We start from the raw sequence: 57,586 nt of genomic DNA, 5'->3' as shown, positions 1-57,586 counted from the left end.
AAACAGTACTCTATTAGTACATCAAGCTTAAAAAGGCTACAGAAATAAAGTGAATACTCTAAAATTACTGCATGGGATGGAGGACCATCCTAAATGTAAAAGAACTTAGTGGAAAAGGAGAGACTACCGTTGTAGAATGAAGGTGTTTGTCCAGGGAAATAAAAGTGGTTCAGTATAAAAACAGTCAAATGTAACAAGTTAATAGGACAAGGAAAAAGCTGTATGGTCATCTCAGTAAGAAGACATTGGATAAAATTATAACAGGAATAGAAGGGAAATTTATAAACATGATACAGGTGTGTGTGTGTGTGTGTGTGTTTTAATGAAAAGCCCACAGCTAACATAATGAAAGGTTGAAAACTTTACCCTTAAGATCAGAAATAAGTGTCCCCACTTCAACCACTGCTATTTAAAATTATACTGGAAGGTCTACCCAGAGTAATTAAGAAGGAAAAAGCCAAATTGGAAAGGAAGATTGTATTCTTCCTTTATGTGGAAATTCTGTATGTGGAAAATCACAAAGAATACATAAGAAAGCTCCTAGATGTGATAATTGAATTCAACAAAATTGCAAGTTAGGAGAGTGCAATTGTATTTCTATATACTATCTATAGTCTGAAAAAAGGTCCATTTACAACAGCATCCAAGAGAATAATATACTTAGGAATCAATTTAACCAAGGTTGTGGAAGATTTGTATGCTGACAAGAACATCCTGAAAGAAAAAATGGAAATACCTACCATATTCATGAATTGAAAGACAGTATTAAAATGGCTGTATTTCCCAAAGAAATATAGATTATATGCAATCTAACAAAATTCCAAGAGACCTTTTTGCAGAAATGAAGCTCATCCTCAAATTCTATGAAGCTGCAAGGGACACTGAATAGCAAGAACAATCTTGATATCTCACTTCTTAATTTCAAAACTTAACTACAAAGCTTGAGTAATCAAAACTCTGGTACTGGCATAAGGATAGATACAGACCAGTGGAATAGAATTGAGAACCCAGAAATAAGCCGTTGCATATTTGACCGTGAAAGTGTCAACACCTTTCACTGGGAAAAGGGTAGTCTGTTGGACAAGTGGTCCTAAGACAATCGCAAAACCACATAGAAAAGAATGAAGTTGGTCACCTGCCTCACTTCATATATCACTCATTAACAAAATGGATTAACAGTTTATAAGAACTAAAACTAAATTGCCAGAAGAAAACAAGTCTTGATGACCTGGGGTTGCATTCTTATCAGATCAGATCAGATCAGTCGCTCAGTCTTATATTTGACACTAAAAGCTCAAGGAAAAAACAAAAAAAATGGATTTCATCAAATTTAGAAATTGCATCAAAGGACATTATCAAAAATGTGAAAATGTAGCTTACAGAATGGAAGAAAATATTTGCAAAGCATATATCTGATTTGTGTTTAAAATCCAGACTACTAATTTTATATAAAGAACTTTCAAAACTATAGATAAACAGCCCAATTAAGTCAACAAAGGAATACACATTTCTTCAAAGAAGATACACAAATGGGCAACACATGAAAAACTTCATCATTGGTCATGAAAGAAATTCAAATCAAACCCACAATGAGATATCACTTCAACCCACTAGGACGACTTTAATGGGGGAAAAAAGCTGGCAAGGATCTGGAGAAATACTGCATTACTGGTAAGAATGTAAAATGTTGCAGTGACTATGTAAAATGATTTGGCTGTTCCTCAAAAAGATAAACAGAATTACCATATGATTCTACTCTTAAGTATGTATCCAAGAGAAATGAAAATATATGTCTACACAGAAACTTGTATAGGAATGTTTATAGTAGAATTCATAACAGGCAAAAGGTGGGAACAGCCCAACTGTTGCATCAGTGGATTAATTGATAGGTAAATTGTGGGCTGTACATTCAATGGAATATTACTCAGCCATAAAAGGAATGAAATATTGATTCTGCTACTATTTGGATGAGCCTTGAGAATATTCTGCTAAGTAAAAGAAACTGATCTCAGAGAGACAACAGGGAGCAGCCCTGAAGAGGGATCTTACTTCCCTGCCCAGGAATTGAACATGGGTAGCTTGGAGAAGGGGCTTCCCAGGCGGCACTAGTGGTGAAGAACCCATCTGCCAGTGCGGGAGACATAAAGAGATGCGGGTTCAATCCCCTGGAGGAGGCATGGCAGCCCACTCCAGTATTCTTGCTTGGAGAATCCCATGGACAGAGGAGTCTGGTGGGCTACAGTCCATGGGGTTGCAAAGAATCGGACATGACTGAGTGATTTAGCACACACCCACGCAGCCTGGATGAAAACCAGGAATCCTAGCTACTAGACCACCAGGGGCTAGAGGTTGGAAGCAAAGTTTCCCTCTTACCCTTTTGAAAGGATTTTTCAAAGAGGCAGAAACTGAAAACAGGTGTGAAGTTTATTATTTGAGGCAGCATGAGATGTGGGAGAGCACAACAGAGAAACAGTTTGTTTATTTAAGACAGGTGAATGAATCTAGAGCATGTTATACAGAGTGAAGTAAGAAAAATAATGTATTAACACATACAGAATCTAGAAAAATGATATTGATGAAGCTATTTGCAAGGAAAGAATGAAGATGCAGGTGTAGAGAATGGACTTGTGGATGCAGTGGGGGAGGGAAAGGGGGACAGAGAAAGCAGCATCAGCATATATATGTATACTATCAGGTGTAAGATGGATACTAGTGAGAAGTTGCTGTGTAGTGCAGGGAGCCTATTCGGGTGCTCTGTGATGACCTGGAGGGATGGGATGGGGTGGGGGTGGGGGGGATGCGGGGAGAAGGGAAGGGTTGTGTGTATAATTATGGCTGATTTTGAGTTGTATGGCAGAAACCAACACAGCATTGTAAAAATTTTTTAAAAAGTTATATATACTGTATGGCATTAAAAAAAAGATACTGCAAAAATAAATAAATAAACACTGAAGCAAGCCAGAGATACACAGCTAGAGAGAAAGAGTATGGGCACCCTCTACTGAGGCAGGACACAGATTAGAGGTGATTTGTTGTTCAGTCGATCAGTCATGTCCAACTCTAACCCCATGGACTGCCGCACACCAGCTTCATCTCCTGGAGCTTGCTCAAACTCATGTCCACTGAGTCAGTGATGCCATTTAACCATCTTGTCCTTTGTTGTCCCCTTCTGCCTTCAACCTTTCCCAGCATCAGGGTCTTTTCTAATGAGTCAGCTCTTCACATCAGGTGGCCAAAATATTGGAGCTTCAACTTCAGCATCAGTCCTTCCAATGAATATTCAGGGTTGATTTCCTTTAGGATTGACTGGTTTGATCTTGCTATCCAAGGGACTCTCAAGAGTCTTCTCCAACACCACAGTTCAAAAGCATCAATTCTTTGGCGCTCAGCCTTTATGGTTCAACTGTCTATGGTTCAAGTCATCCATACATGACTACTGGAAAAACAATAGCTTTGATTATACAGACCTTTGTTGGCAAAGTAATATCTCTGCTCCTTAATAGACTGTCTAGGTTTGTCATAGCTTTTCTTCCAAGGAGCATTTTTAATTTCATGGCTGCAGTCACCACTGCAGTGATTTTGGAGTCCAAGAAAATAAAGTCTGTCACTGTTTCCATTGTTTCCCCATCTATTTGCCATGAAGTGATGGGATCAGATGCCATGATCTTCATTTTTTGAATGTTGAGTTTTAAGCTGGCTTTTTCACTCTCTTCTTTCATCTTCATCAACAGGCTGTTTAGTTCCTTTTCACTTTCTGCCATAAGGGGGTGTCATCTGCATATCTGAGGTTATTGATATTTCTCCCGACAATCTTGATTCCAGCTTGTGTTTCTTCCAGCCCAGCATTTCTCATGATGTACTCTGCATAGACATTAAATAAGCAGGATGACAATACAGCCTTGACGTACTCCTTTCCCTATTTGGATCCAATCTGTTGTTCCATGTCTGGTTCTAACTGTTGCTTCTTGACCTGCATACAGCTTTCTCAGGAGACAGGTAAGGTGGTCTGGTATTCCCATCTCTTTAAGAATTTTCCACATTTTGCTGTGATCCACACAAAGAGGTGATTGAAATCACTCATATAGGACAGTCCTTCAGTGTCTTTGTTTACATTTGGCCAATTATCTTGTTTCTTTCTTCACTCCTAACTAGTCCTTGGACTCTCCCCCAGATGCCTATGCAACATTTTTCTAAGATTCCACCACAGAGGCTTGTGGGTACATGTCTACACTTATTATGGGAAGGTGTTGCTCCCTCCCCCAACCCCCCCACTTTTTTAAGCTTTTTTTTTCACTGTCTCTCCCTCCTTAATCCTCCCTCTACTTGTCCTGGTGTTTCTTTCTTTTTTCTTTCTCTTTTTGGCTGTCCTGGGTCTTCATTGCTGCCAGACTTTTCTCTGGTTGGAGTGAGCAGGGGCTGCTCTCCAGGTGCAGTGCACAGGCTTCTCATTGTGGTGGTTTCTCTTGTTGCAGAGCACAGGCTCTAGGGTGTGTGAGCTCAGAGGTGTGGTTCCTAGACTCTAGAGCACAGGCTCAATAGTTGTAGTGCACAGGCCCAGTTGCTCTGTGGCATGTGGATCATCCTGGATCTGGGATTGACTTGTGTCTCCTGCATTGGCAGGTGTATTCTTTACCATTGAGCCACCAGGGTAGCCCTTCTTCCCTTTCTGACCCCCAAGGAGCCTTCCTCTGCATGTGCAGACAGGGAAGTTTCACTTGACCTCAGGAGTGGTCATCTTATCTCCACTTTAGCAGAGCTCAGCTTCTGCCATTAGCTTTGTCCTTGGAGTGTCTGGGTGAGAACAAAGCTCCAAATTTACTCCACTTAACAAGCACCGTCTGTCTAGTGCTGCTGCTGCTGCTGCTAAGTCGCTTCAGTCGTGTCCAACTCTGTGCGACCCCAGAGATGGCAGTCCACCAGGCTCCCCTGTCCCTGGGATTCTCCAGGCAAGAACACTGGAGTGGGTTGCCATTTCCTTCTCCAATGCATGAAAGTGAAAAGTGAAAGGGAAGTCGCTCAGTGTCCGACTCTTAGCGACCCCATGGACTGCTGCCTACCAGGCTCCTCCGTCCATGGGATTTTCCAGGCAAGAGTACTGGAGTGGGGTGCCATTGCCTTCTCTGTCTGTCTAGTGCAGGGGCCTGTTTATCTCTTCCCTCAAAACTAGACCCAGCAGGGCATATATGGCTCCTTTTTGTTTTTAGTTTGCATGTTCTTTTTTTAAAAATTGAGATATTTGTTGTTGTAATTGTTCAGTCACTCAGTCATTCCAACTCTTTGTGATCCCATGAACTGTAGCACGCCAGGCTTCCCTTCCTTCACTATCTCCTAGAGTTTGCTCAAACTCATGTCCATTGAGTTGGTGATGTCATCCAATCATCTCATCCTCTCTCACCCCCTTCCCCTCCTGCCCTCAATCCTTCCCAGCATCAGGGTCTTTTCCAATGAGTTGGCTCTTCACAACAGGTAGCCAAAATATTGGAATATCGGCTTCAGCATCAGTCCTTCCAATGAATATTCAGGGTTGACTTCCTTTAGGACTGACTGGTTTGATCTCCTTGCTGTCCAAGGGACTCTTAAGAGTCTTCTCCAGCACCACAGTTTGAAAGCATCAGTTCTTTGGCACTCAGCCTTCTTTATGGTCCAACTCTCACATCCATACATGACTACTGGAGAAACCATAGCTTTGACTATATGTACCTTTGTTGGCAAAATGAGGTCTGCTTTTTAATATACTGTCTAGGTTTGTCATAGATTTTCTTCCAAATAGCTTTCTTTAAAATATTCATATTTTAATTTTATGACTGCAGTCACCATCCAAAGTGATTTTGGAGCCCAAGAAAATCTGCCACTGTTTCCATTTTTTCCCCATCTATTTGCTATGAAGTGATGGAATTGGATGCCATCATCTTTGTTTTTTGAATGGTGAATTTCAAAGCTAGCTTTTTCACTTTACTCTCACACTCATCAGGAGGCTCTTTAGTTCCTCTTCACTTTCTGCCATTAGGGTGGTGCCATCTGCATATCTGAGGTTGTTGATATTTCTCCCAGGAATCTTGGTTCCAGCTTCTGATTCATCCAGCCTATCATTTCACATGATATACTCTGCATAGAAGTTAAATAAGCAGGGTGACAATAGAGCCTTGATGTATTCCTTTCCCAATTTTGAACCAGCCCGTTGTTCCATGTCTGATTCTAACTTGCTCCTTGTCCTCCATACAGGTTTCTCAGAAGACAGGTAAGGTGGTATGGTATTCCCATCTCTTTAAGAATTTCCCATAATTTGTTGTAATCCACACAGTCAAAGGCTTTAGTGTAGTCAATGAACCAGAATTAGATGTTTCTCTGGAATTGTCTCACTTTTTCTATGATCCAGTGAATGTTGGCAATTTGGTCTCTGGTTCCTCTGCCTTTTTGTAAATCCAGCTTGTACATCTGGAAGTTCTCTGTTCTAGCTTGAAGAATTTTGAACATTACTTTGCTAGCATGTGAAATGTGTGCAATTGTACAGTAGTTTGAACATTCTTTGGTATTGCCCTTCTTTGGGATTGAAATGAAAACTGACAGTCTTGTGTACCTCTTAAATTGTCACCCCTTTATTGCCCTCACCTCTTTCCTCTATTTGTTGGTAACCATAAATTTGCTCTCTGTGACAGAGTGAGTCTGTTTCTTTTTGTTATGTTCACTAGTTTGTTGGATTTTTTTAGATTCCACACACAACTGATATCATACAGTATTTGTCTTTATCTGATTTATTTCACTTAGCATCAGTTCAGTTGCTCAGTCGTGTCTGACTCTTTGCGACCCCATGAATTGCAGCACCCCAGGCCTCCCTGTCCATCACCAACTCCCGGAGTTCACTCAAAGTCACGTCCATCGAGTTGGTGATGCCATCCAGCCATCTCATCCTCTGTTGTCCCCTTCTCCTCCTGCCCCCAATCCCTCCCAGCATCAGAGTCTTTTCCAATGAGTTAACTCTTTGCATGAGGTGGCCAAAGTACTGAAGTTTCAGCTTTAGCATCAGTCCTTCCAAAGAACACCCAGGACTGATCTCCTTTAGGAGGGACTGGTTGGATCTCCTTGCAGTCCAAGGGACTCTCAAGAGTCTTCTCCAACACCACAGTTCAAAAGCATCAATTCTTCAGTGCTCAGCTTTCTTCACAGTCCAACTCTCACATCCATACATGACCACTGGAAAAACCATAGCCTTGACTAGACAGACCTTTGTTGGCAAAGTAATGTCTCTGCTTTTCAATATGCTATCTAGGTTGGTCATAACTTTCCTTCCAAGGAGTAAGCATCTTTTAATTTCATGCTGCAATCACCATCTGCAGTGATTTTGGAGCCCCAAAATATAAAGTCTGACACTGTTTCCACTGTTTCCCCATCTATTTCCCATGAAGTGATGGGACCAAGTGCCATGATCTTAGTTTTCTGAATGTTGAGTTTTAAACCAACTTTTTCACTCTCCTCTTTCACTTTCATCAAGAGGCTTTTTAGTTCCTCTTCACTTTCTGCCATAAGGGTGGTGTCATCTGCATATCTGAGGTTATTGATATTTCTCCTGGCAATCTTAATTCCAGCTTGTACTTCTTCCAGCCCAGCGTTTCTCATGATGTACTCTGCATATAAGTTAAATAAGCAGGGTGACAATATACAGCCTTGACGAACTCCTTTTCCTGTTTGGAACCAGTCTGTTGTTCCATGTCCAGTTCTAACTGTTGCTTCTTGACCTGCATATAGGTTTCTCACTTAGCATAGTGACCTCCAAATCCATTCATTTTGTTGCAAATGGCAAAAATTCCTTCTTTTCTATGTCTGAATAGTATTCCTTTATATATACATGCATATGATATATATGTATAATATATATACCACATCTGTAGTTGTATCTGTATGAATGCATTAGTTCCTCAGTTGTGTCTAACTCTTTGTGACCCCGTGGACTGTAGCTGGCCAGGCTCCTCTATCCATGGAATTCTCGAGGCAAGAATCCTGGAGTGGGTTGCCATTCCCTTCTCCAGGGGATCTTCTTGACCCAGGGATCGAACCTAGGTCTCCTCTGTTGCAGGCAAATTCTTTAACATCTGAGCCACCAGAGGAGCCCCTATCTGTATCTATATGTCTATATCTATATATACCAGTTCAGTTGCCTGTGGGAAAAGAAACCTAGTTCAAGGGAAACAGAAATGGACAGGAGAGTTTCCACTCTATGCCACTTAGAACTTAAAATATTTAACAGTGTGAGTTCATTACCTACTTTAAAAAATTAAGTGCATTTTAAAAATTCAAAATTGTAAAATAATGAGTGTACTTAAAAAAGTAAATCCACCAGGAGGCAGCCATGCTCTGTCAGGAGGAAGGAAGCAGCAGATATGTGAGCTCAATCTTATTAATGGATGCTGGGATTGTGGGTTTTTTTTTTTTTCTCCCTAATACTCTGTATTTTCTAATTTTCTACAAAGACCTATACAGAAATAAAATACACTTAAGGAAAGAAGGAAGTGTAAAGCCCTGCCCCTTTATAGCTATGTCTGTATGTATAAACTCCTGAAAGTAGGGTTACCAAGGGAGAGTGGGGCTGCATTTAAAGTGTTGATAGACCTACCAGGTATCCCTCCAGTGGTATCACCCTACACCACTCACAGTGGTGTGTGCAGGTGCTGGGAGTTTGTAGTTACAGTGTTACATCTTATTCAGTTTAAGTTAAAAATAGCTCCTTGTTTTAATTAGTATGTGTTTAGCTAAAGGGACACTAGTTATATTTTCATATATTTAAAAGTAACTTATGTATAATCATATAAGAAATGAATCGCCAGTCCAGGTTTGATGCAGGATACGGGATGCTTGGGGCTGGTGCACTGGGATAACCCAGAGGGATGGTACGGGGAGGGAGGTGGGAGGGGGGTTCAGAATGGGGAACATGTGTATACCCATGGCGATTTCATGTTGGTGTATGGCAAAACCAATACAATACTGTAAAGGAATTAGCCTCCAATTAAAATAAATAAATTTAAATTAAAAAAAAGTAACCTACTTTTGTTTTTCAGTAAACTACTTCCTTGGCTCTACCAAGGGCTGGAAATCAGTCCATGTTGTTTCCTACTTTGTGCACTGAACACATGCTGTTGAATAAATTAATGATGAGTAACTTTTCCAAGCTCACTTTCCTCATCTATTAAGTGGGAGTGTGTCTTCTTGTCTCATGGGGGGCGGCATTGTGCCCTTCGCCAGCTTTGATTTGGATATCTGAGACTGATCTATCTGTGCACCACAAGTGTTTGAAACGATTTATTGTAGACATAATGAGGCTTTCTGGGGAGGCAGGGCAGGGTCCCGAACAGGTCTGAAAATGTTTTGAGAGAGCAGGGTGGGGCAACTCTCCCATTTCACTGTGGTTGTTGGGGTAGGGGATGCTGTGGTGAGGTCCCATAAAAGGGCCAGGGCATGTATGGCTTGGACATCCCACAGGTGTCAAGGGAGGGTGCCCATAGTTTTCTTATGAGCTTTGAAGCTGTCAGCAGTCAAACAGCAAAAATGAAGTGGGCCTTGGTATGACAGAACCTTATCTCTTGTTCTTTAGTCATTAAGTCGTATCTGACATTGACTCCATGGACAGTAGCATGCCTTAAATCACTGAAGATTAGATGAGGTAATATACACAATAAGCTTGCCATAGAGGAAATGGTCAATAAATATTTGCCATTATTATTGTTATTCTTGAGTCTTTCAATTGTAGCTTTGTAAGAAGTTTTTTTCCCTTGTTTTTTTCATTTTGAATATAACCTTAGAATTTTTTTTCCTACTGATCTGCTGTCACTGTAGATCTCATTATAGAGTGAGATCTATAGTGACAATATTGACAAATCTTCTTACATATCATATGGCTTACTTTGAACCATACTTTGAGTCTTTGTTTCATCCCACTTTTAACCAGGTACAGTGCTTTGCATGGAGTCTAAGAAAGAAAATGCCTGTTTCCAGAATCCTCATATTGAACCCAGCCCAATGCTGGGTGCTTCATATATGTCATGTCAGGGAATGTATTTGACATGAATGAAAGAGAATATCCCTGTGGTATTGGCTGGGGAAGCTGGTTGATAAATCTGAATATGATATATCTGCTCCTAGATAAACACCCAACAGAAATTCTGACATATGCTTACAAGAAGACATGTGCAGGAAAGTGCATAGTGACTCTATTCATAACAGCCAAAACTGGGAAGTACCCAAAGATTCATTGACAGTACACAAATAAACTTGTAGTATATTCACACATTGGAATGTTGCACATCAAGGAGTATGAAAGATACACAGTATGAAAGATACACAGAAATATGGATGAATCTTCTATAAAAATGTCAAGTGACAGAAACCAGACCAATCACAAAATACATATTGTGTAATTCCACTCATGAAGGACAAAAACTAATCTTTGATTCTGCAATCTAGGATAATGTTTACCCTTAAAGGGGGCACAATGGGAATTTTTAGGGTGCTCGGTAGTGTTCTATTTTTTTGATCTGAGTGCTGGTTACGTAGGGGGTTCAGTTTGTGAAAATTCAGGAAGTTTCACATACAAATGCATTTCTGTGTCTTTGTTAAGCCCCTAAAAAACCTCATAGGGGAAAATCTGAAAGGAACAAAATATTAATAGAATTCTTTGTACTTGATGAGCTAACATCCTTGAACGTGGAGAAGGATAATAAATAATAAATAGCCAAATAAATAATTGCTTTGGAGAAAAGGATGAGGTCTGAGTTGCAGAGTGCTGTGAGTATGGTGCTATTTAATGAAGTTGGTTAGAAAAGGCCCTACTGATAAAGAACAATTTGAGCAGAAACCTGTTGGATGTAAGGGAGCAAGTCATGCAGAAAAGATTGAGGATCCAGAAGAAGGATTCCAGATGGAGGGCACAACAACTGCAAAGGCTCTAAGGTGGGAGTGAGTTTTTCAGAGACTGTCAAGAAGGTCACAGGCCACGTATCAGTTGATTCCAGTTGTTAAGGTTTGTCAGTGGAGGATACTTTGCAGGAAGACATCGCAGGAAGAGAGGGCTTTCTGTCCTGGTTCTACTGTGCTCTAGAGGATTTCTGCAGGGAAAGTGACTTTAAAAAAAATTATTTTTAATTGGAGGATAATTGCTTTACAATGCCGTGTTTGTTTCTGCCAAACAACAGCATGAATCCGCCGTAAGTATACATATGTACCCTCCTCTTAAACCTCCCTGCAACGCCCACCCCACCCCACCCCTCTAGGTTGTCACAGAGGACGAAATTGAGCTCCTTGTGTTATATAGCAACTTCCCACTAACCATCTGTTTCACCTATGGTAATGTATGTGTTTCAGTGCTACTCTCTCAATTTGTCCCACCCTCTCCTTCCCCTGCTGTGACCACAAGTCTGTTCTCTATTTCTGTGTCTCTATTCCTGCCCTACAAATAGGTTCATCGGTACCATTTTTCTAGATTCCATATATATGCATTGTATACAATATTTGTTTTTCTCTTTCTGACTTACTTCACTGTATATAACAGGCTCTAGGTTCATCCACCTTAACAGAATTGACTCAAATTCATTCCTTTTTGTGGCTGAGTAATATTACATTGTATTTATGTACCACATCTTCATCCATTCTTCTGTTGGTAGACATTTAGGTTGCTTCTCTCTGACAAAAATTGTAGTGATATCTTTTTCAATCCATCTCTCTGAGTAATGATAATAAAAACAAAAATAAATAGGAGCTACTTAAACTCAAAGGCTTTTGCACAGCAAAGTCAACCATAAACAATATGAAAAGATAATGCACAGAATGGGAGAAAATTTTGCAAATGATGCAACTGACAAGGGATTAGTCTCCAAAATTTACAAACAACTCATGTGGTTTAATATCATAAGAAAAAACCCAACAAAAAATGGGCAGAAGACCTAAACAGACATTTCTCCAAGGAAGACATATAGACGGCCAACAGGCACAGGAAAATGATGCAAATCAAAACTACAGTGAGATATCACCTCACAGTCAGAATGGATATCATCAAAAGATAATAAATGCTGGAGAAGATGTGGAGAGAAGGGAGCCCTCCTACACTGTCGGTGGGAATGTAAATTGGTACAGCCACTGTGGAGAACAGTATGGAGGTTCCTTAAAAAACTAAAAATAGAGTTATCATATGATCCTGCAATCCCACTCTTGGGCATATATCCAGAGAAATGTGGTCCGAAAGGATATATGCACCCCAATGTTCACTGCAGCACTGTTTACAATAGCCACTTACAATGTAATTATTGACAGGTATGTTCTTATATTAATAATCTCAGATACGCAGATGACACCACCCTTATGGCAGAAAGTGAAGAGGAACAAAGAGCCTCTTGATGAAAGTGAAAAAGGTGAAAAAACTGGGTTAAAACTCAACATGCAAAAAACTAAGATCATGGCACCTTGTCCCAACACTTCATGGCAAATAGATGCGGGAACAATGGAAACAGTGACAGATTTTTATTTTCTTGGGCTCTAAAATCACTGTAGATGGAGACTGCAGCCATGAAATTAAAAGACGCTTGCTCCTTGGAAGAAAAGTTATGATCAACCTAAACAATGTATTAAAAAGCAAAGACATTACTTTGCCAACAAAGGTCTGTATAGTCAAAGCTATGGTTTTTCCAGTAGTCACGTATGAATGTGAGAGTTGAACCATAAAGAAGACTGAGCGCCAAAGAATTGATGTTTTTGAACTGTGATGTTGGAGAAGACTCCTGAGAGTCTCTTGGACAGCATGGAGATCAAACCTGTCAATCCTAAAGGAAATCAACCCTGAATATTCATTGGAAGGACTGATGCTGAAGCTGAAGCTTCAGTGCTTTGGCCACCTTATGCAAAGAGCTGACTTGTTAGATAAGTCCCTGATGGTGGGAAAGATTGAAGGCAGGAGGAGAAGGGAATGACAGAGGATGAAATGGTTGGATGGCATCACTGACTCAATGGACATGAGTTTGAGCAAGCTCTGGGAGATGGGGAGGACAGGGAAACCTGGCATACTACAGTCCATGTGGTCACAAAGAGTCAGACACAACTGAGTGACTGAACAACAACTGTTCTTATTGCTATGTTGTTTAGTATCTTTTGGTTGTTTCTGTATTGAAAGTTTTTTGTTCCTTCTTTTGCTCTCTTCATTTGTGATTTGATGGTTATCTTCAGTGTTATTTTGGAATCTTTTCTTTTTTTGGTGTGTATCCATTATAGGTTTTTGGTTCATATACAACTATATATATATAATTATATATACACACACATACATATATGTGACTATTTTAAGTTGATGTTCTTTTCAGTTTGAATGTATTCTTACAATCTTGCATTTTTACTCTCCCCATAGTCAGTATTTTTGGCATCATATTTTACATCATTTTTTGTGTGTATCCCTTAACTACCTATTGTGGATATAGGTGGTTTCACTGATTTTGTCTTGTAACTTTCCTACTAAATTTATAATTGGTTGATCTACTACCTTTACTGTATGTTTGCCTTTACGAATGAGATTTTCCTTTTGTAATTTTCATTTTTTCTGATTGTGGTATTTTCTTTTCTACTTAGAGAAATCCCTTTAATGTTTCTTGTGAAGCTGGTGTAGTGTTGCTGAACTCTTTTAGCTTTGCTTGTCTGTGAAACTATAAAGTCTGAATGATAGCCTTTCTGGATAGAGTATTCATGCTTATAGGTTTCTTCCTTTCATCATTTAAAGGGATGAACCCTATAGGGAGGACTCCAAAATGGCACCAGCCAACAGTACTGTCCTTGTAGTAGAACAAACTCAAAAATGGTCATCATGAACATCCCTTTCCCCAAGGGGAGTTCCAGTTACCTCCTGCCTCTCCAGGAGGCTTTCCAAGATCAGCAAATGGGTCTGACCCAGGATCCTTATATTACTCTTTCTGAGTTGGGCCTCAGATTTGTGGGTAAGATTTTGAATGAAGTCTCTGGTTCCTACAGCCCTTGCTTTCCCATACTCAAGCCCCATTGGTCTTCAAATCCAGGCTTCTGGGAGCTCATCTTTCTGCTTCAGGACCTCCAGACTAGGGAGCTTGATGTGGGCCTCACACCCCTTGCTCCTTGGGGGAAACCTCTCCAATTGTGGTTATCCTTCTATTTGAGGTTACCTACCCAGGTGGGTGAGTCTTGACTATACTGCATCTCCACCCCCTCCTTCCTTTCTAATTGTAGTTTCTTCTTTGTGTCTTCAGTTATAGAAAGTCTTTTCTGCTATTTTTCAGGTCATTCTCATAAAGAATAAATAGTTGTAATTTTGGTGTGCTCATAGGACAAGGTAATCTCAGGGTCTTCCTACTCCATGATCTTGGCCACATTTTGAATAATTCCAAGGTTTTTGACCTGAAAAGCTGGAAAGAAGGAGGTTCCACTAACAGTGGGAAAGGACAGGAGTCAGAGATTCAGTTTGGATATGTTATGTTAGACACAACAACTTGAGAAACATTTATTTAAGAACATCTACCAAGCCTCAATATGAACAATGGGAATTCATGGCATATGAGCTGTTCTCCCACTACCCACCACCCCCACCTCTGTAGTCCTATGAGGACATGGTAGGCCATGAAGGCTAATGAAAGGGACAGACTTTATGGGAGAAGAGTACAGAACCACTTGCCAGAGTGGTTGTAAAAATCAGCAGTGACATCAGTGGCAAATAATTAGAGAAGGCCAACAGCACAGCTAACCTAAGGTCTCTGTAATGGTTGGGGCAAGCAACAGACAGATAAACCAGCCAGAAATTTAACAAGGGAGATCTAGGTAGGAGTCAACCAGAGTGGATCTTTGTAAGATCTCTGCTTAATTCCTGGTGGTCTGAAAGGCTGTGCTCATGCTCAAGGCTGTGAGCTCCTACGGAGAGACCAGAGAGGACAGCAGCCAGCTGCTCCTTCCTTGTTGAAAGTGAGGTACTGTAAACACAGAGCATAAAATGTGGACCCCCCCCTCCTTGAAAGTTGCTTGAACTTTAAACACGTTCTCTAAACCACTCACAGATCCATCAGCAAAGAATGGGTGTCTTACTGGCTCAAGGCGCTTTCAGCACAACCTCTGACTAATCATATGTTGGCCAAGAGTGACCTCTAGGAAGTCAGGCTTAAAAGTAAAAGCAAGAATTAAAAAGAACCCTAAGTAAAGACATCGGCGCACAATGTGAGGGAAATAGATTTCATGGAATTAATCCAGGCAAACAAATCCAGGACACACACAAAAAACACTACTAACAATCACCCCTTCTGGTGGGATTAGAATTCAGAGTTGCAATGATACATAAAATGTCCAATCTTCAACAGAAAGTATAAGACATGCAACACACACATACACACATACCCACACCCAGGAAAGTGTGACTCCTACAGAGAAGAAAGCAGTTAATAACACAATCTCTTTGGGGACCCAGATGTTAGACTTAGTAGAACAAGACTTCAAAGCAGCTATTATCATTATGTTGACCTAACAAATCTGTAGAACACCCAGCAACAACAGAACACACATTCTTCTCAGGCACACGTGGAACGTTCTCAAGGACAGACTAATTGCCAGACAACAAAAAGAGCCTCAATCAATTATTTTTCAGATTAAACTTTTTATTTTGAGATAAGTATAGATTCATATGCATCTGTAAGAAGCAATATGGAGAGATGCACATATTCTTTACCTGGTTTCCCCTAGTGGTAGCATCTGGCAAAACATCTTGTATGGTATCACAACCAGGATATTAACGAAGCAGTCAAGAGAGAGAATATCCCATCACAAGGATTCTTGTTATGCCCTTTTATACACACACTCATTCACCTTCAACTACCTCCTTAACCTCTGGCAACCACTAATCTCTTCTCTATTTCTACGACTTTGTCACTTCAAGAATGTTACATACTGTTGGCTCTCTGCATCTATGGGTTCCACTTTCATGGATTCCACCAACCATGGACTGACATTCAGCAACTGATTGAATTCATGGATGCAAAATCTCTGGATGAAGACAGTTGACAGTACTGTGCTGTTTTGTACAAGGGACTTTAGTGTCCTTGGATTCTGGCATCTGAGAGGGTCCTGGAACCAGTCCCTCTAGATACTGAGGGATGATTGTACATGGGATCAGATAGCAGATGACATTTTAGAATTGACTTTTTTCACTCAGCATGGTTCTAGGAGATTCTTCCAGGTGTTGCATGTATCAAGTCTGTTCCTTTTTTATTGCTAAGTAGTATTCCACAATATGGATATACCACAGTTTAACTACTCACCAGCTGAAAGACATCTAGGTTGCTTTCCATTTGGGTCTACTACAAATCAAGCTGCAATAAATATTTATGTACAGGTTTTTATGTGATCACATTTTTCATTTCTTGGAATAAGTGCCAAGAGTACAATTGTTGGGTTATGTTAGTTGCATGTTTTTTAAAAAAGGGGTGTTTTTTTGTGTTTTTTTTTTTTGTTGCCAAACTATTTTACAAAGTAGCTGTAACATTTCATTTACCCCAGCAATGTAAAGAGTTATCATGTTCCTCAGTATCCTTGCCAGCATTTGGCATTGTCACTATTTTTAGAGCCATTTTGTTGGTATGTAGTGCTATCTCATTGTGGTTTTAATTTGTAATTTCCTAATGTCTAATACTCCTTGGAAGGAAAGTTATGACCAACCTAGATAGCATATTGAAAAGCAGAGACATTACTTTGCCAACAAAGGTCCATCTAGTTAAGGCTATGGTTTTTCCAGTGGTCAAGTATGGATGTGAGAGTTGGACTGTGAAGAAAGCTGAGCGCTAAAGAATTGATGCTTTTGAACTGTGGTGTTGGAGAAGATGCTTGAGAGTCCCTTGGGCTGCAAGGAGATCCAACCAGTCCATTCTGAAGGAGATCAGTCCTGAATGTTCTTTGGAAGGAATGATGCTGAAGCTGAAACTCCAGTACTTTGGCCACCTCATGCAAAGAGTTAACTCATTGGAAAAGACTCTGATGCTGGGAGGGATTGGGGGCAGGAGGAAAAGGGGATGACAGAGGATGAGATGGCTGGATAGCATCACCGACTCGATGGACGTGAGTTTGAGTGAACTCCGGGAGTTGGTGATGGACAGGGAGGCCTGGCGTGCTGCGATTCATGGGGTCGCAAAGAGTCAGACACGACTGAGCGACTGAACTGAAATGAACTGAATGTCTAACAACATTAACATCTTTTCATGTGCTTGTTTGCCATCTCTATCCTACTCAAGGAAAAGTTTATAGATTTTCAGGTTTTCTTAGAGAGCTTTTATGCTGTTCTTTACATATTCTAAATGCTAGTTCTTTGTCAGATATGTGGTTTGCAAACATTTTCTCCCAATGTGTAGCTTGTCTTTTCATTCTCTTAACAGAATCTTTTTGCAGAGCAAATGTTTGATTTTTGATGAAGTCTAATTTATCAGTTTTTCTTCTTGGAATTTTGATAGAAATTGCATTAAAACTGTATATCAGTTTGAGTAGAACTGACTTTTTAATTATGTTGAGGCTTTCAATTTATGAACATGGTATGTCTCTCCATTTATTTGGGTCTTCTTTTATTTCTTTCACCAACATTTTATAGTTTTCAGCATATAAATACATATGTTTTGTTAACTTTACATTTAATTTTTTTTAGTGATTATAAATATATTTTAAATTTTAGTTTGGATTAGTCATTGATGGTACATAGAAATGCATTTGATTAAGGAATTGGCTCACACAACTATGGAGGCTGACAAATCATATATATTTATATATACAAATATATATAAAATCTCCTATTGATTCTGTTTCTGTAGAGAACCCTGACTAACATGAGCATCACCACTACCACAATCACCCTCTGCCTTTTTTGCTTCAATTTAAGAAAGAGTCATAAATTGGAGGGAAGGGATTGACTACAGAGGGGCATGTAACAATTTGGGGGAGATAAAAAAAAGAGTCTGATAACCCACTCTGCCAGACCAATAGATAGCATGCCAAGGATCTTTCTGAGGGACAGCCTTTTAGGCCTACTGAAAAGATGACACAAATGAGAAGCTATTGAAGTGGTCACGTTCAAGGTACTGGCCTCTGAATCCCCTCTTGTTGGTTGCTATACAGGAATTGAAGATTGGGCCACTGACCAATGTTAGAAGGAAGGTATTGAGCTGCATGACACTTTGGGTGCACTGGCTTTCTCTTTGTCCCCTAGACACATCATGCTTATTTCTACGTCTACCTCACTGCCTGGGTGAGTCAAGGTTCTTGGTTGCAACCAATAAAAACAAAAACAAAAACTGACTCTTGTCGACTTAGGCAAGAGGCGATGGAGTCAAAATTATGTATAGATTAGAGAGGATGCTAACAGGCCAGACACAGGGAAATATGGGATTCCATGAGTATCCACAGAATTAAAAAGCAGGCAGCAGGTAACAGTATGGCAGACTACTTATTTCCAAAACTATCTACAGCAGTATTTCCAACCCTATAGGCTCTTCCAGAATCTTTCCACTTCTTATCATGAATTGCGTCTATTTCTCCTCCCCTTGAACCAAGAGAAACTTTGTAACTTCTTTGATGAATAGAATATGGCAGAGTGACACTGTTGACCCCCAATCCCAGGTCATAAGGGCAATATGGCTTCCATCCGACTCTTTCATGAGCTACTCCCCTTGAAACCCAACCACCATGTTGTGAGGAAGCCCAGGCTATGTGGAGAGGTAGTAGGTACATATTTTGGCCCATATCCACAGCCTAGGGTCAGCCAACAGCCAGCACTGACACCAGAAATGTGAGTAAACAAGCCTTCAAATGATCCCAGACCTAGTTTTTGAGCAGCCCCAGCTTCATTAGGTTGAGCAGAGGTGGCTGTCTCTACCAGTTCAGTCAGTTCAGTTGCTCAGTCGTGTCTGACTCTTTGTGACCCCATGAATCGCAGCACGCCAGGCCTCCCTGTCCATCACCAACTCCTGGAGTTCACTCAAACTCACGTCCATCGAGTCAGTGATGCCATCCAACCATCTCATCCTCTGTCGTCCCCTTCTCCTCCTGCCCCCAATCCCTCCCAGCATCAGAGTCTTTTCCAATGGGTCAGCTCTTCGCATGAGGTGGCCCAAGTACTGGAGTTTCAGCTTCAGCATCAGTCCTTCCAATGAACACCCAGGGCTGATCTCCTTCAGAATGGACTAGTTGGATCTCCTTGCAGTCCAAGGGACTCTCATTAGTCTTCTCCAACACCACAGTTCAAAAGCATCAATTCTTTAGCGCTCAGCTTTCTTCACAGTCCAACTCTCACATCCATACATGCCCATGAGAAAAATAATTATGGTAATTATTTTGAGCCTTTATGGGTTGGTTTGTTACACAGTGACTGGTAATAGGAACATTCACAACCATGTCGTAGCATAAATCACATGGTTATGACACTGCCCAAGGCTCTACCACCATTAAATAAGTTAGTATGTGTAAAGTACGTGAAACAGTTTCTGGCATGTAAGGAACTCTTTAGGAAACACACTCATTTACATTTTGATCATTATTTTTATTATCAAAATTTCAGCTTAAACGTCACTTCCTCAGAGAATCTTTCTCTGGTGCCATTATCTCCCCACCATCTGGGGACAGATGGCCTTCAGTTTTATTTATTTGTTTTTTGTCATGTGTCACTAAATTTAATTAGCTTATTTACTTAAAAACTTGCTTACTTATTTACCTGTGTCTCTCACTTTACTTTTTATACTTTTAAAAATGTGATTGAATACCTCTGCATACCAGCTGGAAGGTAATCCCCTTAGTGCAGGGAACTTGGGATCTCACCACTCTGTCCTTGGGTTGAGCAGACTGCAGGGTGGTGGATAGGCAGATGTGCTATCCAGACCATCCATCAGTGGAGGACTTCTTTCCCCAAATGCTAGAAGTGCTGTCTGCAGACAACCCTCGGCTGTCGGCCACTTTCAGAATGGCCTTAGCTGTGCTGCTGCTGCTGCTAAATTGCTTCAGTTGTGTCCGACTCTTTGCGGCCCCATAGACAGCAGCCCACCAGGCTCCCCTGTCCCTGGGATTCTCCAGGCAAGAATACTGGAGTGGGTTGCCATTTCCTTCTCCAATGCATGAAGGTGAAAAGTGAAAGTGAAGTCGCTCAGTCCTGTCTGACTCTGAGCGACCCCATGGACTGCAGCCTACTGGGCTCCTCCGTCCATGGGATTTTCCAGGCGAGAGTACTAGAGTGGGGTGCCATCGCCTTCTCCGGGTCTTAGCTGTAGAGCTGCCAAAGTCATGCTCATTTTGGGCCAAATTGGTGGCAGATGATGGTAGATAAAAAGGCCCAGCCATGTCAGCTAAAGCTGGGATAACTCTGACAGGTCATTCTAGCTCTAGAGCTGCCCATATGTACCCAGGCTGTCACTAGGCCTGCATCATGGGTTGATTTCTTCTCTGGTCCTTTCTCTTCCTTCCAACCCTCTACCATGAGGTTGATCCCTAGGTCACCCCTCAGTCAACACCCTGCACCCTAAGTTCTATCCCAGAGTCAGCTTCCTGGGAAGCTCAGTCTAGAACATCTGAGCTTAAGGGAGATGGGTAGTTGGTGTTTGCAGGGAGATTGAGGTATCTGGGGCCCCCATAAGATGATACCATCTTGGATGACACATGGAGCCTCCCTGCTGACAGGAGTGTCCTTTGTAATAAGAGTGGGAGATGATCTCCTGCCTTGGTGGCAGGTGTTCAGCAGAGCTCCTTCTGTTCTTGGCAAACATGTAAGAGGAGTGAATGCACAGGGTGGAGGAGAGAGCCCTGGTCAGCTGCCAGGCTTTTATATTTATTCCTGGAGAAGTGGGCTGTGAGCGCACACTCTCACAGAACAACAGAGCTGGAAGGATCCAGGACTTCACCATGCTTCTCAAATATTTCTTCCCAAGTACCTCAAAGGAAAAGGAAGGTGAACTCAGACCCCTGGTGCAAGAAGACAGGTCATGTTTGCTAAATGACATCAAATATACTGAAGGGGTGTGTGGGTCCCCATTTGAGAATCTTGGATCTGGATTCTAAATCCAAAGCCAAGGCCTAGAGCTCAATCTAGCTGGGGTCTGATGGAGGTCAGGACTTGAAATGAGGCTGGATCAAGGCTTAATGTGGGATCAGAATTCTGTTTGGGACCAGGATTCAGCCTGGGTTCAGGAGTTAATCACAAGTCAGGATTAGAGCTTTCTGGGACTAGGATTGTCTGGAGCTAGGTCAGGGTTTGATCTAGGGTTAATCAAGTCATGGTTTAGCTGTGGTAGGAGCCAGGACTCAATGTGAGGCCAAAATCTAGGACTCATTCTAGCATCAGGGTCTAACCCAGGCTAATCAATCATGACTAGTGATGGTTCCATCTAAGGTCGTGAGCACAAGCTGGAACCTCATCTGAGTTCCTTGTGAGGCCCGCTCAGGGCTTGGCCTCAGTCCAGGTAGGGGCTTGATCTTAGGCTGAGTGTAGCCTGGCATCAGGACTCAGTCCTGGAGCAAGCAGGTAAGCCAGCCTGTTGTTCTGCAGCAGAGTCAGCAAATCACAACCTGTGGGCCAAATTTAGGATGCCACCTGTTTTTATAAATACAGCTTTATTGCAACACATCCACACTTATTTGTCTACCTCTTGCTTACGGCTGCTTGCACGCTGTGACAGCAGAGTGAAGTAGTTGGAACAGAGATCGTATGGCCTGCAGAGTCCCAGGTATTCACTATCTGGTCCTTGACAGTAAAAGCTTGCCAACCCCCGATCTAAAGGCTTGGAGGCCTCTCTGGCATGAGAAAGCCAGAGCATGCCCTAACTCAGTGTTGAGAGCCTCCCTAAAGGTTATGGTGATGTTTAAGAGACCACTCAAAGGACCATGGAGGCCTGAGCCATGGTCCCCACAGCCAGCTGACTAAGGTTTTGCAATCTTGAAATCCCTGTTTGGCCTTTCTCCATGAAGGGCGCTGTCAGGGTGTTGCCCTACCACCTGACAGGTAATCGCTACCTGTGCATTTTTCTTTGCAGCTTCCAAAGTAGAATTTCCATCCACACGCTCCCTTGGGCCATCTTCTCTCAACGTCCCCACATATCCAACCTCTGACCATGGTGCTTTCATTGGCTGCTGGGGTGTCTTCTGCTTTCAGCTGGAGCTGTAAGGACCTGGTCAGTTTTGTCCCAGTGAAGCACTACCTTGGCCCAGCTGAGAGTGCAAAGGGGTCGAACTAGAGACATGACTACCTGGCAGGTACCCCCATCACCTTCAGCTACTTTCCCTTCTTCAAACACATGCCTGTGGGTACAACCAGGCTGTCACTGGGCCTGTATCATGGGTTGATATCTCCTTTCTCCTTCTTCCTCCCCTTCCCTTCCATGAGGGTTGATCCCAAGGTCACCCTTCAGTCAACACCCAGCATCCTAAACCCCATCTCAGAGTCAGTTTCCTGGGAAGCTCAACGTGTGACAATTGAACTTAAGGAAGACAGACAGTTGGTGTTTGCAGGCAGAAGTTGGTGTTTGCAGCTCCCAAGGCCCGTTCCTGTTGCTCAATCTTAAGGAAAGGGCTGCCTCCTCTGAACCTCCACCTGCCTTTCTTATATGGGCTGTTATTTAGTTGCTAAGTTGTGTCTGATTCTTTTGCAACCCCATGGACTGTAGCCCACCAGGCTACTCTGTCCATGGGATTTCCCAGGCAAGAATACTGGAGAGGGTTGCCATTTCCTCCTCCAGGGGATCTTCTTGACCTAGGGATAGAATTCATGTCTCCTGTGTTGTAGGTGGATTCTTTACCATTGAGCCACTCTATGGATCAGCATTCAAAACCTCTGGATGGTTTGGAGAGGGGTCCTGGAACTGAGGACCTGATACATTAAATGTACCCACTCGTCCGGATTCTCCAAGCTGTCCCCGTGTTGTGTGGAATCACCAGAGAGATGTCTTCATAAGGCTTTGGTCACTAAGATCACCCATCAGACACTGTTTATGTGTTTGTCTGACCACCTTTTTGCAAAGACCCACTACATGAATTGTTCTCACCCGAATCATGTCCAGGAGGTGTCTCACTGCAGATCTGCCTGTTTTGTTGTTGCTCAGATTACTTAAATTATATGCTTAGTTACAGTTCCTTGGCTATCTAGAGCATTTTGGAGCCGATTTCCATGTCTGATGCAGTCATCTTCAGGGCCTTGTGGTGTCCTCTCTACTCCTCATCCTAGTAATTCCTGTTCTGCTTTGACACTAAGAGAGTATGTAATTGTGTGTAGGGTAAGCTGCTGGGGAGATTTTTCAAAGTCAACACTACTCTAGTTTCTAAGAAGTAAATAAACACTTGGTGTACTGAGCTGGTCATATGTGACCATAGCTAGATTAGATTTGGGGCTCTATCCCCCAACACTCGATGATCCCTCCTCTATCTTCAGCTTCTTTCAGGCAGCAGTAACTCTCCCCCGGCCCCCAGCTGCTAGGCCTGTGTCTTCACTGAGGGAAATTCTCACATCACTTTAAGCCCAATGCTTTTCAGGAACATGACTTTGGGGTATAATTTTGCTGGTGTAAATGGCATGTACATGGGCCCCAGATCTGCCTCTAGCTCACCCCATGGTCATAAGCAAGGTTCTCTCCTCTATGTAGGGTGGAAGTGTTGAGGAATGTTTAGGTGTCAGTGCCAACACTTTTGGGTTCCCTGTCAGAGCTAGGAGGAGTTTCTTGATCTGGCTCTGGTCAGAGCATTGAAGAGTTGAGAGACAAGCAAGGTGAACACAGGGATCAGCCAGGGTGATGGTGAACTGGCAGGAGGTGGCACAGCTGGGTGGGTCAAGTTACTGTGACACTCAATTCATCAGTCTCCCAGCAGCGAGGGTGATGAGATGGAGGTGGGAGACCCAAAGTTTAAGGGTTACTGAGTCTAACACCTCATTTTACAGATGAGGAAACTGAGACTCAGGAAAGGAGGGCCTTGCCCAAGTTCACAGAGTAGGGCAAAAGCTGAAGTGGGACTGGAATCCAGGCCTCCTCACTCCCATATGGGAAGGGCAGAGAAGTGGACAGGAGAGGAATAGGGACCTTCTCCTCCCTTCTCAGCCCTTCATGCCTGTCATTTAGCTGTGGCCACGTGGATGATCACAAAGCCCTTGATGTCCGGGAAGTGGGGGCTGACGAAGTCTACCTGCAGCTGCCGTGGGCCGCTCTTGAAGGGGGTGATCTTGAATTGGACTGAGGCCTTCTCTTGGGGATCCAGGCTGGGCACACTGGGGAAAGAAGATGGAAGAAAGACAGACCATCAGTCACATCTCCTTCCTGAGCCTGGTCTGCCAGTCCATGGCACTCCAGAGCCCTCAGGATCAGGTCATACTTTGTGGCTTGACATTCAAGCCTTTCAATGTGCTTTCAGCTTAGTGGTCCCTTCCATTACTTCTCACTTATTTCAACCAGTCAGGCTAGTCTCCTCCCCATGCCCTGAACATACCTTATACTTACCCTCCTCTAGGCTTTTGGATGGATTGTTCCTCCTACCTAGGGTGCCCTTCCCATTCCAATTACATCCAAGGCCCAGATTAACTTTTTCTTCTTCCAGGAGACTTTCCTTGACAATACCAGCCATAGAGACCTTTGACTGGGAAGCTCTCCACCCTTCTTGATACCTGAAAAGCTCCCCAAGTCATCATTTAAAGTCCAGTTTAAATATCAGTTCTGCTGGGGCTTTCCCCTGGTCCCACCCCACTCCCACTCAAAGGCTGCCTCTGGGCCCCTAGATTTTGGGGAATCCATCCTTTTGCACAAATCACACTGTCTTCATTTGAAGGGCCATATGTTGCTAGAGTCCTTCTCCAGGCAGAACTCCATCTGTTCATCTTGGTGTTTCCAGCAGTTGACACATGAGTCAGGGTACAGGACCATGTGAGTGTGACTGAGCGAATGAATGAAAGAATGAATGAGTGAATGAATGACTGAGAATGAATAAGCAAATAGGTGAGTACACGGATAATTCGAATATGTGTGAATGAGTGAATGAATGTATAAATGAATGAATGAGTGTGAATGAATAGGTAAATAAGTGAGCGAATTAAAGAAATAATATGGATGAATGAACCAGTCAAAACTGAGTTGAGCAGATAAATGAATGAATGAATGAAAACATGACTAGAAGAGTGAATGAGTGAGTGAAGGAGAGAGTAAATGAATAAGAGTGAGTAAATGAATACATAAATGGGTAAATGAGAGAAAATATGAATGTGAATGAGTGGATGAGTTACATGATTGAATAAGTTAAATGATTAAATAAATAAATGAAGAAATGAAAGACTGATGTGTCTAGGCAGTGGGTTGGTTTCTCCCTCCTCCCCTTGCTGGCAGTGTCTTTACGGCCTGTTTTATATGGAAGGTGGCCCTCCCACCCCGGCTGACACTTACTCGATGCTGAGCTGTCCCTGGAGAAGGCCACTGCCCTCCACCATTAGTGAACAGTCTTTCACTCTCTCCGAGAGCGGGTTAAGCACCATCACTTCTACTCCAACTGCCACTCCCACCACGGCTGGGCCAAGTACCTAGAGGGACAATATCCATAAGTCATACTCCCTCCTCCTCATTCTCCCAGGAAACCCACGATCCTGGCTGGGTCAGGGAATGGGGAGTTAAACTTGGCTATCCTTTGCTTCTACCTACCCCATCACTGAGTCAGTCAGTCAGTTCAGTCACTCAGTTGTGTCGGACTCTTTGCGACCCCATGAATCGCAGCAAGCCAGGCCTCCCTGTCCATCACAAACTCCCCCCTCTCCATTCACACCACTTGTCCCCACCCTTGAGAGCTGAAGCTAGAGCTAAAAGCACAAATCCCCAGCCTCTGATGCCCTCCTTCAGATCTGAAGGGGGCCTGCCAGGAACAGGTGGCCGATCCAGACAGTAGTCACCTTGATGGTAATGAAGTCCTCCAGAGTAATGTCCTTCTCCACCAGGAGCTTCTCTCCTTTGGTCACAAGGCACATGGCAGCCAACAGGATCTTCTTGTCCTCTGTCAGGTCTTCCTTATATTGAGAATAAGATATTGCAATTGGGATCTTTTTCTCTGGAAGGGAAAGCAGAGGTGGGAGTTGGGAGTCCAGTGTTCTTTTTCAAAGAACCCAGAAGAGGAACTCTAAGAACCTTGCAACCAATGTGAGACAGTCATTATTATCATCAGTTCACAGGTTAAGAAACCTAAGGCTCAGAGAGGGTAATTTCTTGTCCAGTGTCACATAGCAAGTACATCAAGGGGCCAGGATAAGGTAGGATTCAAATTCAGGCCAGTCAGCTACCATGACACCAGGCTGTCTCTCTAAGAGCTTCTGGAGATGTGTTTAAAATTCCCCCAATCATTTCAAGTGGAGATATCACAATCCATCAGTGATTCATCCATCAGGAATTCACTCACTGTTCAATGAGCACCTACTATGTCCCAGGTGCAGAGAAGAAGGAGGCCAAAGGCCTCCATCAAGCTTCCTACTCAATGTGGAGGCCAACTCCTTACAGCTTCTCTAAATCCTCTCTCCCCAGTAAGGCCCAGTTCCACCAGCTGCAGAAAGCCTTCACTGATGCACTTACCCAATGATCTTGTACCCTCTGCCTTCGGAGCGCCTACGGTTCTGACCATGTCTGTCTCTTTCTCATCAGCCACAAACTCCCTGCTTATGTAATCTCTTCTTTTGAGCACGTGTCACACAGGCCATAGGTGACTGTTAGTCATATATATATATTTGATCACTGTATATTTTTTCTTTAAGGTACAACACATTCTTTCCAGTTTGCCTAAGCTCTACCATCCCCTACTGTTCTATTGCCACTGCTTCTTTTATTTCTGTTTCCTTCCTGTCCCCAAAGGCGTCTGAATATTCACCCTGTGGAAAAGATCCATAAATGTTTCAAACTCTCTGTTCCTCAGAATTTTGAGTATAATACATGCTTCTTGAAAGATCCACGAGTCAAAGTTCTACCTTAACAGGTTCTCTAAGTCTAGCAGGTTCTACCAGGAGAATCTTTACTACAACAATAATAATAATTAATAATTTTAAAAGCTAAATTTTACTGAGAGATTAAAGTGTGCTAGGGACTTGCAAGCACATTCGGGGATTATCTCATTTAATCCTCACAACAATTGCATGAGCAAGTATTATTATTCCCATCTTATAATAACATCAACAATACTGATGATCACTACCATAAATTAAATGTTCTTTAGTGGTAGGAATTGTTAGAAATACTTTATATATGTTATGTCATTTGTTCCGTGTATGGTAGGAGATGAGTGGTTCTCAAAGTGTGGTCCTGGGGCCAGCAGCATCAGCATCTCCAGGGAACTTATTAGAAGTGCAAATTTTACGGCTCCAGAGTAAAGAATCACCAGATACTCCCACTTATGCACATGAAGAGAGCTTTGGATATTAGTTCAGACCATGGGAGAAGGGAAGAGAAAGACTGTTTCATACAATATTCAGAAGAGAGCTTCATTAAGTTCTCTGGATCATGAACTCCATTGACAATCTAATAAAAGCTGAGACTCTGTTCATTAACAAATGTTCCCAACAGTCCCATCAACCATTAGATAGAACTGATGACTATAGACTACTTCATCCAACAAGAGCAGAATACACATCCTTCTCAAGTTCATACTGAATGTTCCCCAAGAATGATCACATTGTGGGCTATGAATAACACATGAACAAATTTTAAAGAATAAAAATTAAACAGTGTATCCTCCCAGACCAAAATAGAGTTAAACTTGATATCAGTAACAGAAAGATAGCTGGATGACTCCAGAATATTTGGAGATTAAGCCACACACTTCTAAATGACACTTAGGTCAAGGAACATACATCAAAAAATTTAAAAACATTTTGAACTAAATGAAAATATAACAATTTGTGGAATGCAGTAAAGCATTGCTTATATAGAAATTTGTAGCACTGAATACAGATATTAAAAAAGAAGAAAGACCTAAAATCAACAAATCTTAAATTTCCATCTTAAGAAATTAGAAAAAGAAGAGCAAATTAAATCCAGAGTAAGCAAAAAAAAAAAAAAAAGAGAGAGAGAGAGAAATAAAATTTAGAAAAAATTTAAATCAGAAATCAATAAAATTAAAAACAAGAAATCAAAAGAGAAAATCAACAAAACCAAAAGCTGTTTTCTTAAAAAATGATCAATAAAACTGATAAGTCTCCAGCCAAGTTAAATAAGAAAAAAAGAGAAGACACAAATTACTAACAACAGAAATGAAAGAGGTGATATCACTATAGGTCCCATGGATATTAAAAGGATAATTAATATTATGAAGAACTATATGCCCACAAATTTTATAACCTAGATGAAATGTACCAATTCCTTGAATACATTTTCTGCCAAAAGTCACAGAAGAAGAAATATACAATATGAACAGGTCTATTTTTATTTAAGAAATCAATAGTGAATCAAAGAATCAATAGTGAATAACCTTTTAAAACATAAAACATTGTGCCCAGATGAGTTCACTGGTGAATTCTTCCAAGCATTTAAGGAAGAAATGCCATCAATTCTCTACAAACTCTTCCAGAAGATGGAAGCAGAAGGAATACTTCCTAACCCATTTTATGAGGGCAGCATTACTCTAATACCAAAACCAAAGACATTATAGGAAAAGGAAATTACAGACCAATATTTCTCATGAACACTGATGCAAAAATCCTCAGCAAAATGTTAGCAAAATGAATCCAACAATGTATAAAATGAATTATATATATTGACCAAGTGGGATAGTATATGAGGTTGGCTCCAACATTCCAAAGTCAACTAATGTAACCTATCACATCAATAGACTAAAGAACAAAAGTCACATGAACATATCAGTAGATGCAGAGGAAGAATTTGACAAAATCTAGCACCATCTCATGACTAAAATTCTCAGAAAACTAGGAATAGTTGAGGAAGTTTTCAACTTGACAAAGAACATCTACATAACTATTAGTCCAAAAAAAAAAAAAAAAAAACCTACAACTAACAACATACTTAATAGTGAGAAACTCAAAGCTTTCCTACTAAGAAGGAACAAGGCATGGATGTCTCTCTCACAACTCCTTTTCAACACTGGACTAGAAGTCCCAGCTAAGACAAAAATACAAGAAAAGGAAATAAAAGGTGTATATATTTGGAAGAAAGAAATGAAACTGTTCATAGATGACATGATCATCTATGTAGAAAATCTGAAATAATCAGCAACAAAAAACTCCTCAAAGTAATTATACTAATTACTAATTATAGCAAGGACACAAGATATAAGGTTAACATGCAAAATTCAATCACTTTTTTAAAATACCAGCAATAAACTAGTCAATTTGAAGTTAAAAATGCCACTTATATTAGCAGCACCAAAATGAAAAACTCAGGCATTAATCTAACAAAATATGTCAAAGATATACATATATGAGGAAAGCTAAACAAACAAACAAAAAAACTGATGAAAGAAATCAAAGACTAAATTAATTAATGGAGAGATATTCCATGTTCATGGATAGGAAGACTCAATACTATCAAGACATCAGTTCTTCCCCACTTGATGTACAGACAAGGTAAACCCATCAGAATCTCAACAAGTTATTTAATGTATTTCAACAAACTGATTCTAAACTGATTTATGTGAAGAGGCAAAAGACCCAGAATAGTTAACATCATATTGAAGGAAAAGAAGAACATCAGAGGATCAACATTACCTGACTTCAAGACTTGTATAAAACTACAGTAATCAAAAAAGTGTGGTATTAATGAAAGAATAGACAAATAAATCAGTGGAACAAAACAGAGTTCAGAAGTAGATCCACACAAATATAGCCAGCTGATCTTTGACAAAGGAGCAATGCAAATAAAATGGAGAAAAGATAGTCTTTTTAATATATAGTACTGGAACAGCTAGACATCCGCATTTAAAAACAGATTCTAGACACATACCTTACCCACTTTATGAAAATGAAATCAACATTGATCTTAAGCCTAAATGCAAACTGTGAAACTATAACATGTCTAGACAATAACAAATGAGAAAACCTAGATAATCTTGGGTATGATGATGATGACTAATTTTTTAGATACAACACCAAAGGCATGATCCATGAAAGAAAAAATTGATAAGTTGCACTTGATTAAAATTAAGAACTCCTGCTCTGTGGAAGGACTGTCAAGAAAATGAGAAGACAAGCCACAAACTGGGAGAAAATATCTGCAAAATACACATCTGATAAAGGACTATTATACAAAATATACAAAGAACTGAAACTTCAATAAGAAAATGAACAACATGATTAAAAGATGAGCAAAAAATCTATACAGACAACTCACCAAAGATGTATAGATGCACAAGAAAAGATGCTCACATTATACATCATTGTGAAATTTCAAATTGAAACAACGAGATAGGACCACGTATCTATTAGAATGGCAAGAACCCAAAATACTGACACCACCAAATGCTGGAAAGGATGAGGAGCTCTTCATTCATGAACTGCCATTCATTAATGGTGGGAATGCAAAGTGTTACAGCCACATTGGAAGATAACTTTGGCAGCTTCTTAGAAAACTGAATATATTCTTATCATACCATTAGTAATCATACTCATCAGTATTTACCCATATAAGTTGAAAACTTATCTTCACACAAAAACCTGCACATGGATGTTTATCGCAGCTTGATCCATGATTGCCAAAACTTGGAAGCAATCAAGGTATTCTTCAGTAGGTGAATGGGTCAGTCAACTGTGGTATATCCGTATAAAGGAAATTCAGTGATGACAAGAAATGAGCTGTCAAGCTATAAAAAGCCATGGAGGAATCTTAAATATACCTTCCTAAGTGAAATAATCCAATCAGAAATGGCTACACACTATATGATTTCAGTGATATGACATTTGGGAAAAGCAGAACTGTGGTGACAGTTAAAAGATCAGTGGTTGCCAGAGATTTGAGGCAAGGGAGGGAGAAGTAAATAGAGGAAAATCAGGGAATTTTAGGGCAGTGAAACTATTCTGTGTGATATTCTAATGTTGGATACACGTCGCACACTTGTCAAAACCCAGGGAATGTACAATACAGAATGAACCCTAGACTATGGACTTTAGTTAATAATAATGTACCAGTATCAGTCAATTGTAACAAATGTACCACACTCTTGCAAGATGTTAGTAACACGGGAAGATGGGAGGTGGTGAGGGAATATATGGAAACTCTTGGGACTTTCTGATCATTTTTCTGGAACAAAAACTGCTTTAAAAAGACTGTTAATTTAAAAATTATAAATTTTTAATAAATTACATATATTAATAGTTACACCATTTGGCTTAGTAATTCCATTTTTGTGAAGCTATTCTGAAAAAAAGCAGCCCCAAAATCTAGACCAGAATACAGGAATTTTTTTCACCAGAGCGCTTGCTGCTGCTGCCAAGTCACCTCAGTCGTGTCCGACTCTGTGTGACCCCATAGACGGCAGCCCACCAGGCTGCCCTGTCCCTGGGATTCTCCAGGCAAGAACACTGGAGTGGGTTGCCATTTCCTTCTCCAGTGCATGAAAGTGAAAAGTGAAAGTGAAGTCGCCCAGTCGTGTCCGACTCTTAGCGGCCCCATGGACTGCAGCCTACCAGGCTCCTCCGTCCATGCGATTTTCCAGGCAAGAGTACTGGAGTGGGGTGCCATTGCCTTCTCCGAGTGCTTACTTTAGTCTTTTTTAAAAAATAGCAGGATGGGGGACACAAGTACACTCATGGCTGATTCATGTCAATGTATGGCAAAAACCACTACAATGTTGTGAAATAATTAGCCTTCAATTAAAATAAATGAATTAAAAAATAGCAATAGATAATAACTACCTCAAAGAAGGTAACAGATAAAATAAATCACCATATATTTATTTACAGATTATACATCTGTTAAAATGATGTGAGTGAAGAGCTTATAAAAATATTTATATTATAATGTAATATGAAAAGAGCAGAGCACTAATGAGTTTTTCAAAAAGCAACAGGCTTTAAAAATTTGGAAGGAAAACATGTTAACAATTTGTAGGTGGGTGGCAGGATCATAGGTGATCTTTCCCTTGTGCTAAATCTTTAATGAATATGCATTACTTTTAATAAGAAAAAAAGTCAGGAAAAAGTGTATGTTAATCAATAAATCCTTGTGAAGTGTTATTTTGTGATTTAGATTCTGTGAAAAATAAGTGAGAGAAAAGCAAAAAATATGGGACACCTCCTTCACATATTTTCACACCTTGTCAAAAAACACAAGCTTCACTTACTGGAAAAGTGGTTCAGAGAACAATGTCTTTGATTGAATCCTTAGGGTTCAGAAAGTGTATGAGAGAGAGAGGGAGAGATAGAGAATATATGGTGTAAGAGGAGAGGGGAGAGGATTCAGGGTGGTTGTAGGTTGTGCCTGATGCCTGCAGAATTCTCAGGACAGGGTCTCACATAGGTAGGCACTTAATAAACACCTTTTACTTGTCTCTTGAGAAACACTAGAGCCAGATGAGCTCCAAAATTTGTTGGATTTTAAAAAGGTAACACAAGACATATTCCACATGTTAAGAAATGCTCCCAGCAGGTATTTATTCATTGGTAAGTATTCAAACTGAGTGGGAACACTTGAGCATTACATGTTTGCCACGAGATGATTGTGCACTTTTATTATTATCCTTATTATTCAGTCCCTCTGAACCTCAGTTTTCTCATCTGCAAATGCTCAGAAATATCCCCTTCTCTTCTGGGAAAAGGGGCTGGGCCGACCAGGTCCCACCCAGCTGGGGCATTCTTACCTTCTTCTGGCCCTAGCTTCACTGTGTGGGATTCGTGCAGGATCTCTGCCACTGGCCTGCGGGTGTAAAGGATGGTGGCACCGCTCAAGTTGACTTGGACCCGCTGGGCCCGGGAGGTGAGGCTGGTCAAGCACAGGGCCAGCTTCAGGTCGTGACCCAGCACCGGTGGCTCCAGCACCTTGAACTTGCCGGTGATGCTGGGCTTGGTGGCAGGCTCCAGGAGGTCATCACGCCAGAGACCACGGCCGCCCCCTCTGCGGACCCGGGCCCTCCTTCCAGAGGTTTCCACACTGAACAGCTTCTTCACGGCCTTGCTGTACACCTGCCTCTCCTTCCGGGACCCTGCAGGGCATGGGACATCATGAGGCAGGCACTGTCTTCTCTGCCACCTCTCCCAGGGCCAGCTCTCCTCATTTCCCTCTTCTCTAAGCACAACCACTACTCCATCCCCACTTTAATTTACCATGGCTGTCGGAGGTCTCAAATTGGCAGCCCAAGAGCCATATGCAGACCTCAGCATTGTATTTGGATCTGGGACTACTTAAATAAAATTTTAATCAGTTACCAACTTCAGATTAGAAAATTTCACATAACAATAGAGATTGGTAGCCCTCTGACATATGGATGTGAAATCTCATATAATAAAGATAGCTGACACTTCTGTAGACTTACTATGTGCCAGGCACTGTGGTTCTAGATGATATATATATGTGTGTGTATATATATATATATTTCCTCCCTGGCCCAGGATGAAGGTACTATTATCATCCTAATTTTACAGATAAGGAACCCAAGGCACAGGAAATGAAGAAAACTTGTAAGAGAGCTAAAATTTAAACCCAGGCAGTCTGGTTCCAATTTCTGTGTTCCTAATCACCCCCTCTTCCCAACCTCTACATGGCAGTCATGGCCTCGAGCTGAGGAAGCTGTGCTTTCTCCGTATGGGAACATACTCGCTGGTTCTCCACAGTCTCCACCTGTAATTCTCCTGCTGCTGGTCTGCCACACTGGGGTGCCATCTGCAAGCTCCTGAAGACACGAGTTTAGGATCCCCAATCTCCTACTTTCCCTGTTGCTAGCACAGACCTGTCCTCTTTTTTGATCTCCAGACCAATATATGACTGGTCCACTGGCCCACTTCCACCCCCCGGGATGTCCCACAGGCGCCTCCAACCCAACCAAATACGCCATCTTCTGCCTGGCAGCATTCCCATGTCAGCAAATGGCTCCACTGTTTACCCAGCATCCAAGTCAGAAACTGGACATGTCCCTGACTCTTCCCTCAACCTTACTACCCACAACTGGTCAGGCGATAAGTTCCGTCCAACATCCTCACTGGTCTCCGGAATCTGCCCCCTTTTCCCCTCACTCCTTTCCCCTCAGACCACCATGTAAACTGTCTCACCCTCAGGTCAGTTTGCCGCCAGGCGATTGTGAACTTTGTTTTCATTTACAGTCCCTCCAGGTCTCCGTTTCCCATCTATAAAGTGGGGAGAAGAGGTGCGCAGGCGAGGCCTGAGCACAGTGCTCAGGAATGTTCCTCCCTTCTGGAGGATGTGGGCTCCATGTCCACTCCAGTCTTTCTTCTACCCTGACCTGTTCAAGACCCACCTCTGATGCTTCCTCTTCCTTGAGCTCTGGGCTGTCCTCCTTCCCAAACGTTCTCCCAAGTACCTCACTACTGTGTGGCCTGGGCTTGAAGGGATTCGTGTGGACCTAAAGGTTCTTTAACATGTCATGTTTTATTATTAAAATTTATGTGAAGTTTTCAGTTTACTCCATAATTTACTTATAAAATATTTTTTACTAAGAAAATGTTTCTTTTCTCTGCCAAAAATTCTAATGTGACTTTCTCAGGGAGGCCTTCTCTGACCACCAGATTTTTTAAAAACAGCTTTATTCGGATATGTGTTAATTTACCAACACACAATGTACAGATTTAAAAGGACACAAGCCAATGTTTTTTTAATACATTCACAGAGTTGTGTACCCATCACCACAATCTAATTTCATAACAATTTCTGTCACCCTTAAGAAACTCTATAACCATTAGTGGTCACTTCCCATTCCTCCCTGCCCTGCCCCAACCCTAGGCAACTGCTATTTTAATTTCTAATTTGCCTATTCCGGGCATTTCATATAAAGGGAATCATATAATGTGTGGTCCTTTGTGACTGGCCTTTTTTTTCACTTAATATTTTTAAGGTTCATCCATATTGTAGAATATATCAGTACTTCATTCCTTTTTATTGCTGAATAATATTGCATTATTGGAGAAGGCAATGGCACCCCATTCCAGTACTCTTGCCTGGAAAATCCCATGGGTGGAGGAGCCTGGTGGGCTGCCATCTATGGGGTCGCACAGAGTCGGACACGACTGAAGCGACTTAGCAGCAGCAGCAGCAGCAGTGGCTGTGAAGCAATATGTTGTTGTGGCTTTGAATATTATTAATGCTGTTAAGCATCTTTTCATGTTTTTTGGACATTTGTATATTGTCTTCAGAGAAAGGTCAATTTAAATCCTTTGCCCATTTAAAAATTGGGTTATTTATCTTTTCATTATTGAGCTATAAGAAGTATTTATACATTCTGGATACAAGTCCCTTATTGGATACATGATTTGAAAATATTTTCTGTTCCATGGGCTATCTTTCTTTTTTCTTGATGGTACCATTTGTAGTACAAGTTTTTAGTTTTAATGAAGCCCAATTTATCAGTTTTTTCTTCTGTCATTTGTGTTCTTGATGTCATATCCAAAAAGGCTCTGTTAAACTCAAGCTTATAAAGATTAGCTCCTGTTTTCTTCTAAAACCTTATAATTTTAGCTCTTTGATACAGATCAGTGACCCATTTGAGTTAATTTTTGTGTATGGTCTGATGTAAAAAGCCAGGTTTATTCTTGTGCACGTGGATAATCAGAGGTCCCAACACCATCTATTGCAAAAGGCTATTCTTATTCACCCTTCATGGAATTGTCTTGACATCCTGTCAAAATCAATTGAGCATAACTATAAGGGTTTATTTCTGGATTCCTCATTCTTTTCTATTGATCTGTAAGTTCATTTTCATGACCATATCACACTATCTGGGTTATTGTATATTTATAGTAAGTTTTGAATTTGGGAAGTTTGAGCCTTCCAACATTATTCTTCTTTTCTAAGATTGTTTTGGTTATTCTGGGTCTCTTGCATTTCCAAGTGAATTTTAGAAACAGCTTGTCAATTTTGGTAAAAAAAAACTCAGCTGAAACTTTGATATGGGTTTCATGGAGACTGTAGGTCAATTCTGGGGCATTGCCATCTTAAAAAAAAATCTCTCAGTCCATGAAAATGGGAAATCTTTCCATTTATAATTTCTTTCAACAATGCTTTGTAGTTTTCAGTGTACTAGTCTTGTTCTCCTTTTGTTAAATTTATTCTTAAATATCTTATTCTTTTTTTGCCATGCTGTGTGGCTTGCAGACCCTAAGTTCCCCAACCAGAGATTGAACCCAGGCCCCGCCAGTGAAAATACCAAGTCCTAGCCACTGGACAAACTACCAGGGAATTCCCAAAGTATTGATATTTTATTATTTTGGATACTATTGTAAATGAACTTGTTTTCTTAATTTCATTTCAGATTATACATTTTTAGTATCTTGAAATACTATTAATTTTAAAAATTGATTTTGTTTTCCACAATTTTGCTGAAATCATTTATTGGCTCTATTAACTTTTAGTGGATTCCTTAGAATTTTATGTGTACACGATTATATCATGTGCAAGAGATAGTTTTACTTCTTCCTTTCCAGTTGGGTTTTCTGCATCTATTGAGATGATCATGTGGTTTTTGTCTTTTTTATTGTTATAGCATACTATATTAATTAGTTTTTAATATTAAATCCATCTTGCATTCCTGCAATAAATCCCTTCCTCATGGCATATAATCTTTTTTATATGTTGCTAGATTCAGTTTGCTAGTATTTTGTTGACAATTTTTGCTTCTATGCACATAAGGGATATTGATCTCTAATTTTCTTTTCTTGTGATTTCATCATCTGGTTTTGGTATCAGGATAATACTAACCTCATAGGACAAATTAGGAAATGTTCCCTCCTCTACTATTTTTTGAGGAAAAGTTTGTGAAGAATTGGTATTAATTCTTCTTTTAATGTTTGGTAGAATATTCACCAGTGACATGTGGGCTTGGTCTTTGTGTATGTGTGTGTGTGTATTTTTAAATTATTACTGCATTCTATTTATAAACCTATTCAGATTTTCTAATTCTTCCTAAGGCAGTTTAGGTAATTCTTAGAGAAATTTGTCCATTTTATCTAAAGTTATCTAATATGCTGGTATATAGTTGTTCATAGTAGCCCCTAATGAACTGTTTTATTCACAACTCTTCTGACACCAAATGTGTGGGAGTTTCCCATACATACACAAGAAGGAAGGGAGGGAGGAGGGCACAGCACAGAAGTGGAGAAACAGATAGCAGAGTAACAGAGAGGGAGGGAAAGGGTGGAAGGGGAGTTCCCTAGGGGCTGGTCACTGGGTCTCTATGGATCAGCCTCTGAGCTCCAGCCCCACAGTCACTGAATGCACTGTCCTCTGCCTGCCTGGCTGGCCAGGGCCTGATCAGCATGTGCTGGGTCTTCCCCCATCACAGGCTGAGGTGGGCAGAATAGTGTCCCCCTAAATGGTATGTCAAAGTCTTAATCCCTGGTACCTGCGAATATAACCTTATTTGGAAATAAGGTCTTTGTAGATGTAATTAAGACTCCTGGGATAAGATCATCCTGGATTTAAGGTGGGATGGAAAGCCAATGATTGATGTCACTGTAAGAGAAAGGAGATGGTGATTTGAGACACATAGGAGGAAAGATGGAGGCAGAGACTGGAGTGATACAGCCACAAGCCAAAGAATGCAGGGACCACCAGTAGCTAGAAGGATCAAGGAAGGACTCTCCCCTTAGAGACTTTGGCGGGAGTATGCTAACACCTTGGTTTTGTACTTCTGGCCTCCACAACTGTGAGAAAATAATTTTCCGATGTGTTAAGTAGCTACATTTGTGGTAATTTGTTATGGCAGTCCTAGCAAGCAATATGCAGGCTCAGAGGCAGATGGCTGAACCGCCAACCTGGCTCCCCTGCAAGCCCCTGGCACCAGTCTCTAACTGAGATCTTGCCTCTGTGCTTAGAGCCTCTGACTAAAGATCAGTGGGGGGAAACTGCCTTCCTCCGCTCTACTCTAAAGCCTGTTGCAGAAAGCCCACCTGAATCTGAGGACAGCCAGTGTGTTCTTTGTAAATACAGTTTCCTTTGCTTGGAAAGCTGGTTCTTCTTTGCTCAGCATCCAGGCTGACTCAGGGGTAGGGACAAAGCACATTGCCCCAGGGGCTCTGAATCTATGCTTCAGTGAATGGAGCAAGTAGACAGGCCTTGCCATTTCATCCATGGAATGGGAGGCCTGTGGTTTGGTTGAATAGCACTTCTTAGAGTCAATCTGGAGTCAAGATGCAGAGGGTCCTGTCTTCTCAGAATGTCTTCCCAGCCCTTTATCTCCTGGCTAAATCTTGCTCCCTATAGATGCTCTTCATGAACTCTCCGCCCTGGCTGGATTAGCAACCCTTTCTCTGTGCTTCTCCAGCCTTCTGGCCTCCCCTACACTGTGCTGATCACCCTGCACTGTCCTTACACTTACTGGATGGTGAGTTCTCTGGGCTCTTCTCTTTCTCCCTTGCCTCTGAATCATACCTGATACTTAGGAGGTGTTTTATATTTCTGGAATACATAAAAGAACCTGGCACAGTGCATGGCACATTGTGGGTAGTCATGGAAGAGACAGCAGTCTAGCAGAGTGGAGGACCAGAGGCTCTGAGATTAGACAGAAGCTCTAGTTAGCGCCCTGCTCTTCTAGGTTTTGGAAACTTGGAGAAGCTACTTAACCTCTCTCTGATTCAACTTGCTTACCTGTAAGATGGGATATTTATGAATATTAAATGAAACAAGTCATGGACATTGCTTACCACGATGCTTAACACAATTTAGATACTATTATTAGCCTAGATGTAAAATCAGCTGCCCCACAGTGGGCAGTCAATCAACAGTAGATTATATTATAATTAGATAGTGCAGCCAAGTGTAGAGGAAGAGCATCGTTGTGTTCCTTGGCTGAGTCCACTTTCCTCTCTGCACCTCTGCCTTTCCCTCTGTCAAATAAACGTTATATAAGTGTCTACCTTACAAGCTTGTGGGAACTTCTTTGTAAACACTTGTTAAATAAAAGCATGTGAACATGGCCAGCCCACAATTGGCACTCAGCATGGTGACTGCGGTTATTGTCATCACACAGCAGGATGTTGATTTCTCTCGTGGCCATGGCTGATGCTTAGGACAGAAGGCCCCAAAGACCTTGTATTCTAAGTTCTAGAAACTCCCAGCAGATGGGACCAGGCATCAAACTGCGGGACATATGAGAGAAGTAGGAGTTTAGAAGAAGCCTTGCCACATACCACCCCTCTACTCCCCACCCCGTGACAGTGAGGAAGAGGCCTGAAGAGGAGAAGGTCATCAACATCAAGGGCCATGTTTCTAGAGAAGGAACTGAGGGAATATGGTAGTGTGTGTGTTTATGTGTGCATGTGTGTGCATATGTGTGTGGGGAGGTGTTTACAGATAGAATCAGTGTTAAAGTTTGGGGTGTTTGCAATAAGAAGGAGCTGGCTGGTAAAGGCTGGCAATGCCTACAGGAAGAGAAATCTGGCATTTCATTCTGGTGGCATTTCATTTCATTCAGCTCATTACTGAGCTGTGTATTCCATGAGCACAGAGGAAAAAATTGAAGGAAGATGGCAGGTGGATCACGGCCCGTCAAGAATTCTCTCTCCACCAGCTTCTGAGGGGGACACAGCAGCTGGATGAGTTTGGAGGCCACAGCCCTCCAGAATCTGGGGACAGAAATGACTACACATCAGAGAGAAGCTGTGGGACGGCCAGTGGGGCGGGAGGGTGTCTGCCGCAAGAGGGGCCAGTGTCTCAGGAATCAGCAGTGCCTGGGGCTGGCATAGGCGTGAGTCCCAAGACTGCAGGCCATAATAGAGACACCATCTGTCCTCCCAAAGCTTCGGAGTGAGTAAGACAGCAGCACCCGCCTGGCTTCAGGCCTTGAATCCTTGCCCCATGAAGTCAAAGGTGTTTCTTCTCTCCTCTCCTCCTTGGCCTAACACACTAGAAGACTCAGACTGGTGTTCTCAACTTGGCTGCACATTGGAATCGCCTGGAGTGCTTTTAAAAGTCCTGATGGCTGGGCCACACCCTCTGGAGACTGCAATTCAGTTAGCCTGGGTGCAGTCAGCTTGCTGTGGTAGGTTAAAATGGCCATAATACTTTCTTTGCAACTCTTCTCATCAAGAGGTAGAGTGTACTTCCTGTCCCTTCCATCTGGGGTGGTTGTTTATTGTTTGACCAACAGAATGTAGCAAGGGTAAGTTCTAAGTAAAGCCTCAAGAGACCCTGTAGCTTTCGATGTCACCCGCTGGGCACACTGCCAGGATTCTGTGGGTCTGTAGTTGACCCACGGAATCCTGAGCAAAGGGTAATTGTTGTTCAGTCTGTATAACTAAGACTGTACCCTAGGTGACTCCGATGTATATCCGGTGCTGCAAACCACCATACTAAAGGGGAGATAGTGGACAGTTGGAGGCAGCCAGAGCACACGCTGTCCCCTCCTTATACAGCAGCCTTCTGGGGTCACTGCCCCAGTTTGTGCTCAGAGGAGGGGAGGAGACTAGCTCTGACTCAGATTTGAACTTGAAGTCTTGATTACCCAAACAACATCCTTTTAACAGGCAAAAATGGCTGAAAAATGCACAGTCAGATCACAGCATTATTAAGGAACCTGTTACTTAGTGGGAAAAGGTGATTTTTAAAGTTTATAGCTGGAGGCACTGACCAGAAAAAATACATGTGTTTTGTGTTTGTACCCCAACAAGCACAGAATCTTCAGTAAGCCACTGACCCCCTAAATTAGTGACCATGGCTTAGGCCTTGGCAGATGATAAACAGGAGTTACTATTATTATTTGGTAGGGCCTATTGGTATGGACTTCCCTGGTAGCTCAGACGGTAAAGCGTTTGTCTACAATGCGGGAGACCTGGGTTCAATTCCTGGGTAGGGAAGATTCCCTGGAGAAGGAAACGGCAACCCACTCCAGTACTCTTGCCTAGAAAATCCCATGGATGGAGGAGCATGGTGCAGGCTACTCTCCATGGGATCGCAAAGAGTCGGGCACGACTGAGTGACTTCACTTCACTTCACTTCTCTGGTATGTATCCTGTTGTTTAGCCTCTAAGTTGTGTCTGACTCTTTGTGACCCCATGGACTGTAGCCCACCAGGTTCCTCTATCCATAGGATTTCCCAAGTGAGAATACTGGAGTGGGTTGCTGTTTCCTTCTCCAGGGGATCTTCCCCATCCAGGGATCAAACCTGAGTCTCCTGCATTGGCAGAGGGATCCTTTACCACTGAGCCACCAGGGAAGCCTCAGTATGTATCCTAAGTGTTCAATAAATAATACATGTTACTATCATCACTATTATTAGTGATTATTATTATCACATGTCAGAATACCTGGCACAGTACATGCAATATATATGTTAAAGGAAATGTAGCTATTGATATTGTCAGATGTGAGAAATCTATTTAGTAAACAAAGGAAGCTGTTAATATAAGCTAAAGACACTTGGCTCAAAGCAGAGAGACAGTGCCTAACCAGGCTGTCACCAACACATCTTATGAGAAAGGGCCTGGCCATGTTGCCCATCTGCAGCAGCCTGGCCACTGGGGAGGCTGATGGAGGCCACTGTATGCCCTTACCTTCCGGATACTTGTAGAGGCTGGTGATGTCCACGCGGGAGTCGCTGCCCACCGCCTTGGTGCTGATGCACCGCCCGATCTTCTTCGTGTCTGAGTACACACGCTCCCGGCTCTCATCCTCATTCCAAAGCCAGGTGATGTAGTCTGCGTTGACCTCCGCAAACACGAAAGGACCATCGTGGGCCAGATGCACGTCGCCCTCGCGGATGGCGGTGACGGAGGCCGGGCCACACCGGAACACGCCTGCGCAGGAGGGGTGGGCGTGAGCATCTCCAGGAGTCAGAAAGCGGGAGTCCGGGACCCACCCGGCTGAGCCCGTACCTTCGCTCTCCTCCTGGGGGGTGGCATCCAGAACCTGCCAACCATTGTAAGAGGGGCCCAGGTCCCGCCGGGCAAACCAGCTCTCATTCCAGACATGGAAATTCCTGCCGCAGAGAGGAAGGGGCAGGGTGGCCTCTGGTGAGCAAGAGAGGTTCCCCAGAGAGGGCAAGTGCCTGTCGCCAGCCAGACCCTGGGCCCTGCTCTGTGGTTGAGTTTGTGAACCGTCATTCAGCTGTATTGATGAATACATATCATCCACACAGGTACAGGCAGACCTTGTTTTATCCTGCTTCATTCACTTTATCCCGCTTTATAGATAACTGTGGTTTTTTTTTTTTTTTTTTAATAAATTGAGTGTTTATGGTAACCCTTCCTCATGTCTGTCTCACCTGTTTTCCCAGCAGCATTTGCTCACTTCGTGTCCCTTTGTGTCACATTTTGGTAATTTCTGCACTATTTCAAACTTTTTCATTATTATATTTTTTATAGTGATCTGTAATATTTGATATTACTAGTATAACTCGCTGAAGGCTCAAATGATAGCATCTAGCAATAAGTATTTTTAAAATAATGTATGTATATCATTTTTTAGACATAATGCTATTGCACACTTATTAGACTATAGTGTAAACATAACTTTTATATGCTCTTTTGGATTAAAAAATTCATGTGACTCACTTTATTGTGATATTCACTTTATTGAAGTGGTCTGAAACCTAACTGGCAATAGCTTCAAGGCCTGCCTTTATGTATACATATATATGTCTATATCTATATCTATGCTGCTGCTGCTAAGTCGCTTCAGTCATGTCCGATTCTGTGCGACCCCATAGATGGCAGCCCACCAGGCTCCCTCGTCCCTGGGATTCTCCAGGCAAGAACACTGGAGTGGGTTGCCATTTCCTTCTCCAATGCATGGAAGTGAAAAGTGAAAAGTGAAAGTGAAGTCGCTCAGTCATGTCTGACTCTTCGCGACCCCATGGACTGCAGCCTACCAGGCTCCTCCATCCATGGGATTTTCCAGGCAAGAGTACTGGAGTGGGGTACCATCGCCTTCTCTGATCTATATCTATACCTATGTCTATATCTATATCTAGATCACCTATATCTATATCTTGTTGTTCAAGGTCCAAAAATGCAACAGCCAATAAGACAGAAGATCCTTGTTCTCATGCAGCTTACATTCTAAGGAAGGAGACAGATAGGAAGACAGACAAAATTAAGTAAGCAGATAACTAATAAAACAATAAAGTAACAATAAATGCTGTGAAGAAAGAGAGGAGCTTGAGATGGAGAATAACTTCTGGAGATCTTTTCTAAGTAAATGACATCTAAGATGGGACCTAGAATAGAAAGAATTAGTCATAGGATGAGTGAAGGAAACAGTGGCCCAGGAGGAAGGAACAGCATGTGTAAAGGCTCTTGAGACAAGAAAAAACTTAGTGTATTCAAGGAACAGAAAGTATGTGTCTTTGGGCTATGTCAAGCACTAGGGTAGGTAGGTTTCAGATTATGCAGAGTTCTGTAGGCCTTGGTAGGGACTTTAAGCTTTAAGTTTCCTATGTTAAAGATGAGAATATGAGGCTAGGAAAAGTGACACCATTTGCCCAACATCACACAGTAGAAAGCAGCAGAGAGAAACCCTGATTGGCCTGAGTTGGTGTCTTTTGTCTTTACAGCTGGCCTCCAAACTGTTCTTTGGAAAATATTATAAAAAGCCTTTGGAAGTAAAGGGGAGAACATGTATAACCTGCATGGCGACAGAGATCCCAATAACAAAAGAATGACCTGTCCATTTTGCATAAATAAAGAGAAGAATGAAAATGTTTTTGGTGCTACTGCAGAGAGGGAGTGAAAAGAACCAAAAATAAGAGAAGAAAAGGGGAGAAGAGAGGCAGAGAGATGGTCTGAGGCTGGACACTAGCTTGGGGGGAAGCTCCCCTGGGGAGGCTGGACACTAGCTTGGGGGGAAGCTCCCCTGGGGAGCTGAAGGACATCCTAAGAAGAGGGATGCTGAGGCTGGCTGTGTTTCTTTCTGTACCATATGCTCTTCACTATTCCCCTGCTCTTTAGAAAGTTGGTTTTTCTTGGCAACTTGCACATGTATGAACAGACATTTGGACAAGGTTATTCATGGAAGCCTTGTTTGTAAAGGCAAATGTTTGGTCCGGCCACATGAGGTGGTTAAATAAGCAATGGTTTTTCTGTCCAATTGAAAAGCAGGCCAGGTTTGTAACTTCTCTTCCACTCACTAGCTGTGTGGCCTTAGGCAAGTCACTTGATCTCTCTGTGCCTTGGTTTTCTCATCTGCAAAACAGGGACAACGATACTACGTTGCTCACAAGGTTGTTTGGAGGAATACATGAATTTGTACACAGGTACGCCTTGGAGGTATAGTGGACTCAGTTCCAGACCACTACAGAGATGTGGATAGTGCAATAAGATGAGTTACAAGTATTTTTGGTTTCGCAGTGTGTATAAAAGTTATGCTTGCACTATGCTGTCATCTATTGAGTGTGCAACAGCTTTGTGTCTAAGAAAACAACCTACATACCTTAAGGAAGCTGTTGAAAAAATGATGCTGATAGACTTGCTTAACACAGGGTTGCCACAAACCTTCAATTTGTAGAAAAACGCAATATCTATGAAGCACAGTAAAAAGAAGAGTAATAAAATGAGGTAAGGCTGCATTGCAGCACTTAGAACTGGGCCTGGCATAGACTGTGCTCACCGAGTATGATGTTATTAAGTTTAAAACACTATGAAAATAAGGAAACTTTGTATGTACTGATATGGGATTGTTAAATGTAAAGCAAGATGAACAGTATTACGTTATATTGCTGATATTAAGTAGGAGGGAGAGGTGGGGGTGCGTGGGGACCGTGCATATGTGTGCGCCTGTATCTGCAGGGCTTCTCTCTGAAGAGATGTAAGAAACTAATTTCAGCCTTGCATCCAGGAGGATGGGAAGGCTTGAAATGGGGGAGGGAGACTTAAACGCTATAGCCCATTTGGTACCTTTTGAATATTAAAGCACTGAATGTATCTTCTACTTAAAAAAATTAAATTAGAATGAATTTTGTGAAGCGTTGTGCAAAGAGTTTTGTTTGAGGAGGTTGTTCCCACACAGCATAGTGCACAAGCAGCCCAGAGAGCAGGATCAGGCTACAGAGGTGACCCTGCAGAGGGAGTCACAAGAATCTAGGGGCCGGCTCAGAGTCCTGCGGAGCGGAGAGCTGGGGGTACAAGGTCATTCAACCTTGAGGCCTGTTCTTGGTCTCTGAGTTACATGTCCAGAGGCCCCTGTACCTCAGAAGAAGAGTCATCCTGCTGGGGACCAACCCCTCCTCTGCAGGGTGCCTGTCACCCCTTCCAGAACTGGCTCAGACCCAGTGGAGCTGGGCTGCAGATCTGGGTGGGCCACAGGGTGCCCCTGGGACCCAATAGCCAGGGACTCACCACATGCTGTCTTCTGTCAGGTCTTCCAGCGTTCGCCCGAAGGAGTCCACGTACTTGTCCACACTCAGGTTCCTGTCCGTGTCATGGGCCGAGTTAAAGTTGGACACAACCCGTGTCGCGATTCCCAAGCACCTGAGGACTGAAGAGCAGGACACTCATGAGGCTCCAGGACAGGCCGGGACCCAGCCTCAGGGACAGGTGGTCTGGCCCCCCTAGCAGGCAGCCTGTCTCACATCTGGCCACAGCCCCCTCCCTATCTCTCCCAGGGCTGATGCCTGTCTCCAGGCTCAGAAACACCTCCATCTCCTGGACATTCTCTCAGGGGACTTCGAGAGTCACCACTGCCACCCCCTTGTGAATAGATGGGCTCTGAAGCTGACAGGACCTTGGAAGCTGTATAATAACCCTATAATAGCCATACCAGCCCATGAGGACTGGGGGCCCAGGACCACAAGACTCTCTCAAAGGCACTCAGTGAGCTTGAGATTCCTCAAAGATCAAAAGTTGCACAAATGAGGAATCTGGTTTCCCTCTTCATTAGCCTGTCTTCTAGTTCCCCATCACTAATAAAGATATTTTTGGTGTGGGGGAGGGATTCTTATGAAAATATATGCAACCAAATGCAGTTGAGTTGGTCGGGGGTTGGGGATCTTCTTTCTTGGGGTACCTGTGCACATGACTCCAGCGAAGACCCAGCACTGGCCGTACTTGACGGGCTTGAACCTGCCCTTGAACCACTTGTGCAGAATGGCCACGCTGCCACGCCAGTGCAGAGGGCTGGTGCCGCCGCCGTACTTGCCCTGCCACTGGCCTTGAACCACGCCCCGGTCGTTGTTGCTGTTCACCTGGACAGAGGAGGCCACAAGTCCACCCTCCGGCAGGGCTTCCCCCTTCAGGAACTTCACCATCGTAAAATCTCCAACTTTGGGCCACCCCCTTATTTGGGGCTACTCCTTCCTTTTAAACTGTCTGAAAATTGGGGTCATCTGCTCTCTTAAAATACTTACCTTTTGGTGCCATTTATCATTTTCAATTACCTTCCTTCGGGATGTTCTATTGTTGAAAATCAAATATAGTTTTTGAGCATTTCTTGTTTTAAGTGATCTGTTTTGGGGACTGTTGGTGGTAATAGCTATAGAGACCCTTTGTTGTGGTGGTTTTTAGTCTCTAAGTCATGTCCGACTCTTTTGCAATCCTGTGGATTGTAGTCTGTCATGCTCCTCTGTCCATGGGATTTTCCTGGTAAGAACACTGGAGTGGGTTGCCATTTTCTTCTCGAACGGATCTTCCCAACCCAGGGATCAAACTTGCATCTCCTGCACGCATCTCTTGCACTGCAGGAAGATTCTTTACTGCTGAGCCAAATGTTTACTGTGTACCAGACACCGTTCTAAAGGCTTAGTACACACTATATTAATCTTTTAAACCTATGATGTACATTCTATTATCTTCCTTTTTTTTTCAGATGAGGAAACTGAGATGCATAGAGGTTAGGGAACTTGCTCATATTGCACAGAAATTTAGAAAGAGGTGACTTGCGAGTTCAGTACTTTGACTTGGGAGCCTGTCAAATCCCACAGGCTTGTAACGCTCTACTGTTTGGGACTGGTCACTGCTTTTGATTCTCTGTGCTCTGACATCTCTCTGAAATCTTGGGGAACTGAGAATATCAAATATGAAAAAACCAGTTTTATCTGTTTTTGGAATCACAGATACCCAGGCACTGACTTTAACAGACACTTACTATAGAGAGAGTTAGTAGGCCCTGTGGCTGCCTTCTGAGGAGGAAGCACTGGCCTGTAACAGATTAAAGATGGCATTCTTCCCACAGCGAGGTGGTTCCATGTACCCTCTCCCTGAATCTGGGCTGGCCTGTGACTGCTTTGACCAAGGACCATGGTGGAAGTGATGCTGTGCCTGTTCCCAGGCCTAGGCTTTATGAGACTGGCAGCTTCTACTTCTTCTTTTTAGAATAATTTCCTGGGGAGGCACCAGCTGCTTTGTCTGGTTACCCTCAGACTGCCACGCTATGAGGAAGCCCAGCCTATTCACATGGAGGCACTACATGGAGAGACAGAGTGATGACTGCCCAGCTGCAGCTCATGCAACCATCCCAGCCCAGGGGCCAGACACGAGAGTGAGCAAGCGCCTGGGTGTTCCAGCTCCAGCAGACGTGGCATGGAAGAGAACCAAGGAAACATTGACTGCTGGAACTAATGCCCTAGATGTATAGTCCCCACAAACCATCCCAGAAATCTTCCAGCTTTCAGACACCCCAGCTGAAGCATCTGGGAGCAGAGATGTTCTGTCTTCCCAGTGCCATGCCCAGTTCCCAGTTCCTGCAAATCACTGATTTGCAAAATTGTCAGCATAGTAAATGGCCGTTTTACACCCCTGAGTTTGGGGGTGGTTTTTTTTATGCAGCAAGAGAGAATTAAAACAAAAGGTGACAGGAAAAATCTTAGGGTTGTTCCTGAGGTTTGGCCTAGGGACCTATGAAGAAGAGTGCGTGCAGGGATGGCAGGTCTCCTCACCATGGCGCTGACGGCTCTGGTGATGTAGACGGGGTCATGGCGGTGGGACACGTCGGTGGCTGGGTCGTCTTGGTAACTAGGGGTTCGGTCCAGGATGGAGAGGCAGATGTTCAGGATGTCCTCCTCAAACTGTCCCCAGAGAGGCTGCTCTTAGAGGTCAGAGTCACACCCACAGTTCAGACCCTCTCACAACCTCCCCCAGTCATTTGTGTTGTGCAAGGGAGCTTGCCTACACTTCCTGCCCCCCACCCCACTCCAGGGACACCACAGAGGACCCCCAAGTCTCAAAAACTCAAAGAGTTACCAGGAACCATATGCTCAGCCTTAATCACCTTTTTCCCCATGATTTTTTCAAATACACTTGAGTTAGTTGATAACATTTACGAACTGGGAGATTTTTCACATACAATTTAAGATTTCTGGTCTTTGAATATTTGGAAGGTCTGGGAACCCTGGTCTGATTTCCCCACGTGTTGAGATGGCGTTACCCCTTAGATGGAATTAAACCTTCTGGTATATCATCCCTGCCCAGTCCTGAACCCTCAATGCTTTCAACCCCTGCCCCTCAGCCTGAGAGTCAAGGTTCTCTACTTGCTCGGAGTCCAGGCAGACAGAGCTCCTCCATAGAACCTCCGCTACTCCCTGACTCCCCTCCTCCACTGCTCTGACTGCTCTTCCTCTGACTGTCCAGATTCTGCCTGACTTTGGGGACCCAACCCCAATATCATGAAGTCTTCTGTACTCCTTGAGGTGGTTTTCCTTGACAGTCTTTTAAATTCTTTCTGCTGCCATCTGTACCATTCTGACCGTGCCACCCCCTCCCACAACATTGCACCTTGCATTGTAACTGTTTATCTAAGCCAGTGGCTCTTGAAGTGTGGTTCCAGACCAGCAGCAGCAGCAGCACCTGGTGACTTGGAATACAAACTCTCAGGCCACCTCAGACCTAATGAATCAGCAACTTGTTGGGGAGGCACATGGATCCCAGCCACCTGTATGAGCCCTCTGTGTCCTTCCTGTCCACACTCAAGATTGAGAGCCCCTGATCTAAGCTATTTATGTATACCCAATGTACCTTCCCTTCCCAAGGACCCAGTGTAGGCCCTGGTACAACTAATAGTAGAGACTGGATAAGTGGGCTTGGTCTGAGAGTCGGTCTAGTTGTACCTCTTGGGAAGAAGAGGACACACAGAAGGGCTCCTGCACTGACTTTTCTCATGTCCCCAGCCCTCCTTCTGCCTCTCATGCCTCTCACCCCCCTTTTGGTCTGGGCCCCTGGAGACCTGCCCGAAGTTCCAGCCTTGGGCTCGGATGCGCTTCTCCACACCCCGGAAGATGATCCCGCTGTCGTTGAGCACGTACTCTTGTCTCTCTTCCTCTGAGTCCAGGAACACGTCGTCCTCTGAAAGGCAGTGGTCAGGCCTGGCGTGAGGGATGGGAACGTGGAGCCCTGGCCTCACCGGCCTGGGGAAGGGGCTACATCAGGCATCAGCTGCAGGATGGTGCCTGGAGGCAGCTGGAATAGGAGCAGGCAAGAGGGGCTTGCTGGCTCCCAGGCTGCCCCCTGGCCAGGCCCTATTCCATCTGGCTGGTCTTTCCTCAGGCAGGGACCAACCCCACCCCAGGCCCAGATGGAAGGAATTTAGGAGCCCTGATGTCTTTGGATAACCTGACTTAATGCCAATTAAATATTAGTAAGAATTGTCATTCAAGTTCCTGCTTACTAACTTAACCCTCAGTAAGAGTACTGACCCCAGTACCCCTTATGATGTACCTTGCATACTACAAGCATTAGCTCAATAGATTCTCACCAAAACCCTAATAGGTAGGCACTATTATTATTCACATATTACAGATGAGGAAACTGAGACTCACAGAGGGCAGCAACTTAGCAAAGCTGGGACTAAACCAAGGCTGTCTGTTGGCTAAAGCCTGATACTTATCCACTTTTAGGTCTTTCCTGCCATTAAGCCCCATTTTTGCCCCCTGGCCTTCACACGCTAATTCCTGTCCCTCTGGCACAGCACCTTTGGAGTGTCTGCTACCAACTTCCTCTGCCCAGGCCTGCCCCTACCTGGGCCCCAGGCTCTTGCCAGGCCTTAGCACTCATCCCCCGGTCCCCTAACCTGCCTCCCAGACTTTCCTGAAGGACAGTTTCTGGGAAAACCTCAGCCTCAGGCTCAGGAGCTCTTACCTGGGCACCATGGGTTGAAAAGGAGAACAAACTCGCCCAGCTTCCGGTCACTATGTTTGCGGCGAGAGGAAACCCTGGCGCTCAGCTGGTAACGGCCAATGACGGCATTGGGAGGGCTGGCAAGGCTGAAGGTCGTGGTGTTCTCTGTCTGAGCCTCCTTCACTGCCATCCAGGTGTCACCCCGCTCCAGCTCTGATGTCTGGAACACGGCTTTGGTGTGGAGGGCCTCAGAAGCCTGGGGTCCTGGCAGAGAGGAGAGGGAATCAAGAGAGCCAGCCGGCTCCAGGAAGCTCAGCTCTGGAGAAATGGAAAAGCCACAGGCCCGGAAGGCCACCCTTCAGCACCTGAACTGCTGGACACTGCGGTGGGGAAGGGCCTGACCAAGATGCAGGAGGTGGCAGAGTGGAGTCCACCTTGGCTGTCCTGACTCCTGCCCATTTGCCAGATCAAGGAGAAAGTAATAAGCCTCTCTGAAACCAAAGAGTGCTTGAGGAATTTCCATACCTTCCCAGAACCCTGGACTTCTTGGTGTGCATAGAATTCCAGAGTTGTCATCTTGCCTGTCCTACTGCCTGCTGGCAGCACCTTCCAACCACCCCAGAAAGCTCAAACCACCTACAGGGACTTGTTTTCTGCAAAGTCTGGGCTGATGACCACAGGGTTTCAGGTTGCTGGTCACCAGACCCATCTTTAAGACTGCAGATTAGCAGCAGAACGCACTGACCAGTCAGGTACCTGTCTCCACGGTGAAGATGAGGGTCTCCTCGCTCTCCAGGGGTCTGTTCAGCTCCAGTGTGAAGGTGAACCTCTGGCCCCTGCGGACCACCAGGTTGGAGCCGGGGTACTCCTGGGTGTGGTGTGCAGTGCCGTTGCGCAGCCGCTGCCAGTCCACCTCAGTGACTCTGAGCCCTGGGCAGGGAGAGCACAGGGAGATGGGACCCAGCTCTCGGACATTTCCCATTTACGCCTGGCTCACTTTCCGACAGCTGCAGGCTGCCTGTCATTTGCTCTTGGAGTCACTATTTACCAGGTACAGTAGTTTCTGGTAAATTGTGTACCAGAAGTAGTTATTCTTGGTTGTTCTATAGTGTTCACAAACTAAGTCTGGGTTGATGTCCACTGGGCTAAGCTCTGAACTAGCCAGTACTGAACCATTGTTCCTGGGCGAAAATACAGGGCTTGGTTCCTGTGAGCCTCTGGTCACAACTTTTTCATCAACTGAACAAAACATAACCTTGTTTTATGTGTTTCTGTTTAAACACACCTTATTTAGTAAATTGTTGATTCGTTAATATTGAACTCATGGACAACAGCGCTGTAATTAATGCCCGAACAAAGCTTATCCAACACGTGTGTTTTCTCCATAAGGCATGTCACACCTTCCTGTGCTTAGGAATACTGGACAGCACTTTAGAGCTAAACATGGAATCATTTTAAACAGCAAAAATCAGCAACAAAAGGGACAAAAATGCAAATTACATAGCACCAGATAGACCATGAAAGCCACTTGTCTGAGAGCTGAAACAGCAAGGCAGAGTGTGCTCATCTCTGGAAGGTACTCAACGAACACGTCTAGGATGAATGAAGATACCGGGGCCAAGGGAAGTGAAGCCACTTTCCAAAGGGCACACAGTCAGGCTCAGGCCAGAGTTGAGTCTGTGAGCTGGTTTCCTACTTTTGACCACTGGTCCGCTGGCTTTCAGTTTCCTTCATGACCCACTGAAGAAATAGTGTTACCTGTTGCCCCAGTGCCTGCAAACATATAAACACGTTCAGATATAGATAAATCGGAAGTTTCACTAATATTTTCCCTTATTTATTATGATGAGTAATGAATGCTGAAATTTTATGTCCTTTTCTGTCAAAGCTCTTGAGCCACAGACCACCAGGGACACAGTAGAAGTTGAACTAGTCTCGTGGCTGTGAGAAAGCTCCATCCTCCTGGGGAACCAGGAAGTGCCTCAGAAAGGGGGTCCTGGAGAGGGCTTATTGTGGGATTTGGGCTGTTTTTAGGTGGTTTTGGTGAGAGTTGAAGGAAGCAGGGCTTTGATCTGGACTGGATGCTGTCAGGAAGCAAGACAAGTCTATGTTTATCTTAATTATTCTTCTGTAGAAGGTGGGAGGGACGGATGGAGGCTGAAGCTGTCGGTGGAGTGGCAGCATTCATTAGCCAGAATACAGGGGTGTTTACTCATTCTAGGGTGTGGACAACATTCGTGCTTTTGTCTGGTTTCACACAGGATTATGGAGTGCTCTTTTTTGTCTTGACCTGTCACGGCTGCATTACATTGGTGGTGTTGCTGCTGCTGCTGCTGCTAAGTCACTTCAGTCATGTTTTCTCTACTTCAAGAGGTGGAGAGAGAAAGTCAGCTCAGAACAGATTTTATTTGGAATGAATTCCCTTGAGTGACTTCCATTACTTACACCTGTCTTTGGGCACCAGGTACCCACTCTCTGGGGTAAGGCATACAGAACCTATGTGGCCTGGCAAAGACGGCTCCTCTAAGTCCTGCTTGGTATATGAAGCTAGACAGCTTGCAGGTACATTCACAATAAGGAGGATCTCAGGAGGAAAAGGATCGAGGTCCCTAAGCTCTTGCCTTTTGAGGTTCAATATTACTGGAAGTTTTTTGATAAGATGAATTTGTCTTGATTGAGGGTGGCAGCTGATGTTGCCCAGGTTTACATCTCTACTCTGACTTCTTTGAAATCCAAACAATATATCAATCATCTACTTGCATTTGGTGGTCTTCTAGGCAAATCCAATCTAATGTGCTCAAAGCAGAACTCTTGATTTCTTCCTCCCTGATCCCCAAATCCATGCTCTCATGCATCTTGGTAGACAGCACCCCATCTGCCCTGATGCTCAGGCCCAAACCAAAGAATCTTCTTTGATTCCCCTTTGCTCTCACATCCCTCATCCAAATCACCATCAAGCTCAATCACCATCACCACCTCAAAGGTGTGTGCTCAGTTGTGTCTGACTCTTTTGCAACCCCATCAACTATAACCTGCCAACTTCCTCTGTCCATAGAATTTTCCAAGCAAGAATACTATAGTGGGTTGCCATTTCCTTCTCCAGGGGATCTTCCTCACCCAGGGATCGAACCTGTGTCTCTTGCATCTCCTTCATTCTTTATTGAATTCTGGCAGATTCTTTACCACTCCACTGCATACCCCAATGGCTCAGTGCATAAAGAAGCTGCCTGCAATGTAAGAAACACAGGAGATGTGGGTTTGATCCCTGGGTGAGGAAGATCCCCTGAAGTAGGAAATGGCTCCAGTATTGTTACTTGGAAAATTTCATGGACATAGGAGCCTGGTACTGTCCATGGGGTTGTAAAAGAGTCAGACATGACTGTAGCCAGTGACTCTAACTCACCACCTCTAAAACCTGCCCCCAATTCACCACAGGTCTCCATCTCCACCACTAGCCTGGGCCAAGCTACCTGATGTCTCTCTTGTCTAGATGGTACCAGCCTTCTAACTGCTCTCTACTTATGAGCAGCTGGGCTGTTGCTACCATCTCAAACTCAGGCCTGGGACTCATAGAAAAGGCTACTCTTGCTTGAGCTCAGCTGGCAGGCTTAGACTGACATCATGGTTTGGGGGTAATGACTGAACATGAGAAGGGAACTTACACACTGGCACGTGGCCCAGTTTGAGAGCTCCTGCAGGCACCACTGTGGTGAGTGAGTGAGAATTGTGCAGGACCAGTGTTCAACAGCAACCCCGTGAGTCAGGGGCCCAACACTAGTGCCAGGGATTCCCCAGAAGCTGGCCCATTCTCCCATTTGAAAGTAGGACGGAAGCCTTCACATGTAGTGAGTCCAGGAGCTCTTGGGCAGAATAGACCACTCAAGCCCCAGAAATTTGAGCTCAGATGGTCTTTGTTTAGTCTGAACACACAGGAAGAAACTCCATTTACCTTGTACATAAGGTTGTCTAATCTAATACCAGCAAAGCTGGAAGGGCCATGAGAAGCCCAGGTTTCCATTTTATTGACAGAAACTGAGACCCAGAGAAGATAAAAGAAGGGCTTCCTGCTTGAGGGCAGATTGGAGCCACAGCCTATGAAATTTAGCCACTTCCTCTGTGGGGACCGGCTGGAACAGAATGCAACTGCTGGCTTTTTTTTTTTTTTTCTTTCCTCCGTAAGATGAGTCAGGAGCAGGGGATGAGGCTGTTATGTGATAATTATCTCCAGCATGCCCCAGGGCTGCTTGGTGGGTGGGGGGAAGGGCTTAGGATGTGGTGAGTGTTCCTGGACCCTGGGTCATGGGTTCAAGCCCTGAGGAGTCCATCTCAGCATCCTCTTTCCCTGTCACAGCCCAAAATGGCTCCTACCAGCCTAAGGGCATCTGTAGGCTCATTATAGGGAGTGGGGTGCATGAGTGGGGTGCATCTGTGGTTGATGAGTAAGAACTGCCATCATCACTATCCTCAAACCTCAGAGACTGTCTCTCTCACAACTTCCTGCCTAGATCAACTCCCTCAGCCGAATTCTCAATGGAAATTTGATCATAGTTCCAGCTTCATACGTCCAAGAAGTGGCTCGTCTGCTGCCCCGATGTTAAGAAGACTTGCCTTCTGCTGAACCAAGGTTTGTTTTCTTACAACTTCTCCCCACTTGTCCCCACTCTACCCTTACCCCCACAGAAGACACCTGTTCCAATTGCCCCTTGATGATTTTATAGTGCTATTACTGAGAAGTCCTGACCTGTCGCCTCCACCAGTTCTACATTTGCCATAACCCAGGAGGTTACAGATCTGGTCCCTGGGTGATCCATCCCTGGAGCTGCTACTTAGATGATCTAAGTCACCTGTACTGGTCAACATTACTCTCCCATGACCTGGCGGGCTGATGGTCAGGGCTGGGGGCCAGGACCCTACAGGGAGAAAGCAGCAGGTCCGAAGTTACAGCCAATTCTTCCCTAGGAGAGTCCTCCCCAGCTCTCATGGGGACTGATGGACTCAGGGGAGGGGAGTTCTATGTACGGGGCAGCCCAAAGAAGGGAGATAGATGTATATGTAGGAGGATTTCTGGGGCCCCATCAAAATAAACCCAGTGATTACCTCCTCTATGTGCTCAGCTTGAATTTTCCTCTCTGAGACATATGTTTCTGTCTTCAGAAAATCATCAAGGCATTGGGATTATAGCTGTTTGCCTACACATTTCTCTCCTCCACTGAAAGGTAAGCCCCATGAAGGCAAGGTCTGGGTCTCATTCTCTGTGGGTCGTTAGAGCCTGGCTCAGGGCCCAGGGCATAGTGGATGCTTGGTGAACGCGGTTGGAGAATGAATGGCTGGGATAAGAGCAGCTGATGCTCACAGCTTCCTGGCACAGCCTCAAGGATCAGCATCCTTGCCTCTCCACCTGCTCATGCCCCAGCTTCCCCACCCATAATCCCTCTGTCTTAAGCTGTCACATTTCAAAGCCTGCCCTTCCTTCCAGACTTCCTTCCCTCTGCAGCCCTCCTTCCCTTCTCCATCCTACCTTCCTCTCTTAGCCTTCCTTCTCACACTGCATAGTGGTTAGGAGCCTGATTTCAGAGGCACACAGTTGAGTTTAAATAAAAACTTTACTGCTTGCCAGCTGTGTGACCTGAGGCAGGTGACTGACCCTTTCTGAACTTCAGTTTCCAGATGAAAATGGTGGGATAATAGCTGCCTCCTTGGGTGGTGAGGATTAAATGAAATAATTCACACAGAATAATTAGAAAAGCACATATGAGGTGCTCAGTAATTGTGCATGTTATTAATCACATTATTATTGTTATATTTGCACAAGAACTCCTGGCTGCCATTCCAGGGTTCTGATAATCAATGCAATTCTGAATCTTTCACTTAATGGCTATGTGACTCTGGATAAATTAGTAGACCTTTCTGAAGTGGCTTCCCTGGTGGCTCAGACAGTAAAGCGTCTGGCCTGAGTGCGGGAGACCTGGGTTCGATCCCTGGGTTGGGAAGATCCTCTGGGGAAGGAAATGGCAACCCACTCCAGTACTCTTGCCTGGAAAATTCCATGGACTGAGGGGCCTGGTAGGCTACAGTCCATAGGGTCGCAAAGAGTTGGACACGACTGAGCAACCTCACTACTTTCACTTGGCAGGCTGTGGTGGCTTAGAGGTTAAAGCATCTGCCCACAATGCGGGAGACCCGGGTTCGATCCTTGGGTCGGGAAGATCCTCTGGAGAAGGAAATGGCAACCCACTCCAGTATTCTTGCCTGGAGAATCCCATGGATGGAAGAGCCTGGTGGGCTATATTCCACGGGGTTGCAAAGAGTCGAACACGACTGAGTGACTTCACTTTCATTTTCTGAAGTACAGATTTCCTTACCTGAAAAGTCCCAATAACAATACTTTCCTCATAGGATTTTGGGGGAGGATATGATTAAATAGGGTAATGGGGAAATGCATTACCTAAATCCGTAAACTTCGAGAGTGAAAGTAGAAGGCATTAATAAACACCCTAGGACAACAAGCTTCAGCCAGGTGAGTGGTCTCCTTACTTGTACTTAGCACAGTGCTTGGTTCACAGTTTCGAGATCTGTAGATGGGGTTTTATATCATCACCTCTTCCTTTCTCCCCCACCACTTTGGCCCTCTTCTCCCAATTCCTACACACATTGTTTTTCTTTTTGTTCCCTCTTCACCTCTTGCTTAAATTACTTCATGGCCCCAAGAACCTGAGAACATTTTCAACTGTTTGACCCAACCCGTTACTATGGAGAAATTGAGGGTCAGTGAGAGAAGGGATTTCCCTGTTGCATGGGGGTCAGCATGTCATTTCCCCTGCTCAAGAGCCATCAAACCCACAACCATTATGCTGGCATTCAAGGCGTACCTATCACTCCCTCCCCTACCAACCTTGCCTTCTGCTCCCCAACTCACTTGCTCACCAGCTGGCCTAATAAAGAGTTCCCCTTAGAGAGAAGGGTCCGTGTGCAGAGGATTGCCTGCTAACCACAGCCCTAGCTCACCCCAGCTGTTTTTCCTCTTTCCCTTGGGTGACACCAAGCAGCTGATGATGCTCTGCTCCCTGGATCTCTGCTCCAGCCGGGGGATGGAACCTAGTGGGACCAAACCCAGGAGTCTCTGCTAAAGCCAGCACCATCTCCCAGACTCTGGACTCCACATAACTGGTTTTTAATGGGTCCCATTATGACTCTATCCTTACTGTGCATTATGGGTGCTTGACCTTCACACTAAGTGATTGAGGAGTTGCTGACCTCAGAAGCTGCTGACCTCTCTCTCATCAGTAGGCAGTGGCCCATCAACTCCAACCCAGTGTCCCAGACAGAGACAATCCCACATAGAATATCCTTAGACTGAGCTGAAAGATTATTGTAACTCAACAATGACAAAAAGGGTCCAATTTCATTTGCTAATCAACTGGTAGGGACTACCTGAAGAATTATGTTGAG

The 57,586-nt window shown here is 43.6% G+C and overlaps 1 protein-coding gene across 1 annotated transcript; it reads right to left on the bottom strand.

Annotated features, from left to right (window-relative positions):
- Positions 1-24,090: 24,090 nt before the first annotated feature.
- TGM6 (transglutaminase 6) lies at positions 24,091-51,119 on the bottom strand. The gene is made up of 12 exons (XM_027558114.1): positions 50,894-51,119; positions 50,159-50,401; positions 49,248-49,366; positions 47,965-48,093; positions 46,098-46,275; positions 45,431-45,569; positions 41,972-42,075; positions 41,651-41,893; positions 32,797-33,138; positions 25,904-26,058; positions 25,407-25,540; positions 24,091-24,244 (listed from the first exon to the last, which is right to left on the bottom strand). Exons 1-12 carry the CDS (start codon positions 51,117-51,119, stop codon positions 24,091-24,093), a joined length of 2,166 nt encoding a protein of 721 aa, XP_027413915.1.
- Positions 51,120-57,586: the final 6,467 nt, after the last annotated feature.

Source organism: Bos indicus x Bos taurus, chromosome 13, assembly GCF_003369695.1.
Source record: "Bos indicus x Bos taurus breed Angus x Brahman F1 hybrid chromosome 13, Bos_hybrid_MaternalHap_v2.0, whole genome shotgun sequence".
NCBI lineage: Eukaryota > Metazoa > Chordata > Mammalia > Artiodactyla > Bovidae > Bos > Bos indicus x Bos taurus.
This window is presented reverse-complemented; position numbering and strand designations above follow the sequence as displayed.

Excerpts from the sequence above, each read along its gene's own strand:
- TGM6 (XM_027558114.1), bottom strand. The coding sequence starts at position 51,119 with ATGGGAAATGTCCGAGAGCTGGGTCCCATCTCCCTGTGCTCTCCCTGC. Across the intron at positions 42,076-45,430 it reads CTGACAGAAGACAGCATGTG|GAATTTCCATGTCTGGAATG; the intron begins GTGAGTCCCTGG and ends TCTCTGCGGCAG. Across the intron at positions 41,894-41,971 it reads CCCCCAGGAGGAGAGCGAAG|GCGTGTTCCGGTGTGGCCCG; the intron begins GTACGGGCTCAG and ends CCTCCTGCGCAG.